At 40.7% G+C, this 72089-nt stretch overlaps 1 protein-coding gene across 2 annotated transcripts; it reads right to left on the bottom strand.

Moving 5' to 3' along the window:
- Positions 1-17253: 17253 nt before the first annotated feature.
- On the bottom strand, positions 17254-41440 carry Cnr1 (cannabinoid receptor 1). 2 transcript variants are annotated; one of them, XM_076923999.1, is made up of 2 exons: positions 40788-41440; positions 17254-22646 (listed from the first exon to the last, which is right to left on the bottom strand). In XM_076923999.1, the coding sequence occupies exon 2, from the start codon at positions 22582-22584 to the stop codon at positions 21163-21165; it is 1422 nt and encodes a 473-aa protein (XP_076780114.1). In that variant the 5' UTR covers positions 22585-22646; positions 40788-41440; the 3' UTR covers positions 17254-21162. The 2 variants fall into 2 exon arrangements, with proteins under 2 accessions (XP_076780114.1, XP_076780115.1); XM_076924000.1 differs by lacking the exon at positions 40788-41440 and adding an exon at positions 39251-39737.
- Positions 41441-72089: the final 30649 nt, after the last annotated feature.

Genomic DNA, 72089 nt, shown 5'->3' on the forward strand with positions numbered 1-72089 from the left:
ATTATAGTATGTTTGATTTCCCCTCTTTGTTACCCTCAGGGAAATAAAATATGTTCCTGCTGCAGCTAGTAAGAAACTCCACAATCATCCAAAGGACATAGAAAGGATCTCAAAAAAGATCAGGAGTGAGAGTCAGCCATGCACATAGACTGGCTTTGCCAAGAACACATCCTGTAGATGGTGGCCTTTGTCCTGCTGTTCTTAAAAGCAAGGAATTGGTGAGTCAGTATGTACCTCAGGGGCTTTTTTTCTTTAGCTGGGCACACAAATTGGAACAATACAACCTGTGGTTTTCTATTTTGAGTCTCCTCCAAAGTAATACTCAACTATATATTGAAGACATCATTTAATGACAACCCATTCTAAAGTGTCCCAAACAATCAGCCTGCCCATGCTGCTATAAATCCAGGACACCCAAGGGCAGAGGGACAGTTCTGTTTCACAACTTGATAAGAGATGACTTGGTGACACCCATTTCTTTAGGACCACATTCAAATTTTTCTAAATGGTCCAATTTCTGGAACTGCTCACCTTAAAAGGTGAAAGGTCAAGTTGCTGACCTAATCAAAATCTCACAAATGCTCTACATAAAGAAAAATCTTTGAGGCTGAGGTTGGTCAGAGGTAATTTCATATGCACAGTTTGTTTGTAAGATTGTTTGAAAAGAAATGCCCTATTATTACCTTGTTATCAGGAAAAGGTTTCCAGGCCACCACATACTGTGTCTATAGAATGTCATTAACAAAGCTACTTTAACTAGGCATAGTCACCAGCTAAAAGGAATGTGGAGAGACACATTTGGATACAGACTATTTCCTTCTTCTTTATCGATTCTTTATCCATCCTAAGGACAGCAATGTAAAATAAAGAATGATTCCTTCAGTAAAGGTGGAGTGCTTTTTACATTTCTACATTTGGATAAGGAAAAAACAAAACAAACAAAAAACCCACACTTGGCATAAAATATTGGCACTCTGTACCAAAGTCACTAATTTGTAGAGAAGGGCCACCTATTTGGAAAAATTTGAATGTGGTCTTAAAGAAATGGAGGTACTGGACTTTTAATTAAAAAGAGAACCAGAAAGCTTGTAGCCAGAATATTACAACTAATCTAAGATATGGAATATTCTAATATAAAGTATAAGCACACCTGGAGTCTCTTTTTAAAAAAATCACAAGAAAATGTCTCTTGTAAAACTTTCCCTCAGAAGCAGAGGTTTCCACAGGCATTCCCTTTAGTGTTTGTCCAAAGTCAGAAATGTGTGGAAGAACAAGAGAAGGTAAGGACTGGTTGCCACAGAGATGCCTCATGACAAAAGATGATATCGTTAAGTTTTAAAGCTTTTAAGCATAGGACACTGATATTTGGAAAAAGAAGACAAAAAGAAAGACATGAATAATTTGGAGTGTGTGTGTGTGTGTGTGTGTGTGTGTGTGTGTGTGTGTGTCTGTAGGTAGGTAGGTAGGTGCATTCATACCATAATGTGTGTATGGAGGTCAGAAGACAACCTTGGGTGTCAAGTTCTTACCTTCCACATTAAGTGAAGGTCTCTTCTGTGTATGGGCTAGCTGGCCCATAATATTCCAGAGGTTCTCCCATCTTGCCTTTCAGACTGCCATAGAAGCACCTAGACTGCAGTATGTGCTACTATGACTGGCGTTTACATGAATTATAGGATTTGAATTCAGGTCTTCATGCTTGCACAGTAAGCATTTAACCATATTGAGTTGTCTCTCTAGCCCCAATGAATGAATAATCAGCTTTTATACTTCAAATGATTGACTCGTATTGTTGTCTATGTACATTTTCTTAATGACTGCAGTATCAGACAGGTACAAACAAAAACAAAAACTGTAGGTAAAGAGATGTAATTTAGTCAAGGTCACAAAGAAGTAGAATTGAGTTTTGAACCCAGACACTGTACTCCAGCAATCATGACACTTCGAAAGGGTAGGATCTACCACTGGGATTATACTGTTGTCCTAATACATGAGCTATTAATTAGCTAAATCCCTGACAACTGCTTCTACGTCACTTTGGATTCATAGACTAAAAGATGCTCCGGGCTTTTGTGTCTAGTTTTTGTGATGGTTTGAATGAGAATAGTACCCACAGGCTCAGATGTTTGAATACTTAGTGCCCAGTTGTTAGGACTGTTTGGGAAAATATGGCCTTGTTGAAGGAAGTATGTCACTGGGGGTTGGCTTTGAAGATTCAAAAGACTTGAGCCATTTCCATTTTCTGCCTCTGCAACTCTAAGCCCAAATAAACTCTTTATTCTATAAGTTGCTTTGATCATGGTGTCTTTTCCAGTAAAATAAAAACTAAGACAGCCTCACTATTCTACAAATTTGCTACAATGTAGTAAAACTGAGAGACATGTTGATTTAATGTGAAAGAATTTCATTGAAACGTTTCTCCTCTCAACAGTCAACCCATTGCCAGTGTATTAGAGTGCCTAGAGTCTTTTAATTTCTACTTCTATGGCATATTTATACATAACTATAAAGCTAGGAAATTCCTGAGTGAATTGGTGAATGGAAGCAGCTACAGACACATCAGGAAGGTGATGGCTGCTTCATACTGAATTTTTAAAAATCAGTTTGCTCTTGAATGATTTTTGGCTTCTTGGGTCAAAAAGCTGTATCAACAAAAACAGAAACGAAAAGCTCTGGCACTGGGCCAGGAAGTCCTGGAAAGGAAAAGACCATGTCGACAATCAGAATCACGAAGAGCCAAGAGAAAATTCATTTAAATTAGTAAAACTCAGACATTGTTAGAAAATAATTTTCAACATGAAAATTATTAGAAAAATATATTTAAACATGACAAAATTACTCCAGATTTAAAAGCAGTGTAGATTTTCTTACACTGAAGCACATCGTAATCACCTTTAACTACTTCTATTTTGAAAACTGCTTCACAGCAAATTACACTTAGAATCTGAGTGCCAAATTGGAGAAGATACACAATTTCATTGATGTAGCCAGAAGCTTAAAGAGATTGAACTGAAGCAGTGAAGGCAGCAACAGAGAGTCTTACAAATATGAGTAAGATGTGAACAGCAGGTTTAACAGATCCTACATCTATCCAGAAGCAGAACCTCTACAATGTACAGCACATTATTTAAACAAAGTTCATGTGCACTCAGAAATGATACATTCTTCCTGAACATTTTAGAGTCATCCTATTTTTAAATCTGTCCAGTGATACCCTAACAACTGAAAAAATAAAGATTCATATTTCATATTCAGACAGGCTAAAAGAATGTGAGGATCGTCCTTTTGGTCTGTGCCAGTGACCTAGGGTTCCAGCTCTGCAACAAATACCAGAACACACAGAGGAGGCTGGACTCCCAGGAGCTCTAACAAGCCCAGGATCTTAGGTGAGGAGGCAGAGACATCCCCCCCCCCCCAAACAAGGAATAACTAGGACCCGCAGGAACCCAGGAATTCCCTCCTGGCAAGTGGCACAGGTTCCTTCCAGTCTATGCTAGTGCCCTGAGCAGACCTAGGGCACCAGCTCTGCACCCAATCCCAGAACACCCAGAGGAGGCTGGACTTCCAGGAGCTCTAACACACTCAGGAACATAGGATCATAGGATCACAGAATCTCAGGAGCTTGGTCACACCACGATTTCAGGATCCCAAAAGCAGCCTGACTCCCAGGAGCTCTTACACCCAAGATCTCAGGACCACAGGCTCATAGAGACAGCTGGACTCTGAGGAGTTCAGACATATCCAAGATAACAGGAGAGACAAGCTTCAGTCAGAGAAAGTGAATGCAGGTAGCACTAGAGATAACCAGATGGCGAAAGGCAAGCACAAAAACATAAGCAACAGAAACCAAGGTTATTTGTCATCATCAGAACCTAGTTCTCCAACCATAGCAAGCCCTGAATATCCCATGACACCGGAAAAAACATGATTCAGATTTTAAAAAAAAATCACTTCTCATGTTAATGATAGAGGACTTTAAGAAGGATATAAATAACTCCCTCAAAGAAATACAAGAGAACACAAGTAAACAGGTAGAAGCCTTTAAAGAAGAAATACAAAAATCTCTTAAGAATCACAAGAAGACACAACCAAACAGGTGAAGGAATTGAACAAACCATCCAGGACATAAAAAGGGAAGTAGAAACAATAAAGAAATCACAAAGGGAGACTATCCTAGAGATAGAAAACCTAGGAAAAAGATCAGGAATCATAGATGCAAGCATCACCAACAGAATACAAGAGATAGAAGAGAGAATCTCAGGTGCAGAAGATTCCATAGAAAATAGTGACACAACTGTCAAAGAAAACGCAAAATGCAAAAAGTTCTTAACACAAAACATCCAGGAAATCCAGGACACAATGAGAAGACCAAACCTAAGGATAATAGGTATAGATGAGAGTGAAGATTCCCAACTTAAAGGGCCAATATATATCTTCAACAAAATTATAGAAGAAAACTTCCCTAATCTAAAGAACAAGATGCCCATAAACATACAAGAAGCCTACAGAACACATGTTCATAGCAGCCTTATTTATGATAGCCAGAAGTTGGAAAGAATACAGATGTCCTTCAACAGAAGAATGGATACAGCAAATGTGGTACATTTACATAATGGAGTATTACTCAGCTATTAAAAATAATGAATTCATGAAATTCTTAGGCAAATGGATGGAACTATAGGATGTCATCCTGAGTGAGGTAACTCAATCACAAAAGAATACACATGGAATGCACTCACTGATAAGTGGATATTAGCCCAAAAGCTCACAATACCTAAGACACAACTCACAGACCATACGAAGCTCAAGAAGAAAGGCCAAAGTATGGGTGCTTCAGTCCTTCTTAGGAGTAACAAAACAATCAGGGGAGCAAATATGCAGACAAAGTGTGGAACAGAGACTGGAGGAGGGATTGCCTGGAGACTGCCCTATCTGGGGATCCATCCCAGGTGCAATCACCAAATGAAAACATTGTTGTGGATGCCAGGAAGTACATGCTGACAGAAGCTTGTTATACTCGTCTCCTGAGAGGCTCTGCCAGAGCCTGACATATACAAAGGGGTATGCTCACAGTTAACCACTGATCTGATCAAGGGATTTCCAATAGAGGAGTTAGAAAGAAGACTGAAAGACTTGAAGGGGCTTGTGGCCCCATGGGGAGAGTGACAATACCAACCAATCAGAGCTCCCATGGTTTAAACTGCCAGTCTGGGAACACTCATGGCTCCTCCAGCTGATATGTAGTGGAGGATGGCCTTGTTGGGAATCAATGGGAGAGGAGGGCCTTGGCCCTGAGGAGGCTGGATGCCCCAGTATGGGGGAATTCGAGAGGGGGGAGTCTGGAGTGGGTAGATGGGTGAGGGCACCCCCTCATAGAAGCAGGAGAAGGGGGGATGGGGAAAGGGGATAACATCTGAAATATAGGTAAATAAATTATCCAATAATAAATAAATAAAATTTAAAAACATAATGGAACTGGCTATTGCAGTCAATTGAGACTTTTTGCCAACAATTTAATATTATCCATATTACAAGGATTTCTTATGATCCTCAAGGATAGGGGACTGTAGAAGGGGCCCATGGAACTTTAAAACAATATCTTCATAAAATAAAAAGGGGGGAGGTATATCCCTGTATGCCACAAATTTATTTAAATCATGTCCTTTTTATTTTAAATTTTTAAAAAATATTTGGATGTCAAGGAACTTTCTGCTGAGTATCTATGGCACTCTACAACTAGGCATATTTATGCCTAGGTTAAAGGGAAGGATCCACTTACTGGCATATGGCATGATCCCAATCAGGTATTTAATATGGGGAAGAGGAAATGTTTGTGTTTTTTCTGCAGGATGCTGTAGGAGCATGGTGGCTGCCAGAGTGACTGGTGAGACATGCTGATACCGGGACAAAGAATGATGCTGACCTGTGAGTTTGCTGAGTGCCCTGACAATGGTGACTGGGAAGCTGTATTGGACATATGTTCCTGACCCATCTTTGCATGCCTATATCCCAGATGGGACAAGCTACCTTGCCTCAAGGTTTTAGACCTTGTGGAAAGGAGAATCAAAAAGAGAAGTTATAATGACTCTTGTATTTTTCTTAAATGTGACCAGTTATTTGGACTCAATAATAGACTGGTCTAGAAATCAATCCAAGTAGGCTCAGATATTTTGGTCATTCTGATAAGCCCTTAGAAATAGTGATTATGGAAGTGATCATGGAATTTGTTTATTGCTGTGCTTGTTCTTTGACTATTTGTGTTTATTGTCTTGCTTGTTCCTTGACTATTTGCATCTATTGTCTTGCTAGTTCCTCAACCTAGAACTGACCTTAATATTTACATGTAATTAAAATGGTATAAAAGCTAAAAGGAGGATGGGGGTGGGGGTGGGATACTATCATATCCTTACAACCTGATGAGCATCAGTTCCTAAGTTACACTTAATCAACTAGGTAAAATGGACTCTGGTTGTTTCTTTCCCTGTTCTCGGTGACAGATGTGGATAATGCTTTTCAGCCAGGAGCAAGCAGCTCCAGCATGCCTCCAGTGTGATACACAAAGAATACTTCTATGCACACAAGTGCAGGTTTTACGCTAGGGAAGAGCTCTTCTGCGTACAGCATGTGGGTACTCTGATTAGTTAATCATGACGAAAGAGATGTTTTTGAAGTCAGCATATGGCACATGAAGTAAAAGTGTCTGTTAAAAATATTAATTTAGGGCCAGAGAATGGATTAGCAGTTAAGAGGATCTAACTACTCAATCATGAGGATCAGAGTTTGAGTCTCAACACCCACAGTAAGTGGCTTACAACTACATGTGTCTCTAGCTCTAGGGTATCTGACACCCTCTGCATGCAGGTGCATATTCTCCAACACAGACACTCACGTTTATTCAAATATTTTTTAAAAAATCTAAAAAAAAACACACACACACAATCTATCTATCTATCTATCTATCTATCTATCTAGTGTGTGTATATATGTATATATGTGTATATATGTTTATATGTATATATGTATATATATGTGTGTGTGTATGTGTGTGTGATATATATATATATATATATATATATATATATATATATATATATGTAAAATTAAAGCCACTCCTAAAGAAATGCTAAAATAGAAATGACTGATATGTTCAAGGTGCCAGAGTTTACCATCTGCTACAGGATCTTGGTGACATAAATGAATCTCTAGCTGAATAAGTCTTTGTTTCCTTTCTCCTAATTAATTCATGTTAGCCATATTCTTTAGTAGATGTATAAATTAACAATTAAATTCTGGTTGACTCGTGGCAAGGAAGCAAATCAAGCACTCTGCTCTTTGTGTGGTGCCTTGGCCTCACTGGAATGTGAATGAAAGCTAAGAAGAAGCCATCTTGTCAAAATACATAAGAGTTGACAATCATTGCACAGTCCTTTTTTTTTTTTTTTTTTTTGCTGTAAGATTATATTTTTTTATATTTTATTTACATCTCAGATGCCATCCCCTTCCCCCATTTCCCCTCCCTAGAAAACCCCTATCCCATGCCCCCTTTTCCTTTTTGCTTTTATACAATTTTTTTTAATGTTAATCAAAGGCTTTATAAGTTTGGTAATGCTCAATCAGAAGTGTAACGAAACCTAGATATATCAACTATCTTTGACTGGTGGAGACACATGAACATTTGCCTACATGGCCCCCCTTCTCTCTCTTTCTCTTTCTCATCACCTAGCTTCTCCTCTCCTTCATCTTCTCCTCTCCTTACTCCGTCTTTTCCTCTCGGTACTCCTTCCCACTTAGCTCCTCCTACATATCACCCTTCCTGTTAAAACTTTTCTCTCAAAATACAGTTAGAGAATAATTATTCCTAATTGTACCAGTGAGGTACAAGATAGTCCTAATACCCAGTCCATCATTTTATTGACTAGCCAGAACCTCTGTTGTTGAGTATCCAAGGACGGCTCAAGATGGCTGCAAAGCTGATAGCCGCTTTCTGCTAAAGGTCGGCCCCCAACACTCTGTCATCTCTCCTAACTAAAAGACTTAGTTTTGAAGCTGGCTTTTTCTTGGCTTTAGAATGAATGTCAGCTGAAAAACATCCACTCAGATCTTTTCTCTCAAAATAAACAGCCAGGATTGGCTATGAGACTATAGGTCTTCAACCCGTCAGGAATCCAGAATGACTGAGTTAACTGAAATTATGGGAAGCACTAAGCATAGCTTCTAAAACTTAGCCAATTTATAGACACCACTGAACGCCTGGAAAGCCCCTATACTACCGACCATTGGAGCATCAAATCTTCAGCCTTCTGGCCCAGAATTATCTGACAGACCTTAGTGATGCAGAATTATTAAGGGCTGATTACTCTGTCTAGGCAGATATAATCAGTCGACTATTCTGCAAGTGTGTTCTTTTCTGGACAGTAATTTGTCTGTAGATGGAAAGAGGCAATTCTTGCCTAGTGGCTGTCACCGCACAACTGGAGTAACTCCAAGGATACTCAATTTCTTCTTAGAATCCACAACAGGAAGCTGTCAGGAGCAGACAGGTCTCTAATCAAAATGATCATTAATATATAAATACTTGTAACGTCAATTCTGTGGACTTCTGACATTTTGAAAACCAACTATCCATGTAAGGTAACCTGGACTGTTGTCTGTTCACTCCTCTCAGCTATTTCTAAATAAAATATGGAAAACACCCTAACAATAAACTCGAAGCCATGAATTTGCTATAGTCCCTTAACTCATAGGCTAACCATCCCAAATCAGTTTAAAAAGTTAAAGAAGGACTGGGTCTAAGCCTTGTATTCCTAATTGTGTTATACAGGCACAATGCCCATGAGAGTATCATTATTCATCTCACTTTTATATCAATGAGAAGCTCATGCCAATGAAATCCTTAAATTTGAAATCAAAGTAAATTTTGTACCATTTAAGAAATTATAACTCCATCTTGATATTAATTATACAGATTTCTACCAATAGGTTATGGCTGTGCAATAAGTCCTAGCTAATCCTCCCTGTTCCAACAAAACCACTACTCTTCCCTAGAGAGGCAGACCAATATTAACCATCTTAGTCCCCAAGCCCAGGGAATAGGGGCGCTGACTCTTCTTTAACTTCTTCAAGCTGATTATGGGCATTGAGATATTAGAAGAGGGGTGTGGGTGGGGAGAGTAAATTGATAAGCCTCTGATGCTGAGTCTTCACTACATCCAGATGGAATTCCAGGACATCAGAGGTTTGGGCCGGTCTGCTCAGTATGGTTGATGAGTAGATACACCAAGGCTGTGTATTCTGTGCCCGAGGAGGCCATCCTCTCCTACATATACTACTGGAGTCATGGGTCCCTCCCTATGTGCTCCCAGGCTGGTGGTTTAGACCCTGGGGGGCTCTGGGTATTTGGTATTGTTGCTTTCCTCCTGGGGTCAGAAACCCTTTCTGCTCTTTCAGTCTTCTAAGTTCTCCATTGGGAAACCTTTGATCATATCAGTGGTTAGCTGTGAGCATTGTCCTCTGAATGTGTTAGTCTTTGGCAGACCTCTAAGTAGACAGCTATATAATATTCTTGACGGCATGCACTTCCAGCCATCCACAACAGTGTCTAGCTTAGGTGACTGTACATGGGATGAATACCCAGGTGGAATGGTCTCCTGATGGCTCCTCCTTCAGTTTCTGTCCCATGTTTTGTTTCCATTGCACAGTCCTATTTGAGCAGTCATATGTTTATGTTCTTCAATCTATATTATACTGATTTCCAAAGTTAGATCCACAGGTAATACTGAGATAGAAACAGGAGTTACTCCAACTTTCCAACAAAACTTTCAATTCACCAGGAATCATCTGTATTTAGTCTTCCATTTTCAGTGTTTTCAATTATTTACCTATGTGTGGTATTTGTGGGAAATACTACTTATTGGGAAGAATTTGGCATTGTCTATGATTCTGTGTGTTGCTTGCTGCCGCTGAGTCACTAGGAGGCTCCAGGGAGAACTGGATGGTGTGGAGTTTGATCCTAGAAGACAGATCATAATTTAAAGGCATTCTAATGGTGCAGCTCCACAACAGAAATCTGCTGGTTTTTTGTTTTTCAAGCTTTTCAGTTGCTGTGCTCTTTGAGGGTTTAAGGATGGATAAAAATTCATAGAATGGGATTACATGAAAGGACTCTGGTATGGCAGGCTCATGGGAAGACAGTCTACCCAGTATTATTTGACTGCTCTCTCATTTTCGAAACTCCCCAGAAAAAATTCTATCCAGTCTCTTACATTGAACATCACAGATGTACATACAGTTAAACCAAGGAAGCAATCCTATGTCATCATAATGCCAACTGGAAGGACTATTGCAGTGTCATATGTGGGGCAGGGGGAAAGTACAGCCTATATAAAGCCAACTGTGAAGTCAAGCCATGAACATGGGCTTCCCCTGCACAACAGTAGCCTCAGAGGAGCCACTGTCTAAAGACATAGCTGATGATGGCAGCCATCAACATACTATGCTGAGCTAAGGAGTTCTGTGGTATTGGTACCCCACACATATGAAGAAACCCTTGCTAACTGGAGAAACCCCTGTTTCATTGATAGTCTTGTTATTTAGGAGTTAATTGTGTAGTCTCTAGCATGTCTCTGCTTCAGGAATGGGCTGCCCACTCTCTGATCATTTGTCTGCCTTTATTTCTTCAGCAAATGGAGGTCAATGAATGAACCAAGAGGACTGTAAGCCAGCCTCCTATCTGCTTGTTAGCACCAGTAAGTGAGATCACTGGTCAGACAAAGCCATTCGCATTTGGCTACCAATGACCTCGGAATCTGGGGATTATTGAAGAATTTCATGATTCACTCCTTCTCACCCACCTTTACCTACATTAGTTGAGTTGCCTCCAGCCCAAGCATAATCACAAATTTGTAGATGGGCCCTAGGCCCTGAAGAGTTGAGCATAGTCAGCTCATCATATACTCAAAGCAAAGAATTACAGGCTTTAGAATAAAAACTAAATAAAAATAAAAGGAGATTCCTGTATAAGGTCAGGTGGGATGAGTGGAAAGTTTAACACTCTAGGAACATCTCACTCTGGATAATAAGGATGCTTATTAAAATTCCTGTACGTTAGATTCATAAGCACTTGGTTACATTTGAATCAGCCAGTGGAGTATCTACTTCTTGAAGCATGCTATATTGTGAGGTTTTATGCAGGGCAGTGTGTTTAAATGAGGACATGATTTCCTCCTCATCTATCTATTTATAAGTTCGATTTTAATACATCAAGTTGTCTAAAGCACCTGTATAGACACTCCCACTATGAGTTTTTACAGAGTATCTAGTAGATGAGGACTCATTCTCCCAGGAACATTATAAACTTTAGTGCTGTTCCTATCTCCAAAGCAGAGAACTGCTCATAAAAGATCATATAAAGGCTTTCAATGAGACACACCTGATTAAGTCCTACAATTCTCTAACATGCATATATAGAAGAAAATTAAGTGGACCGACTCATATAGACAGGTTTAGAATTATCTGCTTGAAGTCGTGTTTAAATCCATTCATTACTGCATTTATTTACATTTGCATAAAGAGGTCTATCTGTTTTGTTTAAAGCTTCTAAATCTGGTATTTTTGCAAATATCTTGATCCCTGGCCTGTAGAATTTTTTATCTTGATTCAAAAGTCAAAATAAATGCTTCAATTTGGGTCATACTCTCTTTTGTTCATCCCTCAGATTTTTCCTAAACAAAAGCTCATATTTTTATTTTCCAAAGATTATTCTACCTTTGCTGTCACTTGTGTAGACAACTTCGGGGTCCTAGTACAAACACACCAGAGCTTGAAAAATAAACTAGATTTAAAAAAATATATAGTAAATGGCTTTTGCCTACTGTTTGAGTTTCTCTTGGCTCACTGCTTGATATACTTTAGGTCCATTCAAATATTTGAGCCCTTGATAAAAGGGTAGAACTAGATTTTTCAGATTGGTCCATACCACTTCCTGTCAGACATGACAGTCGCCAAAACAAGTCCCTTGTTTGAGAGCGACTTCACATCTAATATGAAAGTCATGTTCTGGTTAATGACTGCTTCCCTCAGACATGCCTACCTACCTTTTAGAGAAAATATGAAAACTCTTTTTGATTGCTTTTCAGTTTTAAAAAGTAAGTGTGTGCCTCTCTTTTAATATCCTACAAAACAAGGCAGGGGAGTACAGTGAGAGGCGCAAGGCTATGAAGGTTGGTCATAGTCGTGGCTGTAGCGTCATAGATAGCTCTGCTCTGAAACACACAGCATAGTCACAGAGCTTCCTGTTTCACATTCTTTTGAGGCAGCAGTTAAAAAATTTACGTTCATAATCTGTTTTTAAGAATCGATATTTCTTTTCCTATTTCCCACTGCTTAGGCATAATGTAATTTGAACCAAGAGTACTTGTGCTTTGGGAAAATATGCAGTCACCCTTCCTCCACACTGAACACCATTTTCCCTTCCACAGGACATAGCAATGGTTGGCAAGACTGGCATTCTGGGAGAAGAAAATTCTCCTGTGTCCCATCCTCAGGGACAACAACTTAGCTGTGATCTGTGTTGAATACTATTTGCTGTAATAGACAGATATCCCAATTACTCTCATCTTTCTCAGAAGGCTATGCTAGGTAGATGGTAGGATTCTGCAGTTAAATGAGACCTACTCCAAATATTTACATCCAATATTTAAGGAAATACCTATAAAATACAGAGATTGTACCACTGTAAAAAGAAAGAAAGAAAGGAAGAAAGAAAGAAATAAAGAAACAAACAAACAAACAAACAAGAGAGATGTTTCATGTATTCTTGTTCCAATTCCTCCTCAGGGGAGAAACCCGTACACTTGAAAAGATCCTATTCAGTGGCCAGGTGACAGTAGCTCATAGTCACTCATGTTAAATGGGCTGAGATTTAATAAAGCAAGCAATCAGAGGTGAGATTGTGTGGCTGAGGCAGCTGTGTCAGTCTGGAATAATCAATGATTTCGAATAAGGCACAAGCCAGAAAAAAAATGTCAGATTTATAAATTTCAAATAATAAAATGTTATACTAAAAAAAAAAGATAAACTTCTCATCTCTTAAAATGACACAAGATTTTCATAAAGAAATTCTTGTGAATGCGTGTATCCATGAAGGGTGAAAACTTTATTAAAAACATAAGATAGGTGATTAATTTAAAAACAAGCCAGACTCACATCTGAAAGCTGTCTATTATAAAAGCATTTTATGCTTGGGTCAGGTATAGGGTTGTTTTGGACAGTTCAAAAAGATTCCTCCCCTTACTCCTTATCTATTCGTTTCCTGAAGGATTTCCCACAGGCAATCAAGACAGAAGCAACAACAATAATCTTATTTACAAGGAGGTCAGAAGGGCAGAGGGTTGGAGGCCCCAGGGGCTGGAGCTCAATAAGGTCCCTGTCATTTTGAGACCAAAGGGTTGCCCCAGCCCAGGTGAATGATGACCAAGAACACTTTGGGACTGGTGACTATACTGTTTGGGGAGCTAATTGATGTCCTTCTGTTCCAAGTGAATAATGTTCTTCTTTGCAGTGACCGTAATGTTCTCAAAAGGAAAAAATAAGTGGCTCGCTAACAAGAAATACAAAGAGGGAGGCCCCACTTCCACCACTGAGTTCTCTGCTTTGCCTTGCAGGAAGGGACACTTCTTTAAGTGTATGTGGTATTTTGTAAGAGTGCCTTTGAACCGTCGTGATTACCAAAAGGCTGGGTAGGCTCTGGCATTGCGGACTCTGCTGGCATTGCTGGCATTGCGGACTCTGGCATTGCGGCTCTGCTGAGGCTATGTAAACTGCAGCGAGCTTCGCCAAGAACAATGAATGCTCCCAGCACGGACTCCATTCGCTGGACATTTTATACTAGCTTACATCTCTTGCTGTTGTCCCCATCCTACCGTTATCTTCTCGCCCTGCCATTTCCCAGCATGCTCGTATATACGTTCCTCTTTCAAGGCTACTTCCTGTCTGCTCTTCTGTAAGTACGTTGCTCCAGTGTCCCTCCCTCCTACTTCCGGTCACCCTCTGCATTTTATTATTGGTTGTGCTGCATAGTGGTGGTCTTATGGTTCACCTATTTACTAGATATTAAGTAATTTGATGATCTAGCATGGTAGATAATAAGCAGTGCTTGAAATAAATAGGATCAATGCACCGTTCATTTGCTGTAAACTCACTGGACCTTTACCCAATAATCTGGTAAGCCATGAGCACGTTCAAGCTGTGCCACTTACTAGTCGCTTGACCTTAGGCAGGTGACTGTCTGTCAAATAGGAATAATAATATTTCACAGGGTGAGTGAGAGGATTAAATGAGATAATGCCTCTAATATTAATAAGCTCAATTCTAACCACTATTATCAGCGCCAGGTACAAGACAGGTTCATAAACTGCTTATGTTGGTTATCACAGTTCTCACAAGTTATAGTTCATTGACTAGTATAGAATGTTTTCCAGATGCCTTGTGTGCAGGCTAAAAGATGGACGGTACGTTTGTTTCTTTAAGTGAATCGAAGCTTGCTATAGTAAGCAAGCAAAGGCTGGAAACATAGCTAGCAAAGGTGAGATCAGGCTTCCCCTCAGCTACCATTACCTAACCAAGGTAAGTCATGTTCCTGTTAGGTAAGCAATGAAAGGCACAACTTTATTTGACCACCAGGATAGAGATAATAAAGTTATTAATTGTTTGAAAAATGAAGGAAAGAAAACCATAATAACTGATTAGAGTCATTTGCCACTGTGTTTCTCCTATTGCTTTGCAAGTTGGTATGGTGGAGAGATCCAGAATCTAGAGCCCAAAGCCATAGGTCTCCATGAAAGAAATGCAACTTACTGCTATCTATACACAGTTTTGGACCTCTAGACGCCTATAAATATGCTGAAAATACAGAAGCAGGACGCTGGTTGTTGACTGTGAACTTGACAGGATTTAGAGTCAGGGTGAAAACAAACCTCTGGGCATTTATGTGTGGAAAATTCTAGACCAAGTTCATTGGGGTGAGATGAGCTATCTTTAATGTGGCCAGCACCATTCCACAGTCTCTGGTATAGACCAAATAAGAAGGTAAGCTGAAGGGCAGCATTCATAACTCCGCCTACTGACAGTGGATGCAACGTGGCTGGCTAGCTGCCTCACTGCTCTTGCTGCCATGACTTCCCCTCAGTGACAGGCTACACCTCCAAACTGTGAGGCAAATGAAAGCTCTCCTTTCCTCAGTGACTTGTAGAGTAGAGTACCTGATTATAGCATCGAGAAAAGAGCCCCGAGTGCACTACTCTTTCCAGCATACACAAGTGTTCTTCATCTTTAACTTTGACAGCATGTGAGAATTTTTACAAAATGCATATATATATATATATATATATATATATATATATATGAATGAGACTTTAAGTACAAAATGAATACATAAGTGAAAGCACTGTTATCAACAAAGTGATATAATATAGACCCTGTGGTCAGAGAAGCCTTCATTCTAGCCTTAGCTCTGTGCTCTCACTATGCTCTCACTAGCCTTTCTTCTTACCTATACACTAACAGTGGCATACACAACACAGAGTTGACTGCTATGTAGAAGGGATAACACAACACCTGTCATGCTAGATACAATGTTTCATAGCTGTTTCACTTCTGATTGTAAACCTGGTATAAACCTGTGTGCCTGTGTGTGCCTGTGTGTGCCTATAATCCCAGCACTTTGGAAGCTGAGATGGGAGGGCTGTGTGAATCCAACCTGGACTGTGTAGTAAGAGCCTGTTTCAAAAACAATGAAGAGAGTGGGGAAGAGGAAGACAGGAGGGAAAGGAAGAGACGGATGAGACATATAGAAGTTAAATCGGATAAAATAGCACAAAGAATCCCAACATAGATTAATTCTAGTGGACTACATTGGTGTCTCTATCCTGACATCATTTAAACATATATTTCAATATAGGGAGAAACACATGTTGATGGAAAACCAGTTTGGGGTTTTAAAATATGCTATAATAGTACTAAAATATGTATTCTTTTCCTTTGATGTACTAACATAAAATTTAATATCTAAGAATAGGCCTAATTTATTTTTGTCTGAACATTAAGCTTTTGCATTATAAAAGAGGCAGAATAATTAATTTAGGTTACTTATTAAAAACAAAAATAGCCTAGTTTTAAATATTCACTAATTCATAATTTCAAAATCCTTAATGCTTTTCTTCAAAATTGATTACATGTTTTTGTTTCAAAAAGTGAAACTTTTTTTCTGGTGTTTCTATTTATTAACTGAATAGAAATCCCAGTCTTTCAAGCTATTGAAAAAACATGTATCTTTTATAAGGTTCAAGGTATATTTATGCCCCCTTTAAGATTTATGTTTTAATGTGTATATTAACTTTTAACTTATGGATTGCAACTGTTTGCTTTAATAAATTCCAAATTCATTAGAATACTTAAACAATTCTGTAAGAAAGCACAGTGGTGGGACAAACTGGAATCCTAGGACAAGGGAAATTCCCTATGAAGGAAACCTGAGCTAAGACTCCTAGCAGTAGGGGATGTGGAATTTGAAATGGCCACCTCCTATAACCAGACAAGACTTCCACTGAGGGATGGGGACACCAACCCACTCACAAAACCTTCAGCCCACAATTTGTCCTGCATACAAGATGTGAAGGGATAAAGATGGAGCAGAAATTGAGGGAATTTCCGGTCCAACGACTGGCCCAGGTTGATACCCATGCCATCAGAGAGCCTACCCGTGACACTATTAATGATATTTGCCTGTACTTGCAGACAGGAGCCAAGCAAAACTGTCATCTGAGAGGCTTCATACAGCAGCTGATAAAAACAGATGTAAAGCTCCACAGTCAAACATTAGGTGGACCTCAGGAATCTTGTAGAAGAGGGAGAGGAAGAATTGAAGGAACCAGAGGGGTCAAGGACACCACAAGAAAACCTACAGAATCAATTAATCTGAACCCATAGGGACTCACAGAGATGGAACCACCAATCAAAGAGTATGCATGGGACAGGCCTACACATATATAAGAGATGGGTGTATCTTGGTTTTCATGTGGGACCTCTAACAACTGGAGCAGGGGCTGCCACTGACTCTGTTGCCTGCCTTTGGATCCCTTACCTCTAACTGGGCTGCCTCACCTAGCCACAATAGGAGAAGATGCACCTACTCAACCTGCCCCTCCCCCACAATGCTTTACTATTAGACATTAACACAAGGCAGAATTCAAAGGCCTCTTATGGTTTTTCGTGATAATCTAGAACTTTTATTTGATTCCAGGTAATTTTAGACAATAGACATGATGAACTGTTTTCTCTTGAATAAATAACAATTAAATTACATCAACGAAATAAAATATACTGTAGGCTTAATACATTGTAAATATTACAGAAGTACTACTTTGCTATAGTAATTTAATGACCAGAGCTACATTTAATAACAATCTTACCAGTACTTGTATACAAAATATTATACAGATTACTGACAAAGACGTCACAGCAGTCTCAATGATGCTACCAGTTCAACAAACATCTAACAGCACAATATTCTTTAAGAGGAAAAGTAAGGATGTTCCATTTACAGAGACAATAAGGAGATACGTTTTCCACTTGAAACACTGAAGTGAGAATCAAGATAATCTAGTATCTTGGTTCATATTATTACAAGAAAAGGTTTCCTCTCTAGGGAATTCTGATCCCCAGGACCCCTAGAGCTCAGTAAGTTCACACTAAGAGTGCTTTTTAAAGATTCCACAGCAAATGAAAGAAACTCTATCTGAAAAATCACTGATCTGTAAACCACTGCTTTAACATCTGACTTTGTTTGTAAAACCTATGTACATACATTCAGTCCAAATCAGTAGATAGAATGTTTTGTGTATATTACAATAGGTGTGTTAGCATTTTATCAGAAGGCCAGTGCAAAGCAACTGTGAATGGCCATTTAGGAGATTTTAAAATATCATACAAATATACAGTCAAGAGTATGAGGAATCTAATTTTGTGCATGATGTTAGTGATCCTGGTTATGGATACGGAACGGCAGAAATTAGTGAGCTGAATGGTTACTAAAGACCTAGTTCTCATCTGGTAGTTGGGCCTATTTCCTGCAGATGGGTTTAGGTAGCAAAAACTCCTTGGCATTTGATACCAGCTAAACCTGACAGTAAGTACCAGACAGCTTTGGAATCATCTGGCACAGACATATGTCTAAGCTGCCCAGATGCACATTTACTTTTACATATATTTAATACATAGTTGAAAAACTAGGGGCTGTTAGAGACAGCTCTCTTTGTTTAACTGATACTATTAGTCTAGGACTGAGTCTTTATTTGGATGAAGTCAAGCGGTTTGGGAATTGGCCCCCTTTTAAGTGAGTAATGGCTGAAGAATGAATGTTCAGGACACATGTCAGAAGGAAATAGATAACCCTGATGCCAGAGTGTATAAGTGATCAAATTAAAATCATTTAAATTAATGAATCTAATTAAGGGGCTGGTTAATGAATGATACTAATGAATGTGATTCTAATGACTAATACTCACTGGGGAGAACGTTTTTGTCAATAGGGTTAGGAAATGATATGGGAAAAACCAAAGTGGATCCAACTAATTTTAAATCCTTTTAAATGAAGGTAGCTTAACGCACACATGATGATATTCAGAGATATTTCTTAGAGTATCAATAAGCACCAAGTTTAGTGCTATCAGCCCCATTGTCCCTTAGCTTATTAAATATGAGTTAGGTCTTGAAAGTTCAATATACTATAAAATCTTATCACTAAAATGGCATTTACACAAATACAGTTCTAAAAGTGAATCTTGGATTTTTTTTTTAACACCTATATCTATAATTTCCTACCAGGTCTTTGTAGCTGTGAGAAAAGGTGGTACTACCTGGTAGCTAGAGATATGTTGATTGATATTCAGGTTGATGTAGGACAAGACTGGCAATTCCTAGCCCCTGGTGGTATTCTATCAATACCCTTCTCTGCCAGAGTTACTAATCCTCCAGCATCCTGAGTCCTCCTTTGTGCACAGAGAAGAAAAGCAAGAGACTCAGCAGGCAATCTAGATATATCCTAGCTTGGCCCTCAGGTCACATTGATTGCAAGGAGAGCCACTGCTTCATTAGGCTGGAAACCCCAAATGCTACAAATCACAGAGGCTAGCTCTTCACTTCATGCTATGCAGTCCTCGGGACTGGTGAGAACCTGTACAAGGAGAGACTCTATGTAGAACTTAGCAAGATTAAGTGGATTCTTAAAAGCAATACTTCTCTTTATCGGAAAAGGACCCAGTTTTGAGCACTGTGGCAGAGATGTCAATCAGAAGCTAGCCACCCTCATCTTTATGATTTGGCACATCTTGATACCAGCAAGTGGAGGCACTGCCTTTTCCTTAGCACAAATATATCTAAACAGAGCCAAGTACTGGGCTGTCATCAGGTTTTCACTGCCCATTTGTTATAGATACCCTCTGTCCTATTCACTCTCTGTGAGGGAATGGCCTGGACCTGGGAACTGGTATGGTGCTACTTAGCCTGAGATTGCACTACTGACATGCACCACTGAAACTTGCTACTGTAGGATTTTTTTGTTTGTTTGTTTTTGAAGGTCTTAGAACCATCCCCCTTTACTGATTTCCATTTCCATGGACTTGATGAATAGTAGGTGATCACCATCCCCCCCCCCCCCCACTCGCCTCTCCTTGGGAGATTCCTCTACTTTTTGGCACCTCTTACTGACTACTTCTTGCTGAACACTAGCCTTACGGAACACCTAAGTGTCATTAGAATACTAAATCCAGTCTCCTAGATGGGAAGATTCTTCTGCAAAGTTGTAGTCAGAATTATTATAAACAGGATTTCATGAAGAGCTCAATTGTAGAAACTAAATTCATGAGCAAGAGTGCAGCAAGTGGTACGGTTCACACTTGGTCAGTTTTCTAGTGTGGGGACATGGCTGTAACAGTTACAAGATAGAATACACACACACATACACACACACATACACATTTACAATCACACTTACAATTGTACTGAGCCAGACAATATTTCTTCTCAATTAAAAAAAAAAAAAAAAGACAACTTTTTTTTTTTTTTTTATCTTTTTGGCCATCCAGGCCTGGAATCTACTTAAATCCAAAACATAACAATGCAATACACATCAAGTAAACAGCAACTGCACAGTGATCACAGTATACACTAAGATTGACACATGCTGTCTTAAAAGGTCCAGTTATAGCTAACGACTGCAGAAAGTCAGAGTGTTAGCCTTAAAAGTCAATGTGCTTTCTCTTTTCCATTCTGATTATAATCCATTACCCAGCTGAACAGCTGTGGTCCAGAAGATAGGAAATGTCCTCATATGAAAAGGCAGTCCTAACACAGTTTTAGTGTCCATGAATCTGCTCAATACTTTGAACAGTCTTCAAATTCTTCTTGTTTTAACAGAAAAATAAACTTTTATGCTTATTTCAATATTAACTTTAGATACGGATATTGGAAGAAATACTTAAGTTTCTAAAATTGTATCATGGACAGTAACACTATCTAAACAGGGGTCACTCTGCTACACATCCACCCCTGTATGCCATCGCTCTTATGAGGGCTAAATTCTGGTTTTGCTAAGCTACACAAATAAACGACACAGTAAACACTGACACATAACAGGACAGAGAACATGTCACAAAGTATCTCTAATTTAGCACTATACTTATTATAAAAATGTATCTTTTTAATACTATGGACAGACACAGCATCATGAAAGTTGTGGTTACAAAGGCATTACTCATTTCATGATGGTTTTCTATGGATAGTTAGGCTTCAGATTTGGAAGCCCAAGTTTTCCCTTCTATTTCAGAGACTTTGAAGGACTGCCGAGTAACTGAAGCGACAGGCTTTCCTTACTGTAAACCCCTGGGGAATGGAGTTTAGGTACCTAAACTATTGAGATGTCAGCAAACTAAGTAAGCATGGTGACAGTCACTATTTTACTAAACGTGGTAAACTTAAAATAAAAATATATAACCGATGAGACAACAGACTTCTAAATTGTAAGCTAAAAAAAAAATAAATAAATAAAAAATAAAATAAAATAAAATAAAATAAAAATTCGTTTTCTGTGCAGCCACAAAAGCAGCGGGCTCACAGAGCCTCGGCAGACGTGTCTGTGGACACAGACATGGTCACCTTGGCGATCTTAACAGTGCTCTTGATGCAGCTTTCCGCGGCCCTGTGCATGCTGGCTGTGTTATTGGCATGCTTGTGCAGGCAGTCTGAGTCCCCCATGCTGTTGTCTAGAGGCTGCGCAGTGCCTTCACATGAAGGGAACATGCTACGGAAAGCATGCCTCAGGTCCTTGCTCCTCAGAGCATAGATGATGGGGTTCACGGTGGAGTTCAGCAGGCAGAGCATACTACAGAAGGCAAACACCGTCTTGATAAGCTTGTTCATCTTCCCAAAGACATCATACACCATGATTGCGAGCAGAGGGCCCCAGCAGATGATCAACACCACCAGGATCAGAACCAGGGTTTTGGCCAGCCTAATGTCCATGCGGGCTTGGTCAGGCCGGGTCACCTGCACCTTGCCATCTTCTGATGTGTGGATGATGATGCTCTTCTGGGTTCCACGTTGTATCATTCGGACCGCGTGGCTGTGAGCCTTCCAGAGAATGTACATGTACGCATACACAATGAACAGCAACAGCACACTGGTGACTCCAATCCAGAACATCAGGTAGGTTTCGTCAATGAGTGGGAAAATGTCCGAGCAAACAGATTGCAGCTTCTTGCAGTTCCAGCCCAGAAGAGGCAACACAGCAATTACTATCGCAATAGACCACATCAAGCAAAAGGCCACTACGGCCTTGGGCCTGGTGACGATCCTCTTATAGGCCAGAGGCCTATGAATGGATATGTACCTGTCGATGGCTGTGAGGAACAGGCTCCCCACAGAAGCGGTAAAGGAGGCTGTAACCCCACCCAGTTTGAACAGAAACACATTGGGGCTGTCTTTACGGTGGAACACGTGGAAGTCAACAAAGCTGTAGACAAAAATGACACTTCCCAGGAGGTCAGCCACTGCCAGGCTGCCAATGAAGTGGTAGGAAGGCCTGCATCGGAGGCTGCGGGAGTGCAGGATGACACAGAGCACCAGCAGGTTCTCCAGAACCGTGAAGGTGCCCAGTGTGAGAGACAGGACGGCGATGGCCAGCTGCTGACTGGGATTCAGAATCATAAAGCACTCCATGTCCATAAAGTTCTCCCCACACTGGATGTTGTCCTCATTCTCCTTGAATGACGAGAGAGACTTGTTATAGAACTCGGTAATGTTTGTTGTATCTCCTGCCGGGACCAACGGGGAGTTGTCTCCTGCAGTCATCTTTTCCTGGAAGGGGCTACCCCTGAAGGAAGTCAGAGGGAACTTCTGTGGGAAGTATCCTAATTTGGATGCCATGTCTCCTTTGATGTCTTCGTACTGAATGTCATTTGAGCCCACGTAGAAGAGGTCTGTGGTGATGGTACGGAAGGTGGTATCTGCAAGGCCATCCAGGATCGACTTCATAACCTCAGTCTTCGATCAGGCCAGACTCAAGGTGACTGAGAAAGAGATACCAGGAGGGAGCCCTAACAGGAGGGAGAACAAACATAAAAACATTGAGAGGTAAGAAAGTCAGGAGCATGATAAACAGAAACACTGGGCACCACAAATTGGTGCCACCTCTGAACACAGGTTCAGTCAACATAATAGGTTAATTTAGATAACAGCCCTGATACCCCACCCCCCAAATATTAGGGATGGAGTACCACCCATGAGACACATGGCCCTCGTTTCTTAATGTCTTTGAACCAAAGTCAATGGGTCTTGCATGGGTCTGTACAGTCAAATGTGCCAAGCTCAATGAAATAAAAACCACTGCACACCTCATGGGAAGAGTTGGCTCCTAGGCTTCTACTATCAAGTATAGAGCAATCTGTGATGATGTGGCCGGGGACATGTCCCTGCCCTGTAAGATACCTTGAAAGAGAAATGAGACTGGACAGACGAGACAATCAATGAAATGATGGTACAGAACCAAGGGTTGAACTGTCCAGTTTAATTGCAAAGGGGGACATTTAAGAGAACCAGAGATCGCTCCAGACCATGGTGGGAAGACACTCTCCACCACGAATGTTTCCTCACACAGAGGAAGAGAGTCTGGGATCGTGGCAGAGCAGATAAGAACTTAAAAAATATCTATGACAATCAGGAGGAAATATCAGGAAGCAGTGCACAGAGGCTTATAGGATTTCAAGATTAACCTGAAGAAGGTGGTAATGATAGAGGGGTACTTCAGGAGCTCATGCCTCAGTGTGCTAGCGCAGGGACAGGAGATAGGCCTCCCTGGTGATGTCCAGTGCTTTCCACGGACACAGTGCTGGACATGCAGATGGCTAACATGACGGACCCTTAAAGTCTAAGTTAAGCAATTGGATGTTTATTTTCAACATATACAGCAAGAGAACTAATCTTAGCACTTATAAATGTTTTAAAGATGGCTATTTTCCTCTTTAGTTTATAAAATGCTTCTATGTATAACACATATGAGAAAGCTATTATCTTTTAAAACAAAATTTGAAATTCTAGGTCTTTCTGCTAGATCGCAGAGAGCCTATCCATCAAGATAGTGTGCTTATTAATATACTATCCATTCAGTAAATGATAGAGCACCCATTGCACACCATGCACTGCACCAGACACTTAGCAGCATCAAGCCGGGGGGGGGGGGGCTCTGACATCTAGCAGAGGAGGCTGGTTGCCCCAACAGGTGACTGTGAAGCATAAGCAGACTTCTCCCAAAGAGGATTTATATGCCTTGTAAGTAGGATGAGTGTAGAACAGGATAGGACACAAAGATAGATTTTTTAAATTAATACCTCAAGTTTCACAATTTTTGTAAAAGCAAAAGTAATTGGGGACAGGTGTTAAGTGGTAGATGTGGCCCTCCTTCTACACTCTGCTGCCTCCAGGGCGGGGCCTCCGCATGGCTTACTGGGATCAGATCACAGTCCTCCCAAGCAGCTTTGCTGGTCCCAGCACTGATCGCTGCCACACACTTGCTAGAGGGACCTTGACAAACATGTGAAGATTGTGTGACTCTCATTTCAACCTCTCTGGTCCAAAGACCAAACACAGACTCAATACAAGCTCCCCCTGAGGGATCATAAAACTCAAGTGAGCTTCTGTCAATCATTCTGACCCTCTCATTGTCTGCCCTCCCTGATAGCCTTCTATGGACATGCTTCCTGGGTGAAGTTCAGTACAAAACCCTTCTGTGATCCAACCCTGATCTCTCCAGTCCTGCCCTCCCCAGCCTGGTCTGCCCAGTTTGGCTGTACTATATAGGATTTATATACAAACACAGGCTCACGCTGTGACTCCTCCTCTTCCACCGCTGCCTGCATGAAAGGCCCTATCCTTAGCAATTTGTTATTCCATTTCCTTACCTCACTGTTTCCCATGCTCACACGAAGTCCCAACTCTGCTGCTCTCAGGATAATGAAACATTTACATCACAGCATTTACCTGGTCTGCTTCTTGCTCCCAAGCTCCAGAGAAAGTTCAACGAGGACCTCATTGGAGACCTTAGTATTTAATTCTCGCCGCAAATACATAGCACACCGAAAGAAGCTTAAAGCTGAGTTATCTAACTGATTATATTGTTTTCAAATAGAGCCAGAACATCTCTTTTCTACCTAAGTGAAGGAATCTCACCAGGAAAATGGGAATGGTACAAGTATGGCACCGGGGTCAAGGTTCTCACCCAATAAGTCAATACACATGTACTCAATCAAAGTAGAGCTCTATTTGGATGGCAGCTATTAGCGTTCTAGGTGAGGTGGCCTACATACAGCCCTCTAGTCTGTACTCCTGAGATGTCCCACACATAGGCAGTAACAGCCACAGGGCCTGTACTCATGAGCTGTGACATGGGCAGCTGTGTCTAGAGCAACAAGGCAGGCAGTGAGAGTGAGTGCCCTCAGTACTCTGTGACAGGTGAACTGAAGGCTCGCCCGCCCACTCACCCTGTCAGGTCAGCAGGATACTGGCTCCAGTGACACAACAGAGGCACTGTCAAACAGATGGTTACTTTGCCCATCTTTCAGGAAAGCGAGCTCTCTGCCTTCATCTGAGCAATTCTGCACACTATCCATGTCAAGGAGCAAGCCCCACACGAGAGTCAGTGACTCCCTAGCCAGAGGCAGTTGTAAGACATAAAGCTTACGGTGATACTGAATACACTTTGTCTGCCAAGTCCAAAAAACTCTGGACAGTGGCTCAGGGACAAAGGGCAGTTGCTAAAGCTGTAGACAGGAAAGATACAGAAATGAGACCAGGACCTAAGCTTAGTGCCTGATGCTTCTTGATTTTTCTACTAAACCAGCCTCAGTCTGGTTGCAAGTAACTCTCCAGTATCCTTAAGTTCTCTGTTTCTATTTGTCTATTATATCTTTCTCATATAATTATTTCTTCAATAACAATGTCTTATGTATCCTACCTTAGGAGTCAACTAGTATACTTTGCAAACTTGTTTGCCGAACAGCTCAATTTACATATGAAAACCTTTACCCATGATCAAAGAGACATTGTGCCATTTCCTCAAGTCAGTGCTTAGTCTTCAACTCTGGAAGGTGACTCAGTGACCTTAAGATACACAGACATATTGGCACACCTTTCTCCTGACCCCCTCTCTGTCAAATTGCTTACATCCAAGTCTTCTGTGTGCTAGAAAGTTTCTTAGACTGGAGCCAATGCTATTTCTGTGCCGCAGGGTTACCAAGCTCCTGTACCTGATTCTTCTGTCATCAGCCTCATGACATCACCTAAGCACAGGTTTACAGATCTACTGCCATAAGAATGCTGTTTCCAAAGAGCACACTGAACTTTATAGCCTTCTTTAGTTCTGGACAGCAGGGAACTAAGATCTCTGGGAAATGTTCACCTGAACCTGGTAAGATGGTAATGAAATTTCATTATACAAGATATTTTTTTTTTAAAATATGACTTGGTATCTATTTACTTTTCTCAAAATTAAAGAAAATAAAAATATCTCGGTAGCCATTTGTCTGGGCAGCCTAATTTTAAGCATCCTATGGCCACACACTTCAGGCATCTCTTGGGCACCTAGTTCTTCACATTTCCCAATTGGAGGCTAACTTTGAAACGTTGAAGATAACGCTGCAATAGCTTAATGCCAACAACTTTATTTTTCTCATTGCTTATGCTACTGTGAGCAATCTTTCTAGTCATCTAAACCCTTAGCTTGACTTACTGTGACAGCACCTCCTCCTTGGCCTCTATAATCAGGTGTACCTCTTATGTGTCACTAATGACCCCCCTCCCCACACACACACTTTTCAACATACAGAAGGCATATGATGGGCAAGAGACACTCTGAGCCTTTCACATATATCACACATTTTATATTTTATATAGATTTATATTATATATTATATATAGATTATATATTATATATCTATAGATTTATTTTTATATAGATTTTATATTTTATTTAGATTTACAAGATTCAAATTCAAACAGTACTGAAAGAGCTACCATAATACCCCTCTCACCTGAGTCTTAGAAATGCATCTCTCAGAGACATAGAGATTGTTGTTACGTTTTCTAGAGATAGTCCATGCATATGCAAGGGCATGTACATCTGTGCACGTGTGTTTGCGTGTGTGTGTGTGTGTGTGTGTGTGTGTGTTTGCGTGCATTTGTGTGTGTGAGTGTGTGTCTATTTACCACCTCTGTACTTTTTCAGAAAATGTTTGCATGTACTCTATAGCTTTCCATTTAGAAGCACACACCAAAGGCACCTTTATGCTAGTCCAATGCATCCCTCATTCTCTGGTTGCCCTAAGGGCCTGGTAGATGAATGTGATCAGCCTCCTATTGATGGGAGGCTTGGGGTTTTTAACCATCTTTTGTTACTGCAGATAATGCTGCAATGAATTAATGCCAACCACCTTGTTTTTCCACATTGCTTATGCTACTGTGAGCAATCTTTCTAGTCATCTTAACCCTTAGCTTGGACTTACAGTGACAGCACCTCCTCCTTGGCCTCTATAATCAGGTGTACCTCTTAAGTGTCATTAGGCCTCCCTCCCTGCCCCCACACACTTTACAGCATACAGAAAGCTAATTATGCACAGGAGACTCTCTGAGCCTTTCACATGGATCACTACATTTTATTTCTACAATTGCTTATGAAGTAATTTTTGTATGAAAGGCACAGAGAGGTAAATGGTATATCATTAACACATCTAGTAGGTGGGAGAGCTGGGGTGGAGCCTGGGGTGTGGACCTCATTTCATGTGCTGAAAGTAACCATCAAGTGCCCACTGGATGTGTGGGTTCTGAGTCCCTGCTTTGAACTCTCATGATCCATTCTCTAAGCTCATACAGGGACCTGTTTCCCTCAGTTTCTCTTCTCATTCTAATTAGCAAAGCCCTTGTCTATGAAGAAAAAACTGCTCCAGAAATTGGAAGACCAGGGCTGCCAGGCCATATCTACTCGAGCCATTGATGGGTCTGAGCCTTAGGATACAATGCTTGGGATAACAATGATGCCCAAATCACAGAACTGTTATGAAGATTAACTCAGTACAGATCGTACTTAGACCTGGCACAAACGCCAAGTCTTCAATGAGCATTACTGTCCTCCGTATTAGTACTACTGATGGCTCATAGCCATATTCTACATAATAACCACATTTCAAGAACATATAATATAGACTAATTACCACATTATATACTAATTATATTTCAAGAAAACGCATTATCTTAACTCACTTACAGGCTGCTTGCTCAGTTGTGTCCTGGTATCAGCACATAAGTATAAGGCATAGAGAAGACACAAGCATGCTGAGGAGAAGCCTCGACGGCATGGCAGCTGTGCATAGGCACTTGAGGAACTTCACCTACATTCTGTCAGTCAACTAACACAGTGACTTTCAGGCACTTATTTCTTACCTGCCCCCCACAGGCAAAAAGGAGGCCATTAGGTAGTTAGTAAATTATCCAGAACAGATGGGAATCCATGTTTGAAGGACTCCAGGAGCTCTGCTATAACATTATATCAGTTTTAAGGTTTAATGGTAACTACATTAAAGCTATTGTGCATCGTGTATTCAATTCTTATCTGCTCTTTAAAACATAAGTGAAGGCAATACAATAGTTGTTCATGGTAATCCCAGATCCTCCAGGTAAATCTGCCTACTGGCATGGAACAAGGATTGAAATTGTAGATAGCACTGAAGAGAAGTATGATTCTTTAGGGACGGACAAGGGATCAGAACTCAAAAATGCCCTGCGATTTACTGTGTTAATGATCACCACATATGACCACAATGCCTATGGTAATACAACCAGACACTTTCATCTTAGCAACAGTATGTTAAATCTAAGCCAGAGCCTGATGGTTATGAGCTACCATGTCTGCCCAATATGAGTCAGGGGAAGAGTATAAAATAAATGGACTTTGTGAATTTCAGAATGTCAGAACACCACTGTGTACAGGCTATTGCAGAAGCTAATGAGAAGCAAAATTTCCTGCATCTTGGAAAGTCTTTCCTTTATTTCTACATTTGGATTATTGCAGTAATTTCCACCTTATTATTTTTGCATGGAGAGTTTTCTTTGAGAGTTCATTAGTAATATAGCTTAGGCTTTGGGGGGCGAAGCTGCCATTAATTTTGTTTTTGTTTGCTAATGGGAAAATCGTAATTGGAAATTCTAACAGGGTGTGTAGATGTGCCTGTTAAAGAAGCAGTTGGGGCTTATTACAGTCTTAGTGGAAGAACGATTGAATGGCGGCTAAAATTTCCTAACAACTTAATATAGAAATCGTGCCTTTATAGTAACAATAATAAAAATGTTTAAATGTGTTGAATCTATTATTTTAGAAAAGCCTCCATCGAATCTTAGGTTAGTACCATCTGTTCTTGTCTCCCCTCTCTGCACATACACCTGCATCTCTACTAGTCCTCCCCCAGGGGGGAGAATGCACATTATTTACAAGCTGACTATGGTATCGGCAAAAAGGAATTTGATGAGGATGGTAATGGAGAGAGTCTTTTAAAAATATTTACCCAAGGTCCATATCCTTAATTCTATATAGCATATATTGTTTTATATCTATGGCAGATAATGTTTTATAAAACATTCATGTGTAAAGTTTAATGTGGGAATCCATGCTTGTAACCCTGGAACTTGGGTAGATGAAACCCGTGGATCATTAGTCCAACACAGGCTCCCACAGCAGGACCCTGACACTAAATTAAAACAGCAAAATCCCAAGCAAGAGCTCAAGCTAGCCATGGTTCTGATCAGGCAGAATGTGGAAGAAGCCTGAAACTGTCTGTCTGTATAATTTAACAATTGAGGACCTATTTGCGTTTTGATGTTGTTTTGTTTGTTTTCTTTAAGAGGGGTATTTTAATAACTTAGGTGTCTGTTACTGCTGCATCTGGAACTTGCAATTCTGACCTGAGTACCATTTATGGGATAACAGGTGATAGGCTGCTGTTTGCTCATTGCAGGTTATGTGTCCATAAGTAGAGAAAAGCTCTGAAAACATCAAAATGGTGGGTGTGTCCTGATACAGTCATAGACTGTATTGGCACAGTACCAACATTCTCTAATATCCCAAGCTTAAATGCTAAAATGAGACAGTAACAAGCTCATGATATCTAAACTGACAAGAGTCAAGACCAAACATGGGCGTTTGGATCCATGTTTAAAATCCCACTGTTTCCCTACTTACTTCCTTGTTCATGTGGGCTGCTTGGGTGACCTTGTGGAAGTGTCACACTAGGGGTCCAAAAGAATCAAGGTTCAAATGGATGTTATCGCTATTTTTTCATTTACTTCTGAGAATAAGTCTGCTTTCTGCTGGCTTGCTCAAGAAAAGTGCCTTGATCATCTACTTCTTTAAAGTTGGCAGGAAAGAATTTTTTTGTTGGCTACTGTAACTGTATATGTCTAAGTCATGGCCTCAATGGACAGAGCAGCAGTACAACCTAGAGAATGATGTCTCCCTGCCAGCTGAGCGGGCAACAATGACTAAGCTTACCTACTACTCACTATGGTTTGGAATTATTAGAGTGGCTTAGTCATCCTCTCCACCATACGCAAATAAAGAATTAACTTAAGCATACTGATAATTCAGTCAAAAGTAGATATTTCTTCCTTGTATTATTGTCACTTCCTTTTCATACACACACACACACACACACACACACACACACACACACACACACGAATTCCATTCCATTGGTAATGCTTGACTGGCTCTCCAAGCTTTGGCTTTTCATATATTTTGTAAAAGAAAAATGGAGCATATGAAACACACTATTTTCCCTTATCTATTCTTCACTAACAAAGGTATGAGGGTTTTTTTTTCTTCTTAAAAAATATCAATTAGTATGAACTAGTGACATTAAAATACTTTCAAGGCTATAGTTTCTTACAAATCTAATGTGAAATGTGCCCTATTATTTAACACTTAAAGGTTTGTTAAAATTTAATTGCAGAGCTCAAGAAAAAGATGCCTTGAAATTACATAGGCTCAAGCACTGTAAGGTGACAGTGCTCCAGGAAAAGCCACACAGGTGAACTGGCAATACTGTGAACTGACTGGGGAGATAATTTCCATTTACCATTTAATCTGCTCTGTGGCTTAGATGTTTGCTCCTACTAAGTGCTTTGACCTTTTCTGTGAAAGAGATATATTTTCCAGAGTCGGGAAAAAATATGGTTTTGGAAGTAGCCTTCTCCTAGAAAAGAATATACAGTTTTTGAGTCAATAAATGCTTTATAGAGTTATCTTTATCGTGTACATGAGGTTTTCTCATTAAAAGTAGAAAGCAATATATTATTCTAGACCATAAAATATGAAGAACCCAGTTAATGGGCTCTGATCTTTCCAATTCATTATCAAGGTCTTCACAGCAATGGTTTAGAATACGCTGCACGATGTCAACGGTGTAGCGTAGCTTTCAGTTTTTCTTCCTTTCATCTGCAGATGAAGTGGCGTTTTCACTTTGAATCCATGAGCATATAAATTAAGTCTAAAGAAAAGCCAAATATGTTCTTTGGCTTCAAATCTTAAGATTCGGATGAATAAATGCATATTAAAGAAAATCTGAATTTCCCTAAATTCTTGCCTAAGAATAATCTGAATGACACATTATTTTTCTTTAGTATTTATGTGGCATAAATAGTATAATCCCCATTCTGCATAAGGACAATCGAGGTTCAGAAAGGCAAAAGTTTTGTCTGAAATAGTCAAGAGCAAATGTTCTGGGGAAGGTAAAATGGAACTTCAATCCATATTCCTTGCCCTGTGGTCCACAAAATGTATAAGCCACCCTTCCTTCTTCCTTCCTTCCTTCCTTCCTTCCTTCCTTCCTTCCTTCCTTCCTTCCTTCCCCCCTCTCTCTCTTTCTTTCTTTGTGAAATAGAAGAGTTAATCTGGGCAAGTGACATTAGTCATAAGTAGTACCTGATAAAGGTTACTCAGCAAGTGATTAAAATCTGAAGGGACAAATGATTCAAGGACAGCAGAAAGTTTGCCAGAACCACCTGTAAAGCATCCTTGCCCCACATTCTTCAGAGACAAGCATAACAAACAACTATATGGTACAGTTCCTGATTCTGGAGAAGCACCTTGGTTGAAATATGATGGAATAAGTCACCGCCGTTTTTTAATTAGGTATGAGTGGATTTTTGTGTGCCTCATTAGTCAATTTACAGGGTTGTTGATTGTAATGACACTTCTACAGCACGGCTGGGATATGAAGAGGCCACCTTCATGTCTGACACCTTTCCCAACCCCTCTCACTTTAGAACAAGACATGGTGGCTGTGAGTGAGGAAAAGCTTGAAACAGCCACTCCCTACGGGCAGAAAGTGCAGTGGCGTTTTCTTAAACACAGAGGAAATCCCTAAGGCCAATTCTCAAGTTCTGAGCAGAATCAACATAGGAAAATTATGTAAACGTTACGCTCCAGCAAGATGAATGATTGTTGGGCTCTTAGCATGTGTCTGTATCAGCAGTGTGATTGCAGGATGTGGCTGATGGTGCTACATGCCTCCACACAGCGCAGTCACCACGCTTCCATTAGGTATGGACTCTGTGCCTGGCACAGACATTACACACAAAGTCAGGAATATTTCCCACAACATATTCCTCTGAAATGTTTCACACTTGTGTAATAGCTATGGGTTGAGTAAAGAAATCAAAGAATAGAATACCATATCCCAGGCCACATGTCATAAGGCCTATGCATGTGTCTACCCCTTGCCACAGTTAAAATAATGGAGGAAGATTTCTAAAGATTATGAGCTGTGCCTTGAGGATTCCTCCCAGAAGAACTGTGGGCAATGCTGAGCCATCTTCTATCAGTCTTTCCCTGCAAGACCTCTGCTGGCTCAGGACCTGGTACAGAGCAGGCTGGTAAATGGATGTTACCATGCATTGGCAACAGTGCAGATCTAACTTAACAGAATGGTTTTCAGGAGTAAATAGCTGCACTCATTATAAAGCCAATTGGCCACTAGGAAATTAAACATTAGTTTTGGTCTCATAGAAATGTCCCCCAGAAAAGATGTAAAATGTCAACATAAAATGTACCAATACTGATCTATTTGAGTGACTCTTCTCTCAGAATCAGACTTAAGTTATATACTGTGGTATGCAGAAGTCATAGGCAATGATTGGATGCCCACATTTTCCTCTGATTCTAATTTACTCTGAATTAAGATGAACTATGAAAATCAACCTGTGAAAGAGATCACTGTAATATATTCAACCTTGAGTGGATCCTAATACATGCTTCTGATATACATATAGACATATAGACGTGTTCTTATATTAGATATTTTTTTCCTTTCCCAAGTGAATGCTAAGCACTGATCTTTCCAAATGGCCTGTCAAGAGAAGTTATGTGAAAACTCGGCCACGAGACTGAGTGGCTGTTATAAGCCCATGGGAATCAATGTGTTAGTCCATTCACTGGACACCGCTGTTGCTTTGGGTAAGCAACTTCTCCTGCTACAATATTTCATAAATTTACAGCTGAATTAATTAAAATAGAAAGAAGAAAATATGTTATGGAGCTTAAATTTGGTTATTACTACTGCCTACAAAAATTAAATTTTTAATTACTTTTCTAAGGTAGAAGCATTGAGAAAATTCAATATATTAATAAAAATTAATTGTGGATATTTGGAATTTTGCCTCAAGAAAGTGATTAAAAATTAGTAAAGAAAAATTCTACTGAAAACAAATATGTTTATGCCAAGATAATGAAAGTAAAATGGGAGGGTCCCAGGAGCTCAGCTTCAATTCCAGCAACAAACTCATTTCTGTTTTATGAAATATTTATCTAACTTGCAAACATGAAATTATCAGCACAGATCATAACTAACTCTGAGATGAAAATTAATGGAAACTAATTTTTTATTATCGGGACCAATATGAAATATTTCACAAGAGAAGCAAATATTAGTTCCAATAATCATATCCATTGAGAACAAGGAGAATTTCTAAATAATTCAATTCCCTTCCTATTATTTTCCCATTGGTATAATTTTAAATGAATGATATTGTCATTTAAGTCCAGGATTTCCTTTAAGAACTATTTTTAAAACTATAAATTTAAGTCTTAGTTACTTTAGTTGAAATGTCCAGAAAATTTTCAGTGTATACTAACAACACAAGACCTAAATCAAAGTGAGCTTACAAGATGCAAACGATTACCTACACATGATGTGAAAGTACTAGGCTTCAGTGGCAATGCTAAAAACAATAGAAAGATGTGATTTAGAAGCATGCAAATTGGAGGGAAGTGCGGAATCTCTGCGCCATTGTGCACATTCAAGGTCAAATTCATTCTGCGATTTGAGTGGTACAATTACAACATTCTGAACTGAGCTTGGACTGGTAGTGTTTGGAAAGAATGACATGAAGATAAAGGACTAGGTTGGTAAGACAGGTGCAAAGGAGCAGGAAGGTCACCACCTGTGCACCTTGAGAACAGTTTGAAAGTCACCAGTGGTTTCCACGTGCAACGCACGCACGCTTAGCGCATGGGCCAGTGGTGTTCTCCACGTCAGCGGCAGGGCAGCCTCTGGGAACTAATGAGGGCAAATTCAGTTTAGATTGATGGAGTAAGAGATGCTAAAGCTTGCCATATCTGTGCTGTTAACAAGGCCTCCAGGAAATATTTCTGAAATTTAAGAATCACTGGTTAAAGTTAGGAAACCCACGAAAAAAGACCCAACAGAGCCAGGGGCAGCTATGCTTTAAGACGTGAGTCTGCGTGAAAGGACAGACTGTTTATGAGTCCGGTGCTGAGTGCACGAAACAGGGTGTGAGTAGAGCTTGCACAAGGCAAAGGAGAGAGGCCAGGGTACCTCTGCCCAGCTGGAACACAGGAGCAGCTGTCTAACCAGCAAGTGAGAGCAGGGTTGGGGAACCCCTCAATGATTTGACTACAGTTCAGGGCTCCTCTAGACTTTTTCAGGAAACTTCCTGTTACTTATTTTATCCAGCAAAATAACTTCAATATGCATTGACCCAGTAGACAAACATAAATGAAGAAACTCTTACCATTTCCTCCTAATTATATTTACTAACCTTATGATCATCTTTATAGGGCTGCTACATATTTCTTAAACAACGTTGAGAAGGAAACTTTTAACTGCTGAGCATAGAAGAATTTTTAGAAAGTCAAAGAAATTAACACCTCAGCTCATTTTCTTCTGCGGGAAACATTTGTGTCTGTTCTTTACTCCCTAACCATAAAATAAATCACAAGAAATGAACATGGAGACTTTGCAGAGGCAGGGACTCACTGTAGACTTTTGCTACTAGCATCTAATAGCAGTACAACCTACAACTGGTATCATTTTTAAGTACCTAGGAGCTATAGGCATGTAGAAATATAATCCAAAAATATTCAAATGTATAAGCTCTGAACAACCATTTACTGATTATTACAATGAAGATGCATCCCAGGTTACTTTATCATTATTTCCTCTTAGTTTTATGAGAAGTAGATGTTACTTCTCAATGTAGTTGAATATTCCCAAAGCCAAATTCCCACAGAGGAAGGACTACAGAATTCTTGGAAAGGAGGTGGGGTTTTTGCTTGTTTGTTTGTTTGTTTTTGTTTGTTTGGTTTTGTTTGTTTTTTCCCATTTCAGTTATGTGCTCATTAATTGTGCAAGAGGTAAAGAAAACATACAAATTCTGGCAAGTGACACATTGAAATTAGTTGCTATTTTAACCAGCCAAAATAGTCACACAGCATTCAACTGAGTGTCTCTCACAAGAATAGAGAGAGATTTGATTTTTAAAGAATGCTGTATGAAAAGCGATTATGAATGGCAAAGACAGAGTACCTCAAATTTTAGAATATTGATTTACTTGCTATAGGAATCAGTACTGTAAAGTTACCAAATACAAATGTCCAAAAAGGCAGGGACTTAAGACCCAATTTTTCATTATTTTTAAGCGTACTAGGATTTCTCAGCAGTCTGAATGCGGCACTCCTTCCAACTCAATTATCATATTGACTACAATTTTCTTGTTTAAAAGTATGGCTCCAAATAATAGCTAAAGAAATCATAAAGGTTAGAGAGGGACCTTCCCATTGAAGCACAAGCTCTGCAAAAAAAAACCCTAAATATCCTCATTACGTTGTATTTTAATTATATTTAAATATACATATACAGTTTGTGAGAGCATTTGTCAGTATATTAAACTACAACAGATTGCCTGGCACAGCTCTGAAAGATGCCTCTGCTTTTCTTTAAAAAGCAATTACATGGAATTTGCTAGTAGGAAAAAAAATAGATATTACATTATCAAATATAGAAAATTATACTGCACCTTTTCTCCCAGAGTTAAAAAAAATAATTTTAAATGCTACTTAGAGTTAATAAAAAGTAGTAAGAAATCAAGTCAAAAGGAACAAATCTATTCAGCGTTCATAACTATAGATCGCTAAGAATGTAAGGAAGGCAGCATTAAACAATAAGATATTACACCATTGAGGGGGAAACTCTGAGTTAGAAAAGAAGAGATTAAACTCACTCTGTTTTCCCCTCCATAAATTGCAGTCTCCTTTATGAAACTTATTCAAAAGTACAAAATACAAGCTCTGCAAAAAATGATGCAGTGCAGTGCAATGAGATACAAACAAACGCTTGTCTGAAAACCAGGAGTTCTCATATAAAGAGTTCCAACACACGTGACAAAGAAAGCAAGACTTCAAAAGTATTCTTAAAGTGCAGGTACTAAAAAAACAAACAAACAAACAAAAATCTCTCCAACTGAGGCCAGAGCAGAACTCAAGTCATTACCAGGACAAATGTCAGGCTCCTTTGCTCATACTTGGGGAACAAACAGTTCTTCTTTAAAAAAGAAAAAAGGAAAAAAAAATTTAAAACTCAACTACTGTAGTCCTCAAGAATTCCATGGTCACTTTCCAATCAAAGTCTGCCCCAATATTGTTCAATACTCATCTATGAGGAGAAGTCCTTAAACAGAGGGAAAGTACCAGTGGGGGAGCACGAACATTTGTACATGCAACTAGATGTCCTAGAGAAAATTCTGTGTTGGAATGTACTCTATTCTGCCAGGATACCCTGTTTGGGGGAAGAAACATAACCCAGGAAAGCTTTTAGTAGGTATTTTCTGCTCCAAATTGCAGGTAATCACACTGATTTCACTCAAGGAATGGCTTTGACCTGTTATTACCCATCTATCATAAACACACCTATTATCCATGTGTCAAGCTCAAGGAAAACATTCATGTAACATTAAGCAATTGAATCACGGTAAGAGGTGATGGGTCAGTACTAAAGTTAACCCTCCTCTTTCGCTCTCCCATATTCCTATTGTTTGAACATCTTTGTGATAACATGATAACATTTGAAATATAAAGCAAATGGGGGCTATTTTAACATGTGCTTTGTGATTTTTTTCTGCCAACTGGTATAATTCTAATGTCCAAAAATATGAGTTATCAAGACTGGCAAAAAGCTGTCTTAAACCCATCATAAATGTTGGTGTTTACGATAAAGTTGTAATCAAATGAGGTGATGCTCACCCTCATTCTAGAGTATGCACAAGATTCTTAGGGCACATGAGACTGGATCAGATCTCCACCCATCCCGGAAAACAAAACAGCCTTGTTTTAATTCAACATGAATACTTCCTTTTGCTTGGAGTCTTCTGGGTCCATCTGTATAGTTGCTTTGAACTTGGACATTTTCCCAACATTGCAGTATTCATTTAAAAATCGGATTGGTATTTTCACATATCTAAAAAGTCAATGTATACCTAAATTTTTATCTTATCTATAATACACGTCAATAAAAAAGTTTGCCCGTGCGTAGGTACAAAAGTGTGTCTACACATTCAGTTTCGTACCTTATGCAGTATAGAGTTTGAGAGCATTGATAGTTGGATGACATTTATTACTTCTTTTAGTCCAAGAAATAATTTAGAATTTGAGGTGAACTTTGTAAGACGAATCTAATCTAATCTAAGAACATAGAGCTAAGTGAATTAAATAGTTATTAAAAAAAATTAGCAATTCAGTGGTGAAGTGTTGAAGTCCCAACCCACACAAAACAGAATCTGTACACTTATAACATAAAGTTAACATTTTTATAAGAACAAGATTGGGAAAGAACTGGAGATTTGGAGAAGAAAATACAAAATCCAGAGTTTAAATACATAAATGATGTTTTTATCTCCTTGTGTCCTTTTCATTATCTACCAGGCAGTAAGAGAAAAATAAGCATAACTCTGAAAATACAGGTATGCAGTCTGTGACTCAGCCCTGGTAGCTTTTCAAAAACTGTGCAGTCTTGGTTTACAGAAAAAATAAAAAACCAGAATTATAAATAATTTAAACCCAGAGGCTGGTTTCACTCTACCGGATCAGTCAGAAATGATGACTGCCAGAATAGGATAGACAAGTCTTCAACTAGGAAGGCCTAACATCCTTTCAAAATGCTGGGAAACCAAGCTCTGAACTGTGTTCCTTATGCAACTAACCTAACACAATTACCCCCAAGAATAACAGGCAGCATCCTAGAGGAGAGACTCCATCTCACTAACCAAATTCAAGAAGCTATGACCAAATTGCTTTTTACTAATTATGTGTTATTAGGTATATTTAAATTCAATTTGCTACTTTTTTCCTTGTAAATTCCTAAATAGCTAGTTATGGGAAATTATTTATCAGGCCAACTGTTTTCTGGGAAGAAGCATTTGGTAAGTGTCATGAACTCTAAACTGCCATTATAAGCTCTATTTCATAATACTTTCTTATTATATAGTAAATCCAACTCTAATTTCAAAGACCAATACACAAGACAACCAAGGAACTGGTCTAAATATCCTGGTGGTTAATGTTAATTCCAAGTCAAAGCACAGGAGAATGTCATAGATTGTTTTGGAGAGTTTCACAGGCTTTGCTTTCGTAACTAATAAGCTGACAGAGCATACTAAACACTTATCAACACAATCAATGAGGCTGCTTCCTTCTTGAGAAAATAGATAAAACGATTCATGGAGTTTTTCTTCAGGATTGTCTGTAATACATAACATGTCACAAATATCATGGTTCTGAGCAGTTTCATCTGGATAACATTTAACAATTTCACTATTTTAACATTTTGAAATGCCAAAAAGAACACACTGATCCTGCAGTTAGGCTGATTAGAGAGGAGCAGTCTCACAGGCAAGACAGAAAGGAACACAGTCCGCTGGGAGATGGGTAGGGGGGGCGGGGGGGAAGGCAGAAAACACTGGAGAGCAAACAAAGCCAAGCCCCGCTCCACCATGAGGTGTGATTTTCACCAGAATTAAAACTTTACATCCACAGTTCACAAACATCCCCTATGGCTTAATTAAGGTTTCAGTCACAACACTCATTTCTATACACAGCCACTAATGCCATTAAATTTGGGGACAGAAATATCAGATTTGTCGTCTTAACAATGAGCATGCAAGCATAGTCATTTTGAAAGGTCAGAAGTGAGCATTTCCACCATGTGGCATTATTGCACCCCCATGTAGGATCAGGAACACAATGAAATCTCCCCAGTAGACACTTGAAACATACATACATACATACATACATACATACATACATACATACCTCAGCCATGGGTGTTGCTTGCTTGAAATGGGAGACATCTTTTGAAGCAATAAAAGAGCCTGTTCACAGTAAGTTCTCCTAACGACCTAAAATGATTAGTTTTTTTTTTTTTTTAAACCATATCAACATGAAGCCTCTTTCTCAGCTACAGCAACTGCTAGTGTGCCTAAAAACAGCAGCCTGCAGTACGCTCTGCTCAGCATTCTAGAGGTGCACTCATTCTGTTCCTGTGTGGACGTAATCAGAGAAAAATATTTCTCTCAGTTAAGAAAGTATGCATGGCCTTTCATTTTGATAGAATTGCTCATAGCCGAGTTAGAGAAGGTGGGGTATGGAGGGAAAGAGGGGGCAGAGAAAAATCGATCAGTAGATCTATCTCCCTTTCAAATTGTCAAAAGCTGGGATTAGAAGACCAGCACTTTAAATCAGGCAGTCCTGTGGGAACCTTGGAGGTCGGCTACTCCTAGTTTCTCAATTTTCTGCCAAACAGACTGATGTCAGGAGTGACCTAACAGATAATCAGTACCCGCTGTGTCTCCTCTGAGCATGTGCATCTCCCCATTGTTCAAAGGAATTAAGTTGGCAATAAAAATGAGAAGTTATGGGACCCAGAGAGGTATCCTTCAACATCCTTAAAACCAGTAAATCTGCTTTAATCTCTTATTGGATTAAATGTCCAAGGAGGTTTAATATGCCGAGAAATAAACAAAGGCAGAAAGAGCTAATAGCTCCTATTTGGAAGAAAATTAAAAAGATAGGAAATAGAATGCTTCATAAATAGGTTATTACATTTTCCTCACCTCTTTGAAACCTTTAGAGATAAAGCATGAACTACAATTAGAAACACGCATGTTGCTTTAAACTTTGAAATGACCAAACAACAGTTTTTCACATCTATCATAGCAAACATTTGCATTCAGGAGATGCTCCATTTATGGCATGTAAGCCTTATCAAGAAACATCCTTTTAAAATAAAGCATCAGCTTTATTCACCTGGTGCTAGCTCTTGGTTTCATGTTCCTATAACATTCAATCATAGGTATCAATACTATACATAACTAGTTTTTCCTTAGAGATAGATGGCTACCATAGCTATCTCTCTGTATCAGAAGTTCCTTATTTGACATAGATTTCTTTACAGGACATTTAGTATTTTGAGTCGTTTCCTACATTTGGTGCAGAGACATGTATTCCTCTGGAAGACTTAGTTTCTGATATGGCTAAAAGACATCAAGCATCAACTCAAGCGCCTGTTTTTCAAACATGCACAATTACACATTTCCTACAAACAGACATCAGTGTATGTAGAGCTAGGTGCACATTCAGTAAATTGTAAATGGTAGAAGCCTCCAGAAGTAGCTTAGACCACAGGTAACAAACTGGAACTATACAGCTAAGTAAACACCACATTAGCACACTTTGCTCTCCTGGAACACAGACCATGAACTCCGCGTAGGACACCTGGGGACCACTGGCCAGTACCGAGGGGGCGGGAGGTGGAAAAGCTATTCCCAAACGCCACTGTGCCAGGTCTTACCCTTCGCATCCCCCGTCCACGGGCCAGAAGCTCCCTCGGCACCTGTCGCCCAGCCAAGGGGCTGGCTCTCTGCTACAAGGGATTTTGCCCCCCGACTCTACGAGAGCTCTGCAGACAGCCCTGGCTCCCGCCTGAGCCAGGGGAAGGCTCTGGCGCCAGGGGAGCCAGAAGGAGGCGGAGGCGGAAAAGAAGTGGAGAAGGTAGAGGCAGAGAGCGAGCAGAGGAGGCGGCGCGGGGCGCGGTGGGGCGGGGTGGAGCGGGGCGTGCCCGCGGCGATCGGTCAGTAAGTCAGTCGGTCTGCGCGCCCGCGTCCTCGGCCTCTAGCTCCCGTGCGCCACGGCCTCCGGGGACTGGCGCCCCTGGGCTCGGACAGGCCCGCTTCGTTCCCTGGCTCTCCCCGGCGTCCCGCTGACCGCGCTGGCCCGCTTGGGGCGGCCCGCTTGGGCCAGCCCGTGCGCCCGTCGCCGCGCCCTGCTCGCGGTCCCTGCCTCTCCCTCCGCTCGCGCGCTGTCTCTGGCTCGCTCTCGCTCCAGTCCCATTTATGAAGCGTGGTCCCATCACGTGTTAATGAGCCTTTGTCCTGCTCTGGCAGCGGCGGCAGCAGAGACTCCGCCAAGGGATCTGCGCGGGGAGGGACCGGCGCGTGGCGCCCGCGGCTCCAAACTTTGCTGCGCGGTACCCGCCGCGGCGCTGGCCGGGGGCTAGGAGGGCTGGACCTGGCGCTCGGCGCCTACTGTGTCATCCTCACTCTCTGCCACCGCCGGGTCCTGACGACCCCCGGCCTCACCCTACTCTGCTCCCTGGCGCCCTCCCACCCTGGCGGGGCCAAAGGGGACGCGTGCCTCACTGCCCGCGACCTCGGGGCCGTTAATCACGCGCGCTGCTCATTGCCAGGACCTCACGGGAGGTCACGCGCCGGGCGGTCGAGACCGGGAACCGGGGCAGCAGGAAGGCCAGCCAAGTGCGGTCTCCGCCCGACCCTCCCTTCCTTGCTGCCTCCAGCCCTCAGCTACCTGGCCAGGGCCACCAGCCCTCCGCCCTCGGGGCGCACGGCGTCGCCTGGGCGCCTCCCGCGCTGGCCCGTGCGACCACTCGGGTGCGCCCAGCCTCCAGCCGTGGCCGCACGAGCTCGGCTCCGTGGGCGCCCGGCGTCCCCTCCCCAACCCTGGCGCTCCCCGCACCTCCTGCTCGCGGGGAGATGCCGCCGCGGCGGGCGGGGGCTCTTCTGGGGCGGGAGCCTGGGGACCGGCGGTGCGCCCGGCCGCCGCCGCAGGAATTAGGGGACATGCTCGTTAATTGGTTCCACTCTCCGCCGCCGTCTGCCTCCTGTGTGCACGGATCAAACCTTAATTGGTCTTTACATTTATCACGGCGAATTGCAACCCTATACACGAGCGTCAGCCCGCAGCTTCGGCCGAGAGGGCCATTCTCCGCCCGGGCCCCCGGGGACCGGGCGGTTGTGGCTACAGCTGAATTGCGTTTTAGACCTCGTTCTCCCTGGAGAGTTGGGTCCAGTCGACCCGTAAGGTTTCCACCTGACGGAGCCACGTCATGTAGGCTCCAGGGGCCCAGTTGTAGGCACGACGTTCAGTTCCTAGGCCCGCAAGGCAGCAGCTTGGCATTCATTTAAAGCCGCCTAGCTCAGATTCGAGGACGTCTGCCCTAACAGCATCCTACAAGGCCTCTTTTTACCAATTCTCCCTGACATCCTACCCCCCCCCCCCCCCCCCCGCTCCCCGGCCCCGACCCAAAAGCTAAGTGTATCAGGCTCCTATTTTGAATCTGGTGACAAGGGTCCCAGAGGGTGAGCCTCAAGGAAGAAGGAACGTAGGAACGTAAAGGGGAGAGGAAGCTGCAGAATTCAGGGAGGAGAATCGAGCTCTGAGAAGGAAAGACTGAAATCTTCCTACCTACAGGTCGAGCTGAAGAGGCTTCCAGCAGAGCGCTAGCTGTCTGAATATCCCTGAGACTGTTTTCCACTAGAGAGAGTAGTTTCCTTTTCCATGTTAGGAGATGGTCTTTTGAGATAGAGTCCACAGCTGAAGCAACCAAGTTGTAGGCAAATATAAACAAAGATCTGACAGACCAATCCGTAGAAGTAGAAATGGTAAGGAGAGATGGTTGCATGAATGTAGGATACCTTTTGAGCCTTAAGCCTGCTGCCTAGGTACAGGCTCTGCTTTGCCTCCTCCAACATATCTCCAGCACAAAGAGGACAGCTCTTTCTGAAGATTTAGAAGAGAAAGAGGCTTCATTATCTGCCCCTTTCTTTCAGGGGTCGCAGTTGCTATTTTACCCTCACCTCAGATTTTTAGCAGAAGCAAACATTGGGGGTGGGGGAAGACATTGCCTTTCTTGGGACCTCCCAGACTCTTGAAAAGTCTCAGCACCACCTGCTAGCCGGGAAGCAGGCAGTTCTTGCTCGCTCGGTGTGGTCAAGTCAGGGAGCTGGGCTCCTCAGTGATTCCAGACAGCAAGCTTGTATGTGGGTGTTGGTGCTGTTTATCCACTTGGGTGGCTCAGCACTGTTGTTTGGCATCATTCAGGTGCAACACAGACAGACGCTGGTAGTATGTAGAGGCCCTTCTGCGCATATTGACCTGCCCACCGTCTTGGTGGCCCATATCACATATGGAGGAAGAAGTCATTTACACCCCGTGGGAGGTACTCTACGTAAGTCTTTTATCAGCACCAGCTTTGTTTTTCTAAGACGGAACTCAATTTCCTAATGAAGATGTTGATGCTTATTCACGTCTCAAAATCATCCCAAATCTTGACTGATACTTTTTCACTGTATGGAAATATGTGTGTGTGTGTGTGTGTGTGTGTGTAATCTTGAATGGCTGGGAGTCTGTTGGTTGGCGAGAGATTACAGAAGTTATTCGTGTTTAGCTAGTTATTCTTCTGTTCAGAATGGGAGGCCTGGAGTCTGGAGTCTGACAGCTGGAAAAAATTGTACCAACTATATTTAGAGTTCAAAGATAACACTCAATAATGGAATCAAACTTTTACTCGTGACCTGGTGTTGTATTACCACAAAGGAATGCTCTGTTAAAACAGAGAGAATTATGTTGTTTGGAACGTGCCCTTCTTGGGTGTATGCATGTATGTTTTGCAAGTTCTGTCTGTCTGCCTGTCATGAGCCAGGCAATGAGCTGCTGTATGTTTCCTTCTGAGTTGAGGAGCTAAAAGAGAGGCAGGCGCTGACCGTGGAAAGGCCAGGTATTCTCTGATGCCTTGGACTTCAGTTTGCAAAGTTCACTTTTATATGGGAGGAAATGATTTACAGCCCACACGCTGCTGAAGGTATCCTGTGCTCCCAGAGGAGACAGCAGGGATGGAAAACGCAAAGCTGTCAGTATCTTTATTAGGGATACTATACTAAGGACACATGTAAACATGACACAAAATGTAAATGATTCTTGATCTCTACAAACCAAGGTTGAATTTAGAATCCATGTCCTTCTGAGGAAAGACCTGTCAACTCCTTAGCAGGCGTCACTAGTTCCTTCAGGCTTTCTGGGTTTTCAGATCTTTATTCTTTTAAAATTATAACAGGGCTATGATGAGCCAATTTGCTGCTGTTCTGTGTAATTTGGGTTATTCATTCAGTGGGATGTAGAAGATGAGAACACAGTTAAAGTGGCATATTTAAACTTCAAAGAAAGATCTCAATTTGCAACAGTCAGTGTGCTCCTAGTTACACTAGACACAGAACATTAAAGAAGCAATGGCTCTCTCTGAGGCAGCCGTTGATTCCAAAGAGGCTGCACATCGAGGTTTCTCCTTTAACTTGCTGTGGTTCATCAGTGCCCCCCCTCCACCACCACACACTCTTCCAGGGTGATGGACAAGTGGTTCCCTTATCCAGGAACTGGCAAAGCAAAAACATCATTCTCTTTTAGAGTTCAGGGGTTTGGGGCCCAAGGTCGGGCTCTCATGTCAATTCAGTATGTGCAGGGTGATAATCATTCCAAAAGGCTAGAATGCTGGATGATTAAAGATATTCAGGGAATGATCTGGCTACACGATTTCATTCTAATTCAGAGAGTAGCTTTAGAATTCCACCAGCTGTTGCTGTCTCTCCTCAGAAGTGTTAAAGCATTGTGTATTACAGTGGCTCTGCCTTACTTGGTGGCCTGCAGACCTGCAGCCCAGGCTCTGGCAGCTGCAGTGTGAGGTCTGAAATGCCTGCTTGTGATATGTTCCACCAGTGATGTAGCAGCCTAAAGAACCACCTACATCGCCTCTGCATGCATCTCAGAACCACGAGCTGCCACTGAAACAGGAAGCTCTTTGTCATGCCACCATCAGAAAGTAAACGTCCTGAGGCTGCCTTCAAGTGGAGAAGCTGTTTGTCAGGATGAGACATGGAGGAAAAGAAGGAATGGAGAAGGAAGGATGAGGACCTCCTTGATCTCAGGATACTCTATTAGATACAAAGACTGTGGCTTCTTGGTGATCTTTCCACAAAACTAAAAGCATGCTACTTAGGAATTTTTTTCTTTTCTTTTCGCCTTCTCACCTTCCTTCATTAACACACCAGATGAGCAGTTGCAAGGAAAGCCAAGAAATGACAGGAAGGCATTTTCTTTTGCTAATGTGTTCTGTTGTGGTTTTGTCGCCAAGCAGAGGACCAGTAATGAGGAGATGGAGCATCCAGCATCTGTACCTTCAAACCATGTGAGAGGCATGTTTTAACAGAATAAACAAACAGAGGGTATAAAATATAGCAGCAAGGAACCAGGTAAATACAGCCTTTTTTCCCTTTGATGAAACTCATACAAACCTGTCACAGAAGCTCTATATTAAAAAGGCTAAAAACATATATCTAAATATTTATGTTCTAAAAACTTAGGATAAGCAGCAATATAACACTGTCAAAACAGCAAACAGTAGCCGGGAGTGAAGATAGATGCTTCTTAGTCATGCATAACCCTCCCTGAATAGACTGTCTTAGTTACTTTTCTGTTGCTGTGATAAGACACCATGAATCAATGCAACTTTGTTGAGAAAAAAGAGTTTATTCAGGGCTTACACTTTCTGAAGCATGGTGATCATGGCAGGAAACATGGTATCGGGTACCCAGGCAGGGCACTGAGCAGTGGCTGAGAATTTACCCCCTGAAATATAGTCACAAGGCAGAAGAAGAGACAGCAGCACTAATGTGAGCTTCTGAAACCAGTGACACACCTCCTCCAACGAGGCCACACTTCCTAGTCCTTCCCAAACATTTCCACCAAATGGGGACCAAGTCTTCAAACCTACAGAGGCTGGTCTCATTCAAACCACCACAGTCATGTTCTTTGTAGTTTCTTTGTTTCTTCATTTTGTTTTGACAGCTTCTATAAGAACTTAGAAAAGAAAAGAACTGCCCTTCTTGAGCAAAAAGGAGTAAATGCAATAATGGATCTAACCCCCCATCAGGCTTCTGGAACTTGGGCTTTCAGTAAAAATTGAGAATTGGCGAAAGCCAATGCTTTGTGTGATTGGACTGTGGTTCATTGCTTTGTCTAGTATATCTGTCGTTAAAGCAGACAGGTACAGTTCAGGCCTTATGAAGAACTAGCTATAACAAATGACATTCTAAGTCTTTGTTTAAGGAACTATAGATTTAGACAGAGGTAGGTGAGATTCAAGGTCTTCTAGCCCTTCTCTGTGCTGATGATGGCCCAAGCTCTTGCTTACCATGTATAGACCTCTCTTTTTCTAGGAGGTAGAGCTAACACTAATCTGCCCTTCTAGTCACTGACGGTGTCAAGTAATATAATAAACATGGGAATCATTGGGAAAGAAATCTGGAGAAATTCTCAACTGTCAAGTGGTTTCTTCTTGGAAAAAAATATTACATAGGCTATTTTAACTATTGTACTTATTTCAAGAAAGAACAATAAATAAATTGTTACTCTTTGAGTGGGGGGTGACTTTTATGAAGGTCAAAGAGGAGGCTGTAATGTGTGAGTAACCAATCTGGCAACTCTTCCGCAACAATATAGTCTGTATTTAACAGATGATTAAATGTATTGGAAAGGATATCAGTTATAGCCCAAGGGTATAACTCTTCAGGCTGGAAAGTGATTATTATGGCGTCGTTGATAATGTTTCTCAAAATCCATGTCTTCAGAGCTAACCCTCAAGGCAGTGATATTATAAAGTAAGAATGTCTGAGGAATTGGTCATGATGGCTCTGCAGTTGTAGAACAGACTGAGAAATATTGCCCCTCTACCTTGTGAGGCTGTGGCATTTGCCCCCTTCTCTACGTGCCCATCTGTCTGTGGTTATTGCTATAGACTATTGCCTGCTAAATCCTAAGTTTTCAACTCAAGGGGATAGAGTTTGCTCATAAAAATTTAGAAGACATATGATTGATTCTTCCTTAAAATACATTTCTCAAAGTTGAATACCCAGTATTAAGACTGCACAACTTCCATGCCTGGGTGGGAATTGAATAAAATGATGGTAGCTTCCTCTCTGTATTGTATCTGGTTTCCAGGTATCAGAAAACCAGATTAAATATAAAATTTCAGTGTCTAAATCAATTTAGAGATAGTCATAATTTCCCCAATAAGATCTCATGTAGAAAAAATCGAGGTGACAGTTTCCTAGTATGAAAGTTAGAAGAGCGTATGGAGAAAATGGGCCATTGCTAACTGTCATTGTAGAACATCTTTGATTCTGAGGTTTTCTGTCGTATAGTGTTACAGCAACGCTCTGATTTCTAACCCCCTCTGCATTCTCCAGAGGAAGTCTTTTTTCCTTTCCCAGTACCTTTTATTACTATGGAGATGAGGAAGGAAAGAAAGAAGAAAAAAGAAGAGATGGGAGGAAAGTGAGAAGGTAGAGTTTCCAGAATATTTATCTCTTATGCCCCTTAAATGCTAAAAAGGAGCATTTACAATGGTGTGTGAAACCTTTGACCCAACATGTTGCATGATATGAAGCAATGGTGGTATGAACTCTTACAGACAGCCACGAAGGTCAGACTTTAAACAATTCCCTACACATGTTGAGAGGGTAAGCCTCTAGTTAGTTCATTTCTGCCCAGAAATATTTCAAAGAAATGGACGAGTGTAGGGAAGGGCCTGAAAGCTAGAATATGCTAGCACAAACTGAATATTTAACATTTTCCTTTCTAAAGTGGTTCACAGATAATAAGATGTCAAGATGGCAAATTCAATGTCATGGCAACAATACACTGGGTTCAAATCTCAAGTTGTCAATGTCATTTTTAAGGCTTTTATTATTTTTTATCAAGTAAATGTAACATTTAGGACAATACATGTTAAACATGCTTGTTATAAAGAAACACAACCAGAAATTTAAATCAAAGCTCTATCCTAGAGAGCATGTAACTCTTTATAGCATATGCAGACATAATCAGTGGAATGAGTTCCTGGAAGTGGAATTCTCTAGTCAAACTTTTCTGCATTGCAGATATTGAAAGAAAATACCTACTGCAAACCTAGTGCTTTTTAAGTAGATCTGGTTGACTAATTTAAGCACACTTCTGGATTCAGATGAAATCTTGGGCTGGTCCCATCTCCAGGACACTGTTGAACTAGCTTAAAGATGGTAGACCATGGGCAGTGCCATCTGCTACAGACCTTGCAAGTATGAAGGACAAGGAGAAGTGCTTTGTTACTGTAATTGGGAGAGTGAGATATGGAGCTAAAATAGAACTACTATAGTGGGCAGGGCAGTTCCACTCAATTAAAAAATGTCCTGCATCCCATAGAACTTACAGATGTCTTGCTGGACATTGATGTTTGTGAGACCCTGCTTGTCATTTAAGCCCAGAATCTGACTACATTTTGCATAAAGGTATAATCATTTTTTGGTTGGTTGGTTAGTTGGTTGGTTGGTTGGTTAGTTGGTTGGTACATTGCAATTTCAGGCATATAACCAGAATATAATTACAATCTAAGCATTTTGGAAAGCTGAGTTATTGTGATATGTAAGTCCTCCACCATGATACATTTTCAATCTATTTTTATTCCTAGTGGATGTACCATGATTCTATGTATAAGCTGGTCAGGCCATCATATATACAATCTTATACATGGTGATGTAGGTAGTATGTAAAGACTTCCTTCTTTGCTACTTTATATATTATTTAGGGTGTTACAGAAAAACTTTGTGTGAAGTGAATTGTGTTATCTATCCATTTATCACACTCAGAACTACACGACAACATGTTTGTTAGAAAGAGGGATTGGAGTGTGGCAGGCTTGAAACGTGCTGTTGTAGAAAGCATTCTTCTTGTCTGGCTATACAACTAGTTCCTGTGACTCTTGGTTTTCTGGCTCCTCTTGCTCTGGTTGCACTTGCCTGCTTTTCCATGCCCAGAACCCACGGGATTGTTCTAGCCTTATACAACATCAGCAGAGAACATAACACAATTGGGCAGTTTGTGAGCAGGAGAGCTTCTCTATTCTAGTATTTCTTCAAATCAGTCAATGTAGTGACTGTGAAGCCCAGTGAAGAGAAGTTAAAAAAAACAAGGCACCTACTTTCTGTTTATGCTATAAAGCTAATGTTTTGTGAAGATTTAGGCTCCGAAGTAGAGAGTATATTTGCAAGCTATTTGCACGCACATGAGTGTGTGTATGTGTGTGTGTGGATCTTGCTGTACATTGTGCTAACATTAGCCTTAGATTTCCATATTTTCAGAACAAACTTAATCATTCTATTAAATTTCATAACTAAAATATCAATTATAGATTATTTTTCAGTATATGTCAGTATATTTCAGTATATTTCAGATTATGTTTCAGTATATTTCAGGAGGAGATCCTGAGGTGACTTAACATTCTTTTCTGATTTTAAGTTTATAATACATGAAAATCCTTTCTCTACCGTGTGGTCTATATTACAGAGAGGACTGGAGAGTCTGAAGTCATCACTAGGACATCAGTCCCAACCCACATGCAGGCTGTCTAAGCTCTCTGCTTTGCTCTTTTCAGGCTGAGCACCTAGAACAGTGCCTAATTCACTCTTTAAAACATTGATTGCACTAATGAATCCTGAAAAAGCAAAACTACCCTCCTCTTTATATTTTCAGGCTATAGAAGTTACCCTAGTGCTTACCATGCAACTGTGCTCAGGTCTCAAAGACCAGAAATCTTTGTTCCAACTTCATTGAACCCAGCCACTAATCTACTCAACTGATCACCAAGAACTAGTATTGTCCTGAATCAGACAGAAATTCTGCCCACACTTGATTATCTAGAAGTGATGAGATTCTTCCAAATGCAGTTCATTTTCCTTAGCTTTATTTTTAAAAAATAATTTGTGTGTGTGTGTGTGTGTGTGTGTGTGTGTGTGTGTATTTTATGTAACTGTCTTCAGAAGACAGCATCAGATTCTGTTACAGATGCCTGTGAGCCACCATGTGGTTACTGGGAATTGAACTCAGGACCTCTGGGAACTCGGTCTGTGCTTTTAACCATTGAACTATTTCTCCAGCCCCTTTTCTTCCTTGTTAAGCGACTTACCCTTGTGTATGTGTGTGTGTGTGTGTGTGTGTGTGTGTGTGTGTATGTGTGTGTGTGTGACAGAGAGAGGGGAGAGGGAGAAGGAGGGGGAGGAGGGAGAGAGAGAGACAGAGAGAGACAGAGAGAGGTCAGAGTTTTCTCCTTCTACCATGTGCTTTGTTTTCCTGTCTGGTTTTTAGTCTTTGTGTTTTGTTTTGCAAAGTCAAATCTATTCATTTTGTTTCTTTCTAACAAGAATGAAAGGTGAGGTACTGGTCCTGCTTGATGGCATGGATAAAGCTGCCACACAGTGTACAGAGAGGCTTCACCAGACAGTACTCATTCGTGGATGTCCCGGAGTGTTTCAGCCATTTCCCTTCACCGTGTGCTGCAACTGGTACTTGTTGGCAGTTTTATATAGGGAAGGACACTACAGGCAGCAGCAGACAGATGACTTGGCACCATTCCCAGCCTTTTCTGCTTTTTCCAAAGGCACATGTTTGAAATGCTGGTTGTCCAACTCCATAGTTGGTAACATATCCCAGAAAATCACCACTTAATCAAAAAGATCCATACAAGTATACCAATTGAGACCAAAGAAATAGGGAATAAAGGACCCTCTTTGTGTGTTTCTTTACTTACCCACTTTTGGCAAATATCCCCTGAAATTCTGCATCTTTCCAGTCTTGCCCAGTCGCATCATGATAGAGCAAATCATGTTGAGGAATGAGGTTGATTTGATAAGCCTGAAAGAATAAAAGGCCATTCAACAAATGTTCTAGGCATAGGCACGCAACATGTACGCCTCCGGAGTTTAAAGAATAGCAAACAACAATTGGGGATTTAGAATACGTAAAGGGTGGAAGGCTAGAAAATATAGCAAATGAAATTAAACAAGAATGCTCAGAAACTTATTAGAAACTTGGATTTAAAGAGTTGTCAAAATCGTTATAGTAGAGGATAGAGTACAGACAAGGCAGGCTGAAGACAGACCATTTGCACACTGCTAGGAAGGTGCTGGGGAGAGATGGCAAGCACCTCATCTTTGAACAATGGCCTTCTGTTGATGTGAAAACCCCCATGACCTAGGAGACAGCAGTGCTTGAGTGTACTGCACAGACTGTACATTGAGTCCCGTGTCCAGACAGCAGACCACAGAACATCATCAGATACCAATCACCAGAGAACTGTGTTCCTAATGCAACTCAATGTTTAAAACATGCCAACTTCATTGGAGAAATAAAGTTCGTTCTCGGAGCAAGTTTCCTCAGCAGGCCCCACTTACCTCACTTCAATCAGCAGAGAAATATCTGTTTATTCTCATCTTAGTTTCTTGACTTTAAAGGTGGCAGGTTCAGGCGTTAGTTATGCTGAAGGTGGTTTCTCTCAACTTCCCAGTCTTCCATTAAACTTGCTTCCTTTTGTTCAACCTTTAGTGTGCAGATCATTTGGGGGTTTCCTTTGTTTGTCTGTTTGGTTTGTTTTATTTTCCCCTGCATTCTTAGTCAGTCATATTCTTTATCTTTTAACTGGAACACTGTGCTTTAAGTCAATTCATGAAGTTATAATAATGGCCACAATTAAGATTACATAGTGCTTCCTAGTTAATATGCACACCAGTCCCCTGCTTTTCAAGTAGGTAAAGCAGGTTTTCACATAGGAAATTAGAGACTTTATTCAGATGGCATCTGCAAGTCGGACAGCTAAAAGATGAACTGGGACTTTGGTCTTCACTAAGTGGCCTGCTCTTTCCTTGACAATGTCATGCTTCCCATGGTCCATTTGCAATTCAGATGACTCATCTGCATATTTGTTCAGTCCACATCTACAGAAAAAGAGTATTGGTTTTTTTAAAAAGGCATTTTAATATAAACGGCACTTTGTTACTTAAAAACACATTAAGTTGGTCTCACTTAAGTTTACAATTGTGTTGACAGTGTGTTTTTTAAAAAAGGAATATTTTTTTTAAAAATTGACCTTTGCCTTAATGCAAATTTTCTTTTGATGACAACTTTAAAGACTCTTGAACTTTGAACTAATTCATTCCTTCATTTGCCCATCCAGCCTCTTCTTCAACCTTAAGGCTAGAGGGCGATCCAGCTCAGAAAAGCCATTTTCAGGAGACTTTGGAAAACTAACTTGATTTCTAGTGACAATTCAAGAGAGATTTATTTATTTATTTACTTTTGAAACAACATTATATTGTGAATAAAAGAAAACAATAAAATATAGTTTCTGTCAGCAACTCAGATTTGAGATTGCTTGGGTCTTCCTTGCTGGATCCCAAATCTCATATCTTCTGAAACTGTTTTTCTCTTCATTTCTTTTTTTATTTTAACCAGGACCCCAACCCTTTCTGAAAGGAAGGCTTTGTACAGACACACCAATCCTTGTCAAGGTTTACTTAATTATAAGCAAACACCGGGAAGTAAATAGCATCCTATGAATGACAGGTGTACAGAAAAATCACATCACCCACAAATATAGCTTTAAACCAAAGCAAATAATAAAATAAAAAAAGACAACAGAAAAAAATTAAAGTAAAATAAAACAAACCTATGGGTAGAGGGTAATCTGGCTCAGAACAGCCATTCTGAGTAGACTTTGGAAAACTAACTTGTTTTCTAGTGACAATTCAAGAAACACTGAAGGATTATATAACTTGAATGAATGATTATGAAAGTATGGTGTGGTGAAAGATTGCTTAATTTGAAAAACATGAACACCAAGTTTAAACACAGAGATGGGGCAGCCGAGCAGACAATAGATGTGGAAAAAACTCTGTTACAAGTTATCAGAATTACTAGGACATTGAAAAAATAGTTAAAATAATTGAAGTACTTGGGGACATAGATAACGGGCGTGTTATGGATATCCAAGCCAAAAGTCTGAAGCTCCTAAGGCTCCAGAAACAAAGAGCCAAGTGTTAATCAGAAGAAAACTTTTCCTGGTCCAAAGAAATTCAGCCTAACATACAAAAATTAAAAGTATAACTACAATCCCCAGGCAAATGCCATAAGGAAATAACACTCACCAGTGTCTGGTTATTAAGAGAATATACTGATCCTAGATTCTCGAGCCCTGTTCTGTCCTGCCACATGCACAGCAAACCCAACAACAACCCTCAGTCTCTTCCAGAAACAGGAAGTGACAAATAGGAGAATATTGTGGTTTTTAAGCCTTTCTTGGGGAGCTTGGGTCCTATCTGAAAGAGACAGGAACCCATTACAAATCTTGTCAGCCACACTAGGGGATGGGAATCCTGGGGAGAAAAGGCATTCTCTCATTCAAGAAATAATTATGCCTCTCTTTAACACTTCTTAAGACGATTCTGCCTACCTAGGTGGGGTTCCAACTTCCTGAAGAAGTTGCCTAAGCCAGAAAACAGCTGTCCCTAATGACTGATGCAAAGCCCTGATCAAGGTTACTCCACAGATGGTAATTGCTGATGGTTCAATAAGTTTAGTACTTAATGAGAGGATTAGAAATCCAAACAAGGAGAGTGAGGAAGCCAGAGGTCATCAACAATGGGAAACAGTTGGCGGGGCTGGAGCTGAAGAAGCAAAGAACAGAGAGGGCAGGGCCTGGAAGGGTGCTGGGCCTTGCAGTGCTGTAAAGGGCTTAGTACTGCCAGAGATGCTGTTGCTCAGGGAACCAGTGAGGAAAGGCAGCATGGGTTCCTTCCCCTTCCTGCTGTACCTCCCATAGGCTAATTAAACCAGGAGACATCCAGCAATGGAGCCACCAAAGACAGAGACTACGCCTCCTCAGTCCTCTAGAAGGATCTGAGGGGCAGGGAAATCTCAGATCAGGAAGGTGGGCCAGGGACTTGTATAAAGAGAATAATTGGTAACACACCAGTAATCAAAGAGGTACAACAGAGAAATACCTAGCTAGCCTGGGGGGGGGGGAGATGTTTTTGTATAGAAATTCTATATTCAATTAAACTGGTATATGTGCAAAATGAAATGAAAGCAGTCACACAATCAAGACCAGGCTAGAGCTAGCAGCCTTCTGGAGAATTCAGGAGTACAAGACAGAGTCCTTTACTCTGCTCCCTGACTTACAATCATGCTAAAAAAGAAAATCAATTTGTAATAAATGGTCCTGAGATTTCTCTACCAATTTAGATTCTACCGGATGCAGGGCTATGAAGCTGTGAATTAATTGACAAGGGACAGGCTAATAGAAAAAAAATATTATATATATATATATATATATATATATATATATATATATATATATATATCAGATACAGGAGTACCCAGAAGAGTTCTGGGTAAGGTTTGTACCAGCCTGCAGGAGGGACAGAGGAAAAGGTCATACGAGGCTCTGATGAAGGGTTGTTCACACAATGCTTTTCCTTACTGTTCAGTGCCTGTGGTCAGCACCCCGAGGAGTTTGTAGCATCTGGTTCTCCATTCTTGTCTGATAAAGAAAGCTGAGGCAGAATTTATTCTTCTCCATCTCAGATGTCTTCACTTTGAAGCCATCTCTGCACCAGTTCGGAGGTTTGCTGGCCCCGTGAAGTGTCTGTGAAAGCAGAAGACACAGTGTGGTAGGAAGGCCTCAGAGGGGGAACAAAGTGGGCTGTCCTGGTCAGGGAGACTGAGCCTGAAGCACGAATGACTATCTAACTAGCAAAACTGCTCAAGAAGCATCCTGGGAATACTGCTGGACAAGTATGGGGCAGAGTTGGTAGAAGTGTGATTTTCCTGGCAATCTCAATGTTAGAGAACACTGAACCTATTCTAAAAAGACACGGGTGTCTCTCAATCTATCAGACTATTGAAACAAGGAATTTCTCTAGGAATCTCATGCTGGGAGAAGGAGAAAGCCCCATCCAGAGAACAATTCATCTCCCAGGAAGAGATCTCACATAGCTCTAACTTGTCAGAGCCCCTCACAGATTGAAATTGAAGCCCAGAAAATGGTGGGACAGTAGCAGACAGGACTATACCCTGACTAGGACAGCTTACATATACACATCCTTAGTCCTCTATTCAAACTGTGATATTACTTCAAGACCCCATAGATGGGTGACTGTATCTTCATTGTCCCTCTTCCAAATATGACCACATTAAATAAATCTCCTCTTCTGATTTCCGCTATTAATTTTGATGTTTTGATGCCAAGTTGAGTAACAAAAATAGCACATCTCAAAGGCCTACAGAACATTTCCCAGGAAACTGGTATCATACCTGAATTAATACATTTGTCATCTCTTCTAGAACCGGTACCAGGGAAGCATAAACCAACAAAACACTTTATTTCATGCAGTCCATGTGCAGGGAAGTTGCATGTTAGCAGAATTAAAGCAGATGGAGCTGTGCACCGTGGTGAAAGGGCTGGCCCTACCTGACAGACACAGGAGTGGGCACATACCCACTCGTGTGCTAGGACAGAGCTGAGCTGCTGTGCTGATCTCAACACTAAGGGCGTCTTACCCTCAGAAGTGTGCTGTTACCATGAGTAGGACTCTAAATGATGGGTCACTACTAAATTTCACATAAGCAACCTTGCTAATGAAAATGTAGAGGAACCGATTTCTCTGTGGGTTTGTGGGGAAGCCACAGCAACAGAGCACACTAATCACACACATTTATTTAATTAGTATTTCACAGCACCGGAGGCTTTAGAAACGAAACAGGGAAATGGCTGTGTTTCCTGTTAAGTCTGATGAAGAAGCAGTTGCACAGAGGTATCCTTAAACAAAGAGGGACTCAGAAGGCTGACAACTGTGTCCTGAGGTCAGAGAGGTTTATCATTCCCAGGGAAGGTGAGAAACTTCCTTTTCATCTTAGAGGGGCAGAAGGGCAGGAGAAGACTCAAGATACCCAGTATCTCCTCAACACCAAAGTGTTAGATGGTGGGGTTCACCTGATCTGATTCATCTCCACAAAGTTCTGCTTGTTGACAACTGCCTTGGTGGCCATTTTTCATCCGTGTTCATCTGTGCTAGGAGAAATAGTGCAGAAACACTAAGTTTCCCAGGGGTTTAAGGAGTTACCGATTACATGTTCTATCAAAAATCTAAAAAATTACCTATTCAAATAAAGATATACAGTCTCCTCCACATCATTCTGGGTAAAAGCCTATGCATTAATTGATCAAGATCCTCTCCTTTGATCGGGCCTCTCAGCCCTCAGCTCTCGGAGACCCAACTCGGGCTTCTACCTCTGTCCTTGAGGAGTCCCGTTCTATCGAGGACCCTGGCTATACATTTTAGCCAGAATTCACACCGCACCCCAATAATGAATCAAGTTGTGCATTCCCCGCTGCCAGCTTTCCGAACGTGACCATTCTGGCCTGCCTTCAATGTAAGGTCCGGTTAGCGAAGAATTCGTCCAGCCTCTTAGTAATTTTCCGACCACTGACTCCAATCTTTGCTCTTCTGTACTGAGTTAATTACCCTCATCTACTTCTTTACTGCAAAGACGTCATTAGAAATAGCTCACAAACTTAGCAAAATAGGCCCGATAAAGCCTGACACGCTGTTTTAATGTGTCAGGGTGATTTTGTTTTTAAAACAGCGGCTATCAACAAGCAGAACTTTGTGGGGATGAACCAGATAGGGTTCAGATAGTGAACCCCAACATCTAACACTTTGGCGTTGAGGAGACATGAGGTATCTTGAGTTCTGTGTTTTATCTTAGTAGACATTCTTAATAATTCTATGGGGCCACAGAATGTGCCCCAAGCCAGATTCAGTCACTCATCCTAAATAAATGAATCAAATGAGCCAAATTATTGTGGAAAACAGAAAAAAGGAGATTCAGTCAATGTAGCAATGTTGGAAAGAGGAACAAGGAGATCCAGTGAACCCCCAAGTCAGTCTTTGGAGATTGGGAGTGACATTAAAGTTTAAACAGAGGGCCAAAGACATATATATGTGTTTAAAAAGTCCCAAGGAAAGTGTGGTCCCACCCACACTGACCCATCCTTGTCTGGGCTTTAGGTTCAACCGTAAGGTGGTCTGACACATTGTTAGAGCTCTGTGAAATCTCTTTCTAGGAGACAACTTCCCCTTCTGGCTGATGCCTTTTCTTTCTCCGACTGAGAGAGTCTTAGGGGAAATTTTTCATTTCTTTGGGTCTATTGCTTCAAGAGTCTGCTAGTCAGATTGAGAGAGTCAAGTGTCTATTTAGAATATCTTCCTTTCTGTCAAGCCCGTTACATGTTCCCACATTCTGTTTTTATACCATAACCTTGATGCTGGTGTCTGAGACAAGTATAAAAAAAACAGGATGAAAGTTGGAGCCAAGGTGAAAACACATTTTTACTTAATGCCAGGCAGCCATGCATAAGAATCATTTATTTATTTGTTTATTTATTTATTTATTTAATGAGAGTTGACTCTGCCCTGTGCCAGCTGCAGTACTTAGGAGCACATCACACAGGAAGCACATTAGAGCTGGCCCTGGTTGCAGAAACTGAAGGTATGCTGGCCAGAGGGTGTGAGTGTGGGAGAGCTGGCCCAGCCACTTGCTTCTCATGTGGTAGCATGAATGAGGGAAGAGATGCCTACCTCAACCCTCACCATCTGCAGCAGGTGGAAGAGTTGGCCTTAGGGTCATGAGAGCAGGAGAGTTGTCCCTGCCCTTCAGTGTCTGCAGCACACAGGAGGAGATGGGTGGAATTGGGGCACATGGTATGAAATTCACAAAGAACCAAAAAAAGTAAAATAAAATAAAAATAAAATGCTGTTTACAGCCTACAGGAAGTCATCATAATTTACTGGGCAGAGATTTCCCTATCATTGCCATACATAAAATAATAGCAGATTATTGGCACATTACTAATGATGTCTTCTTAAATCCAGCAAAATATGGTATTTAAAATTTTGATTCTAGACTTTTGTAGAATTTATATAGAGATGAAAAGAAAAAAGAAAAAGAACCATTTTTAAATAACCTCATGGCTTTTTGTTGCTTTTGGAAGAGCTGGTACAGCCACTGCATGTTGTTTTGAGACAGCATCTCATCAGGTAACCTAAGTTGTCCTCAAACTTAAAATCCTCCTGCTTCAGCTTCCCTGGGATTGCAGGCAAATACTACTATGCCCAGCTTTATATCCGTTCAGACAACTCCCCCCTTTGTCTCTGAACAACATTCTCTAAAGACATCAGTGATTTATTATCTGGTGAGTTGTTCTCCATTGTCCCATTATGCTAGGAAAAGTATTGATCCTGACTGGTCTGATTTGATCCCGTATTATCGCTGGGTAGGAGACAAGTGTCAAAAGTTCATGCCAACAAACCACTTAAGCCCAGTTTTAAGCAGCTGAGGTATAGAAGGAGTAGCTCTTACGTCAGACACACTTGAATTATATTCCGTTTGTCCCGTGAGTGATGTTCTAGCATTTCCAAAATGGTGTTCAGGTTTCTTTGTCAGAGGCTATGCTTCTGTAAACATTGTTATTTAGTATAGAGTATTTACATTGATACATACCTAGGTTTTGAATAGTAAGATTGTATGGATGGCCAAAATTTTAGATACTTTTTTAAGTCTGTTAAGACACTAAGAGATCAACATTATACTGTACATCTCTGAAGGTCCATCACTGTCCACTTTAAGCAGGTGCCACTGGTTTCTGGAGTTAGAAGCTAAGGGAACTAAAGAAAACTTAGGCAAGGTCCAATATAGGACAAGCAGAGTCCAGCATTTGTACCAGCTTTCCTTAAAACATGCAGAGTTAGCTATGTGGATGGCAAGACCACTGTTGTTAGCTCTCCAAATTCACAGTCACCTTGAGTTATCTCTTTCTCTCAGGGTGCTACCATGTTTTGTTTTGTTTTTCTTTTTAAATTTCCTATACGAGTCATGCTACTTAAACTCCTCAGCCTGGCCCAGGGCCAGGTCTGCTCTGCCCATTCTCAGGTTGCCTCTGGCTACAGCCATGGACTCGTAATGCCATTATCCTGTCTCCTTCATGGAGAACCTCGGGCTGTGGAGAATACATAGCACTGAGCAATACCACTGTTAATACTTTGCGTGTATTAACCTAACACACTTTCAACTCTGTGACTTTTGCATAGAACAGCCTTTAGATACATGGCTATAAATGTTTTTAGCCACAGATATATAGAGCATTAAGTTTACTAAAAATCAGTTTTAAATTGTTACTTACAAAACAGCCATGAAAAAAAGCTGTGAAGATGTCAACACAGGCTGATTGTTAACTGACTCCTGACTTTGCTGAGACAGTTTCTTGAGTAGCCAAAACTGTGAAACACAAACAGCAGAAAACAAAGCAATCTTTCTGACAAAACATAAATCTTGTCTTAAGTTTATCATAAAATGTTATTCAGAGTAAATAATCTCTTTTGAAAGACCCCACGGGGAGATTCCCACTCAAGTCTCAGGACGGTGGCACCCAAGGACTCACGAGAGACCAGCTTGATGCAAACACATGAGGCAATTTAATATCAGAGCTCTGGGTCAGCACATATCTCCATATCTCACATAGGAGACAGAGAGACTGACTCCAAGGCTCAAAGGATTAGGACTTTTATAGGCAAGGGGTGGAGGAAGTGGGAGATTTTCACGTGGGTACACATGATTGGTTGTTTTACATTTTTGAACATCACCAGGCTGTATAGGCCGAGTGGGCCCAAAGTGGGGAAGGGTGGAAGAACACCAGATGGCCCATTACTCATTTGGACATATCTCTGTTCTTTTAAGGATGTCCTTGTATACTTTTTATCTTTCATGGCCAGCCAGTTCCTTGGATGATTCAACAGGCCTTTGTCTTGTAACTCTACATCTTCTGTAACTAATTAACTGGGCCCAAACCTGCTGACAGGCATTTTTAACTATTTAGGTTAGGGAAAAGGAATCACAGGGCCCTGCTATTTTTATTAGTTTGGGCCTATTTCAAAATTTTCTTTTAGTTTAAGAACATTCTGCCACTTTATACATAGGAATTAGCTCCTAGTTTTCATTGATATCTTTATATTAGGACGTTAACAATTTTGGAATGGGTGCATTTTATTTTACTTGTTCTTAATTGTAGATTTTTATAGTTGGGATGAGTTATTAATTCTTTATTATTTTTATTAGCATTGCTCTAAATGTGTGTTAAAGACAGACTAAATTTTATGAATAAATAAAGGTCCTGCTACATGAATTATATTATTTAAGTTTTAAATTGTTAGAAGATCATAGGTAGTCATATATATGTCACACTGTCTGAAGTACCCTTTCCCTCTCCCTCTATTCCTTCTTTTCCCTCCTTCTTTCCCTCCCTCCCTCTCTCCCTCCACCATTACTGCTATTAACATATAGAAAGACCTGTACCATGCTTCTGTGTCTTTGAGACCTTTAAACAACCAAGGATGAATCTCACATGAGAACTCACACCAACGAATCATAATTTTCAGTACATAATATTAGGGACTAGCCTCAGGTCAGGAGGAATTGAGCCAGGCTGTACCAGGCAGTAAGCCCTAGCCATTAATGACTTAGCCTCAGCCTGACAGGTCAGCTTCACCTGCAGAAACAATATGACTGTGTATCAAAACCACCCAGGTGCTTCTAGTCAAACCACAAAACATGGATGTAACATCCTGTAGCTGCCCATTTAAGTGTGTGTGCCTGTTTCTCAGCCACTGTAAGCATGCACAACATTTGTCCCACAGAAAGGCTGAGGCCTCTTGCTGTTCCAGTAAGGCAGTCTTCGTGGTCAGAAGATCCTTTGGTTCTGGTGACTTTATTTGTGCTCTGTGTAAACCCAGTTTGACCTCAATCCTTCTGCTCTCCTCCAAGTCTTCCTCAGCCGTTTTCCTCTGACCCCTCCTCTAACCTCCTCCTCCCAGACTTTCTGATCTCCAGGCTAAGAGACATCTTGCCCTTTTTGATGCTGACATCCACATCCAAGTTCTGCAGGACAAGGTGACCTTCCAGCTGGCTCTGACTTAGAGGTGCCTGGACCAGACCGCAGAAGCTCCTCCTCCAGATCACAAAGTCTTAGAGGTCCCAGGACCCTCCCAAGTTTCTATGAGTGTATGGCTCCCCCAAGCCTTAGGAGCCTGGGGGCTCTCACCTCCCAACTCTCATTTTCTTCTTTCCTGAAACCTAGGGTACTCCTCAAGTGGGCAGAAATTTCTTTTCTTTGGGGCCTATTTCAATCTTCTGATAGAGTGAGAGACTCAAGTGTCTATTTAGAATATCTTCATTTCTTCTTGGCTAACTATATTTTAAGGGACATGCAGAAGAAAAGGAAAATCACAAAAAAGGAACAGTCACAAAATATAAACATAATAAACTGTATAGCTCCTGAAAAATCAGCTCAGTCATTAATTTAAATTGTTCTAAATTATCTTACCTTTAAGGAGGCTTTTATTTTCAATTAAATATACAACTATTTGTAATTACATTTGTAACTAAATTTAATTGCCATAGATAGAAGGCATGTTTGTGCAATGTAACTTCAATCAATTTTCAATTATTTTTCCACAAAGCTTTAAGAAAAAAGGCAAGGGGGCTTTAGAGTTTCATATATAGATCTTGGCTTTTGTGAACTGGTAAGATAAGGAAATATGCTTATTTGAATAATTTTCAAATTATTAAAATAATGTGTGAGGGTTTTTTCTTCTGAAAACAGAAGAGTTTCTGGTGAAACCATATACAGGCAGAGCCATTAAGCCATACTTTGTCTTCTCTGTGTAAGATTCTGATGAAATATTCCCTGCTGCTAAAAAATCAGAGTGTGAACTGAACAGCTAAGTTCTCTCCATCAGTGGATTAAAGACTCTTCTGTTACAATGTAAATGTGATAGTTTGCAGTGCTTTAAAAAACAGTGAGCAAAGAGTGGGGGACTTTACTGCCTTGTCATTTCTGTGGCTTCCCACAGGACCATTGAAAGGTGGGAACTAACCTCCCCAGTGTGGCCCAGAGCCACTTCCTGCAGAGGGAGCAGGCACCCAGCCCCACACTCCAGCATCACTTCAGAATGGGCAGCTAGAGAAGCAAGAGCTGGAGCACTGCTTTGGAAGGTCATGGTGGGGAGAAAAATATACAGCAGGTGACCAGGCCCAGTTTGGTTAGGAGTTTGTTTGGAGGTTAGATTGGATCAGTTTGAAGCTAGGATCAGTTTGGAGAAGGACTTTCTTCTTCTAGAAGCAGTGTGTCAAAGGAAAGAAATGAGCCTTGGACTGAAAAGTAGAAATAGAACAAAATAAAGACAAAATAAATAGAACAAAATAAAAACAAAATAAAGGTCTACTGGACTGACTGTCTCTGTGTGAGTGTGTATCTGTCTCTGTGTGTCTCTCTCACAAGCACTGTGTGTGCATATGTATGTGTGTGTGCTTCTTTGTTGTGTGACAAGTCACTCACTTGTCTATTTGCCTTCACCCCAGATAGGAAGCCCATGAGAGAGCAAACTATGTATACCACAAAAGTTCAACTTGTGAACCATAAGTTTTATTGGGGTTACATACAGGAATATTGGTAAGGGGTTACTTAGATGAACAGAAGCATCATCAAAGCCAATCCCAGCATGGGTGACAGCTCACAAAACCTGAGAATCTGGATCACTTTGCACAGCCTGCAGGAAGCTCAACATGTTGCAGGGTGTCCTTTTCAGGTACCCAAGTTGATCTAAAGGTTTTCAGGCAGCTAGGCTGGTTTCTGTTTCTTCTAAGCAGGTGGTCTGTTCTAAGAGTCTTTTTATTCCAGTGTGGCTTGTTTGAGAGTGACTTCTCAGCAGCTTTAATGCTTACTCTGGAAGGAGGCGGGGCTAGTGAATCTGGTCAGTTTCGGGGACTTCCTGAAACTATTTTTTAGTAGCTTAAAGAGCTTCCCTGCAGGATAGAATGTTTCAATCTCAGAGGAAACTATTACACAGCAACCTTAGTTGGTCTCAGATCCTCAGCTGGCTAAACAAATCCTACCTACACTTTCCTAAAGGAAATAACCCCAAGAGAAAGCCCTGAACTGGAAATAAAACTTTAGGTTTAGAAAGTTCTTAATTGTCTTTAAATAAAAGACTCACAAAACCACTGGAAAGGGCATGTTTTGTTTTTAGTGTAAAAAATTATTAGCCTACAATTACACCTTTTTTTTTTCTTAGTTTTGTTTATTACTAAATTGTTTCATACTTAATGAAATTGTGCATTTGAAGTGATTTTCAGTTAAATGAGTGAGTTAAATAAAATGATGGTTGTACTGGCTAGTTTTGTGTGTCAACTTGACAAAAGCTGGAGTTGTCACAGAGAAAGGAGCCTTCCTTGAGAAAATGCCTCCATGAGATCCAGCACCATGGTATTTTCTCAATTAGTGATCAAAGGTGGGAGGGCCCATTGTGGGTGGTACCATCCCTGGGCTTGTAGTCCTGGGTTCTATAAGAAAGCAAGCTGAGAGAGACAGAAGAAGCAAGCTAGTAACATCCCTCCGTGGCCTCTGCATCAGCTCCTGCTTCCTGACCTGCTTGAGTTCCAGTCCCTGACTTCCTTTGGTGATAAACAGCAATGTGGAAGTGCAAGCTGAGTAAACCCTTTCTTTCCCAACTTGCTTCTTTGTCATGACATTTTGTGTAGGAATACAAACCCTGACTAAGACAATGCTATATCTTCTGGGAATAACTGAAAACAGAAACTCTAAAGAACTGATCTCTAATCTGTTTTTCTGGGTGTTCAAACCCCCAGGCTCTCAGCCCAGATGTAACAAAAGACAGTTTGGTTTTTTTTTTCCTACCAGCCTCTACTTCTACCACCAGAATTCCTTTCATCTTTACTTATGAAACACATCTTGATTTTGATATACCTGCATTATATTGTGAGTCTTCCCATTCTGTTCACAACCTACCAAATATACAGGGCCAATACCTGGCCACCACATAGGAGTGGGGTGACATTCTCACTGTGGCATCTGCTGCTTGTACCAGGTGGGGTTTGTTATGTAGCTTGTCATCCAAGCTGCTGACAGATGCTCTCTCAGCATGCTTTAGTCCTTTGCAGTCCTCAGCAGCTTTCTTGGGAGGCAAGAAGGGTCAGAAGCACACAAAACAGCAGTGGTTGGTGTGAACTCTGAGACTGGACTCCTGTTAGAGTCAAGAATATGCTCATCAACTTACTTCTTAACTATGAGTCTAATCTAATGCCAAAATGTGTCCTTTTAATGACAGGATGAGAAGCCTTCAGAGATGTGAACGCACTGGTGGGGAGGAAGAAACAGTGACAAAAATAGGGACTTTTATAATTTGTCTCTCCTCCACACTCCTGAATTAGCACGGATGGGAAAGTTGACTTTAGGGCAAAGCTATTTCAGCTCCTCTCTGCTCTCGTCCATTCAGTGCAAATAAAAATGCCAGCAAAGTTTGAACCCAGACACCTAATGCACAGGACACGACAGAATGGTTTTTAAAAGCAGGAATGTATACAAGTATTTCACTCAATACCAAACTGAAATAGCCAGTAACATTGATAAGGATGGAGAATAATCTGCCTATTTTATTATGAAGCAAACAAGTCAGATGGAGTTGTGATGTATGATTTTGAAAATAATCGTTTTCCCTTTCTGAATACGGCCTTTCAAAATTCACATTCAAATTATAAGATAAAAATTGATTTAGAATTTTATATATAAATATCTTCTGTAATAGGACTTGTAAAACAAAACAACCTCAATGTGCTAATATTCAGAGTGCTATAAGTTGCCAGGCAGTGGTGGTACATACCTTTAATTACAGCACTTAAGAGTCTGAAGCCAACTGGGTCTACAGAGCAAGGTCCAGGACATCCAGGGGTACACAGAGAAACCCTGTCTTGAACACCCTTCCCGCCCCTAAAATCCAATAGAGTGTTATGAGTGTACTGTGACATCATACTTAGCCAAAATTCATTTTGTGGTATTTGTACTTTCTACTTTGCTTTAAAAAAATGATTGGTTTTGTCTTAAATATAATTTTAAACCATGAATATTTCTATACTTTAAAATTTTCTTTAAAAAATTTAAACATGCTTTTGCTTTAAACTTCATATCAGAAAAATTGTCAAGAGGCATCTCCCCAAAATTATCTCCTACTAATATAGTTTGAATTCTGAAAGATTTCAATGTTGTCCCAATAGAATACATGAAGTAGTTTGTTCTTTAAATCAAATAACCAGAGCGAAATAAATAAAAACATTTACCATATTTACAAATGCAAATAGAACATTTATTTATTTATTTTTGAGTGTGTATGTGTGTGTGTGTGTGTGTGTGTGCGCGTGTGCCTGCACATATGCATGCTGTGTCCTTGTGTGGAGGTCAGAGGACAATTTTCAGGAATTGGGTCTCTTTTTTTACCATGTGGGTTCCAGGAATGGGTTGTCAGTCTTAACAGCAAGTACCTCTACCCACTGAGCCATTGCCACAGCCTATATTCATTTACATGTGTTTTATGTAAATATAGTTTATATACTATCAATTGAAAACCCCTAGAAATAGTATCTGAGCTATAGCAGCGAATACCTCTGTCAGTCAGATTGTGGTTTCAGAATAATCTAATTCCATTAAAATAAGCCAGGGTTTTTGAGGAAATGACTGGTTTCAGGTGAGGGACAAGATAAGTTGGCATAACATTTAAGAAAACTAGGAGCCTATTAAACTCAATTGAAGATCTGTCAGAGATCTCAGAAGTCCCCTTGGAATAGAGCCAAACAGTTGGTGCTTAAATTGAAGAACATCAGATATATTCAAAGTCTTCAATTCTTAATGATACTTGGAAGAAAACACTAAAAAATAAAAAGTCAGTGGTCAACCGTGGAAGATAGGTGTCTTGGTTAGGTTTCTATTGCTGCTAATGAAACGCCATGACCAAAAAGTAAGTTGGGACAAAGGGGTTTATTCTGCTTACTTTTCTACATCACCTTCATCACCAAAGGAAGTTAGGACAAGAAATCAAGTAGGGCAGGAACCTGGAGGCAGAAGCTAACGCAGAAGCCATGAAGGGTGCTACTTACTGGCTTGCTCCCCATGGCTTTGCACAGTCTGTTTTTTAATAGAACCCAGGACAACCAGCCAAGGGGTGACCCCACCCACAATGGGTTGGGGGCTCTACACCATTGATCACTAATTGAGAAAATGGCTTACTGCTTGATCATACAGAGGCATTTTCCCAGCTGAGGCCCCTTCCTCTCTGATTACCGTGTCATCAGCTTATGTCTGTCTAGCTTATGTCTGTCTATCTAGCTTTTGTCAAGCTGGCCTACAACAATAGCCAGCACAATATGAAAATGTGCTACTTTGAAATTTTGTAAGTAAATAGAGTCAAGCATTTGTTCTGATATGAGGAAAACAGACACATATAAAAAATCTCTTTTTACAGAATTTCAACCAATAAAAGGAATATCAGAACTGAAAATGCTGCTACTGTGTTTGTTGGAACATGATCAAAAGAATGACGCATGGTGAACAAGGCCTTGGGGAACTGAGAGGCTCCAGGAAAAAAAGGCAGAGGGCCTTTACCTCAGGTGCATTTTGTTCCCTGGATTGTTCTTAAACCTGAATTCCTTGCGTCCTTTGTTAAAAATTTATATTCAATCTATAAGACCTGTTTATTCTCATTGGATGTCAGAACCCAGTCTGGTCAGTGTACCCTGTATGTCCTGCCTTGCTTTCATGCTTTCTCAGATATAATCTATGGTATTAGCCAGACAATTGTGTTTAAAAGTACTACTTACTGGCTTGCTCCCCATGGCTTTGCACAGTCTGTTTTTTAATAGAACCCAGGACAACCAGCCCAGGGGTGACCCCATCCACAATGGGTTGGGGGCCCTACAACATTGATCACTAATTGAGAAAATGGCTTGTTGCTTGATCATATGGAGGCATTTCCCCAGCTAAGGCCCCTTCCTCTCTGATGACTGTGTCATTGAACTGTCCTTAGAAAAGTTCTGGGAAAGGGCTGCTCTGTCAATATTTAGTATGTGCTTATGGGTGTTTATTTACATGCTTTTCTGAGTATTTTTTTTTTTTGCTGAACTCAAACAATATTCCTTGGGTCATTGGGTCTTTCTTTGTTACATTCATGTATAAAAGTACACTGAAACTGAAGTCAGGTTGCCTACAGCATTAGACTCTAGTCCACCCATTCTTTCAGATCCTCAGATCATAGGTCCAGCAGACAAGATCTACACAGGTTGATGAAAGTCAGCAGTGCTGGTCAGCTTTCCATTACTATGATAAAATACCTGAAAGAGCTTAAAACAGAGGAAAGCTTTAATTTTGGCTCACAATATGGAAGTTCTAGTCCACGATCAGTTGATTCTGTTGCTGTGGGTCTGTTGCAAGACACCATACTATGCTGAAGATGAAGAGACAGAGAAACTTGGCCTCATGGAGGACAGGAAACTAAAGAGAGACAGGAAATGTTCTTTCAAGCACATATCGGCCTCAAAATAGGGATTCTAAATTGTTTAAATAAAAAATGTTAGAATTTTATGTGCCTAACAACAACAACAACTTCAGTGTGCTCACTCAATTTTGTACTTCTTACAAAAGATACTAAACTATTTAGAACAGTGCAAATATATTTATTTTATATGGTATCACACCTAGCCAAAAATCCTTTTGTGATGCAAGCACTTTCTAAGTTGCTTTAAAAAAAAAAATGTGTCCTGACTTGTTTGGCTAGGCTTCACTTTCATTTTGGGACCAAGGCAGCAACACGTGTGCCAACGCAATCTTTAATGAACAGTAGCTTGGTAGTGCTTACTGTGTGATATGAACACCACGGAGAAACAACCATGTATTGTGTGCCTCCCAGTGGTAGCACACACCACCTCTAAGTACCAACTGTTCCTCATAAAACTTCAGCTTGATCCAACTGGCCTCTATAGCCGCAGATAACAAACTACAGGACATGCACAGAATATAGGGATGTTATAAAATACCATAAGGAATCAGTCGACAAAACCTAGATCTCTGGAGGGCAAAGAGAAAGTTCTTTTACACTGTTCTGTGCATTGAAGTTTTTTGCACAAATAAAATGCAAGGGAAGAGAAAAAGGGAACGGTATAAAATGAGTGAGATTTGAGACAACAGTAAAGTACAGTCATGAACCCTTTTTGATGCTAATTCAGCATTTATTTTAAAATGATAAATAAATAGAAGAAAGTTCAAATATCAACAATATATTTAATAACAGTAAGAAGTATTAATTTTTAAAATGTGATAATAGCATTGTAGTTAAATTTTTAATGTGTGTATATGTGTTCATGTGTGTTTGTTTACACATGTGTATATCAGTGCATAAGTGCACATTGATGTGTATGGTTTTTGCCTTTTTCTGCTTTCCTTGCATTTTATTGGCACAAAAGAAATTCAGTGCACAGAACAGCACAAAAGAACTTTCTCTTTGCCCTAGATACAGGATGACAATATTTAGTGTCATCCTCAGGAATGCAGTTTATCTTCTTTGAAGTAGTACCTTTCACTGTCCCGGAGCTCTCAATTAGGCTAGACTAGTTGGCCAGTGAACCCCAGAGATCCTCCTGTCTCTGCCTCTCCAGCACTGAGATTAGAAACATACACCCCCGTAACCAGAAATTTGACATGTGCTATAAGCACCAAACTCAGATCCTCATGCTTGTAAAACATTTTACAGACTGGCCTATATCCCCAGTCCCATGCCTATTTTTAAAAAGTTGCTTAGTAGTTCTATATTGAAATATCTGCAGATCAAGTTTGCTTCAAAACCATCCAGGTGATCAGCAGGGCTGAGACAACTTGTGTAGAGATGCAGATGAGACAGATAGTACAGGAGTTGATCACTGATGTGAAATGCCTGTCCTTGAAGACGCTCTATTTTATCTTCCCAATTCTTGTATATACTTGAAATTTTACATAATTTGAAGTTTAGCAGACAGTTTGAAATTGTTCTCTTATTGCATCATGTGGGTTCTGAGGATTGATCCCAGGTCATCAGACGTGACTGCAACAGCATCCTTACTCAGTGAGGCATCCTTCTTGCCTGCCCTGAAATGATACTTTAGGAAAGAAACCTTTAAGTAGTCTTTCATTTACTACCCAGAAAAAAATATTCTATCATCATCAAAGAAAAACTAACATGCCAATATTGATCATAAAGCAATTAAAGTCTTCATTCGACATAGCCACGAATGCACTCCTCTGCCCTCAAAACAGAGATGGACTTCGCTGTTTTCAGCTTTTTCTTACTGAGACAAAGCATGCTATTATAAATTCAAATTATATAATTGGGTCAATGATGAAATAACATGAGATTTCTGAATACCCAAAACAAAAAGAGGAAAACTTCGAATTCAAAAATTGATGGCTGTTTATAATTTAAAATTTTTTAAATGTTTCTTTCACTTAACAAGACTGAAAGCTATAAAAATAATTATTTCCATTAAAGTCAAAATAGAATAAAATTGCATTAAAAACAACCACAAAATAAAAGATCTATCTAATAAGAGAAAAAGGTAGGTAATATCACTAAATATTATCTCTGCAGTATCCAAGTTCACACTTAAAGTGACTCTAGATGCAACGTATATAAAGCTAGTTCATGTGAAAAAACAATTATTTTTTATAGGAGTTGGTAGCAAAAAGAAAAATATTTGTATTTATTCATTCACTCATCCCATAATTATTATGTCTCAACTACAACTAAATAAACAGTGTTCCACCCTTAGAGGGCACATATTATGTTGGGGAAGATAAGAATCTACCCAGTGGCTTTTACGAAAACAGAGAAGATCTAGAGATAAAAGAGACACAAATTATTTACTGGAATGTTTGGAAGAGGGGAAAAATCCAATTGAGAAAAATCAGAAGTATTTTGTAAAGAAAAAACAAGAGCTAAACCTTATTCAGCTAAAGGAACATAGCAATGAAATGACTCCTAATGACATTTTTGCCCATAGACTTGTGTATCATGCAGCTGTCATCAGAGAAACTTCCAGTCCATGGGAATCAACATGAGACCCACAATCTGACAGTATACAGAGACTGGGCAACTTTGGAACACTGGGAAGTCTTTATCAAACCCCTCCCTCAATGTTCATGAAATCTATGGGGGAGAGGAGGAAGAAAGGCTGTGAAAGCCAGAGGTGATAACTCACTGCAAGGAGGTGATAACTCACTTCCAAGCACGACAGGGCTGATGCACATATGAACTCACAGAGACTGTGGTGGTAGTCACTAGACCCTCACAAGCTCAAAGCAGGAAAAACCTTATGACTGAAATGGGGAGTGCACACAAAATCCCATCCTTAACCAAGAAGCTATTTACAATTGATACTTGCTGAGAAAGAGAAAATCCCTTTTGTCCTGTGAAATGACACTGGGGATATCAACCACACCCCAGGCATCCTTCATAAAGCCCAGGAGCAGTTAGGTAATCCAAAATAGACTCCATGGCCTTTTTAAAATTTTTTGTTTGTTTTTCTGGTGTACATGGCTGTACACATGCTTTTTTGTTTTGTTTTGTTTTGTGTTGCTGAGTTTCTTTTTTCTTTGATTTCCATTTCTTATAGATTTGTTTTTGTTTGAGAGAGAAAATATGAAGTTATGTAGGCAGGGAGTTAGGGAAGATCTGGGAGGAGTTGGAGAAGAAAGAATATGATCATAAAAGAATATAGTGCATAAAATTTTTAATAAATAATAAAAGTACTTGGGCAATCCAGAAAGCTGCCCTTTGTCTAGACCTTCTGTACAGAGACTCTTACTTCAGAAACCTCAAACAGTTGGGACCCTAGTCTCTTTTGTACACTGAAATTCACACCACTAGTCTTAACACTGCTTCCCCCAACCCTGGCTGTCAGTCAACGGACTCTACTCATGCCCCTTTGGTCACTTCCAGCCTGAGTTCCTACAGTATCTCCCTCCTCCCTGACTTCTGTCATTCTTGTTCGACCCAGCAGTAGACAACTGTATAAATCCATCAGTGTCCCTGCAAAGATATTTTGACAGATTCTGGTAGAAGATGATAAAGCCACAGGAAAAGGGGTATCATTCTGCAATTCATGCAATGCTATCATATTGGTTGGTAGCAGGACTCTGTATGGACAGTCCCCCCAGTACGCGCACTCTTCCATGCTTGACTTCTCCCTATGATTGTCTTCAATCGCACTTCAGCCATGTGATTTCAAAGTCACTCCCTGGCCCTTGTCACCTGCAGAAATTAGGTGAGTTCATCTAACACATCCAAAGATCCTGTTTTCTTCCCGAAGCTTCCGTTTCTTGAAGCACCTTTCCTGTGGGGTGGATGCCACCCACTCAGCCGCTCCCGTTTCTTCCTCACGTTAGTTCCGGTCATCTTTTCTCCAATCCTGATTCATTTGAGTTCCACAGCGTTTCAATAGAACCACCCTCTTACACACATTCTCAACATCTTTGCCCTCTGTCCTTTCACATTCTCTAGGGGGAAAGCAACTCTGAAGGAACCCAGCATCTGCCTTCTCTGGGCTGGCGCTCACGCAGCTACCATATGGTGCCCACCCACGCCATCCTCCAGTGTGTTCTCCCTCACTTGCACAGTTCTAGCGACACTGGCCTTTCCACAGATCCTAGGCGCTCCAGCAGCATACTCATGGTATACTTTTCCTCACAACTCTAAGCATGGCTGGCCTTACCTGGCCTTCACACCTCAGCCTAATAAATAATAATTAGCAGCTCCTGTCTACAGAGCACTTGCTTTGTACTGAATGATTTATATAAATCTGTCCAAACCCAGGGCTTTTAGAAGTAGATGGTGTTATCATCTGTATTTCGTGGCTAAAGAAATTAAGAATTAGAGGCCACCTAAATTATTCAAGCTTACACTGTGTTTAGTATCATGCTAGTTCACTGAGAACCTGTATAATGTGTTTCTCTGTT

The sequence above is a fragment of the Arvicanthis niloticus genome, chromosome 25, assembly GCF_011762505.2.
Source record: "Arvicanthis niloticus isolate mArvNil1 chromosome 25, mArvNil1.pat.X, whole genome shotgun sequence".
Classification (NCBI taxonomy): domain Eukaryota; kingdom Metazoa; phylum Chordata; class Mammalia; order Rodentia; family Muridae; genus Arvicanthis; species Arvicanthis niloticus.

What these genes read in the sequence shown, in the direction of transcription:
- Cnr1 (XM_076923999.1), bottom strand. Translation starts at nt 22,584, where the DNA reads ATGAAGTCGATCCTGGATGGCCTTGCAGATACCACCTTCCGTACCATC.